The 71,648-nt window shown below is 44.0% G+C and overlaps 4 protein-coding genes across 14 annotated transcripts in view; all 4 read right to left on the bottom strand.

Moving 5' to 3' along the window:
* LOC111962458 (casein kinase I) overlaps positions 1-9,557 on the bottom strand; it is a 69,520-nt gene extending 59,963 nt beyond the window's left edge. For 5 of the 6 annotated variants that reach the window (XM_023985555.2, XM_023985557.2, XM_023985559.2 and 2 more), the window contains exon 1: positions 9,373-9,557. The gene's annotated coding sequence lies outside the window, so the exon portion shown is untranslated. The remainder of the gene's footprint in view (positions 1-9,372) is intronic. The other variant, XM_023985558.2, reaches the window with a different exon arrangement.
* Positions 9,558-30,036: 20,479 nt separating this feature from the next.
* Positions 30,037-33,213, bottom strand: LOC111962456 (PCNA-associated factor-like). The gene is made up of 4 exons (XM_023985554.2): positions 33,048-33,213; positions 31,591-31,674; positions 31,242-31,416; positions 30,037-30,795 (listed from the first exon to the last, which is right to left on the bottom strand). The coding sequence occupies exons 1-4, from the start codon at positions 33,091-33,093 to the stop codon at positions 30,756-30,758; spliced, it is 345 nt and encodes a 114-aa protein (XP_023841322.1). The 5' UTR covers positions 33,094-33,213; the 3' UTR covers positions 30,037-30,755.
* A 4,561-nt stretch (positions 33,214-37,774) lies between these two features.
* LOC111962452 (cilia- and flagella-associated protein 44) lies at positions 37,775-63,108 on the bottom strand. 6 transcript variants are annotated; one of them, XM_023985544.2, is made up of 34 exons: positions 63,014-63,107; positions 62,466-62,649; positions 62,184-62,346; positions 62,000-62,102; positions 61,654-61,870; positions 61,346-61,460; positions 61,056-61,220; positions 60,759-60,914; positions 60,526-60,573; positions 60,328-60,427; positions 60,148-60,242; positions 56,905-57,114; positions 56,635-56,745; positions 56,393-56,545; positions 55,859-56,080; positions 55,072-55,214; positions 54,645-54,948; positions 54,456-54,511; positions 54,141-54,303; positions 53,843-53,973; positions 53,546-53,748; positions 51,900-52,065; positions 51,622-51,799; positions 51,157-51,398; positions 50,660-50,870; positions 50,282-50,485; positions 50,013-50,208; positions 49,806-49,919; positions 49,555-49,685; positions 49,142-49,258; positions 48,650-48,851; positions 48,304-48,464; positions 48,090-48,224; positions 37,775-38,246 (listed from the first exon to the last, which is right to left on the bottom strand). In XM_023985544.2, exons 1-34 carry the CDS (start codon positions 63,060-63,062, stop codon positions 37,950-37,952), a joined length of 5,445 nt encoding a protein of 1,814 aa, XP_023841312.1. In that variant the 5' UTR covers positions 63,063-63,107; the 3' UTR covers positions 37,775-37,949. The 6 variants fall into 6 exon arrangements, with proteins under 6 accessions (XP_023841312.1, XP_023841313.1, XP_023841314.1 ...); XM_023985545.2 differs by having other exon boundaries at positions 54,645-54,924; XM_023985546.2 differs by having other exon boundaries at positions 62,466-62,662; positions 63,014-63,106.
* A 1,312-nt stretch (positions 63,109-64,420) lies between these two features.
* Positions 64,421-70,916, bottom strand: LOC111962453 (tripartite motif-containing protein 16). The gene is made up of 6 exons (XM_023985548.2): positions 70,290-70,916; positions 67,722-67,817; positions 67,195-67,428; positions 66,930-67,089; positions 66,777-66,836; positions 64,421-66,650 (listed from the first exon to the last, which is right to left on the bottom strand). The coding sequence occupies exons 1-6, from the start codon at positions 70,866-70,868 to the stop codon at positions 66,115-66,117; spliced, it is 1,665 nt and encodes a 554-aa protein (XP_023841316.1). The 5' UTR covers positions 70,869-70,916; the 3' UTR covers positions 64,421-66,114.
* Positions 70,917-71,648: the final 732 nt, after the last annotated feature.

Below are 71,648 nucleotides of genomic sequence, written 5' to 3'. Positions count from 1 at the left end.
TCCTAGGGCTACATGTTTGCAATATTATTATCCTGTTGTTTTCTGCACACACAAAAATGTAATACTTTATTTAGCAAATTTCAAGAGGTGGCTTCATAAATATTTCATGACTCCCACAGTATCAATTGTCTTCACAACATGTTTGACAGCCATCTCGATAAGAATGATATAAACTCGCAAGACAAAATATTACCAAATTCAAAATCAGTCTCATAAATCTCAGATTACATGCAGAGGCTACTTTATAAACCCCCCCCCAGGAGATTGCTGGTAGTGGCTATTAGGGGAACCTCCTCCAAGCCAGTATTTGCTTAATTGATCTTATTCCACCTCATAAGTACAGAGGCAGTGCAGATTGGCGATAATTTGCCATGGCCATGAAGAGGAATGAGAGAGATGTGGCAGCATTAGTAGCCAGTCCCCTTAACCTCCCTATTCAATGCAAGGGCTGTGGCTTGGGACTCTGTTGGTTTATGGCAACACAGGGAACCACAAACAAAGCAGAGCAGGCCTTATGAATAGCTCCCTTAAATTAAAATGATTAAACCTAAACTGATTTGGCAGCAGTGAAATTGGCATGTCAGTAACACACTGGCCAGAAGTGAAAGGGAGGTGCGGTACTGTGCAACAGCAACACGATTAACAGTGGTCGTTGCCAATTACAACAGATTTAACAAAGCAATTTTGAGGAAAACGCTACCGAAGTTCAACCAACACATTGACTGTAGTACTCGCCCTGGATAAATATTGGACCACTGCTACTCAACTTTTCGAAATGCCTACAAGGCCCTCCCCTGCCGTCCCTTCTACAAATCTGATCACGATTCTATTTTGCTACTCCCTTCCTATAGGCTGAAATTCAAACAGGAAGTACCTGTGCTAAGGTCTATTCAACGCAAGTCTGACCAATCAGAATCCATGCGTCAAGATTGTTTTGATCACGCGGACTGTGATATGTTCCGGGTAGCCTCAGAATAACATTGACGAATACACGGATATAGTGACGGAGTTCATCAGGAAGTGTATAGGAGATGTTGTACCCACGGTGACTTAAAACCTATTCAAACCAAACGAGAAACAGCGGATAGATGGCAGCATTCGCAAAAAACTGAAAGCGCGAACCACCGCATTTAACCATGGCAAGGTGACTGGGAATATGGCCGAATACAAACAGTGAAGTTATTCCCTCTGTAAGGCAATCACAGGCAAAACGTCAGTCGCAATTCAACAGCTCAGACACAAGACGTATGTGGCAGGGTCTACAGACAATCCCGGACTACAAAGGGGACACCGACGTCTTGCTTCCGGACAAGCTAAACACTAATTTCACCCGCATTGAGGATAACACAGTGCCACCGCTGTGGGCTCTCCTTCTCCGTGGCCGACGTGAGTAAGACATGAACCTGTCTGGGAACGGGGTTCCGCTCGCCAACAGCCAATGAAATTGCAGGGCGCCAAATTCAATCAACAGAAATCTCATAATTCAAATTTCTCAAACATACAAGTATTAGACACCATTTTAAAGATAAACTTCTCGTTAATCCAACCATAGTGTCCGATTTTAATAAGGCTTTTCGGCGAAAGCTGAACATATCATTATGTTAGGTCAGCAACTAGTCACAGAAAGCATACAGCCATATTCCAACCAAAGAGAGAAGTCACAAAAAGCAGAAATAGAGATCAAATTAAATCACTAACCTTTGATATTCTTCATCAGATGACACTCCCGGGAAGACATGTTACACGATACATGTATCTTTTGTTCGATCAAGTTCATATTTATATCCAAAAACCTCAGTTTACATTTGGCTTTGCCTCCAAAACATCCCGTGAGTTTGCACAGAGCCACATCAATTTACAGAAATACTCATAATAAACATTGCTAAAAGATACAAGTATTATGCACAGATTTAAAGATATACTTCTCCTTAATGCAACCGCTTTGTCAGATTTCAAAAAAGCTTTACGGAAAAAGCAAACCATGCAATAATCTGAGTAAGGCGCTCAGAGACCAAAACAAGCCATACTGGTACCCGCCATGTTGTGTAGTCAAAAGAAGTCAGAAATAGCATTATAAATATTCACTTACCTTTGATGATCATCAGAATGCACTCCCGGGAAATCGCAGTTCCACAATAAATGTTTGTTTTGTTCGATAACGTCCATAATTTGTCCAAATACCTCCTTGTTCGCGCGTTTAGCCCAGTAATCCAAATGCTCAATGCGCGATCGCTTAGTTCAGACAAAAAAAGTAATATTACAGTTCGTAGAAACTGATTTGACATGTTTTCTTATTTTCTTACAATTTTTATCCTGTTTTAGCATATAAATATTGCTTGGAAAGATAAAGGTTGTACCTAAGCAAATGTATAAATACTTCTCTACACATATAGAATAGGATGTTTTTAATCATAAATCTTCAATAATGTTCCAACCAGAGAATTCCTTTTTCTTCAGAAATGCAATGGAACTCCAGCTAACTCTCACGTGAACGCGCATGGTCAGCTCATGGCACTCTGGGAGAGACCTTACTCAATCCCCTCTCATTCACCCCCACTTCACAGTAGAAGCATCAAACAAGGTTCTAAAGACTGTTTACATCTAGTGGAAGCCTCAGYAAGTGCAATATAACCCCATAGACACTGTATATTCGATAGGGAGGTTTTTTCAGGTTTTCGCCTGCCATATGAGTTCTGTTATACTCAGACATCATTCAAACAGTTTTAGAAACGTCAGAGTGTTTTCTATCCAAATCTACTAATAATATGTATATATTAGCAACTGGGACAGAGTAGCAGGCAGTTTACGCTAGGCACGCTTTTCATTCAAACGTGAAAATGCTTCCCCCTATCCCAAACAGGTTAAAGCGTGTCAACCCTCGCAAGGCTGCCGGCCCAGACGACATCCCTAGCTGCGTCCTCAGAGCGTGCACAGACTAGCTGGCTGGAGTGTTTACGGACATATTCAATCACTCCCTATCCCAGTCTGCTGTCCCCACTTGCTTCAAGATGTCCACCATTGCTAATAATGACTATTGCCCCGTAACACTCACTTCGGTCATCATGAAGTGCTTTGAGAGGCTAGTCAAGGATCATATCAGCTCTACCTTACACCCTAGACCCACTTCAATTTGCTTGCCGCCCCATAGGAATACCTATGCAAGAATGCTGTTCATTGACTAGAGCTCAGCATTCAACACCCTAGTACCCTCCAAGCTCATCATTAAGCTTGAGGCCCTGGGTCTGAACCCCGCTGTATGCAACTGGGTCCTGGACTTCCTGATGGGTCTTCCCCAGGTGGTGAAGGTAGGAAACAACACCTCCACTTCGCTGATCCACAACACAGGGGCCCCACAAGGGTGCGTGCTCAGCCCCCTCCTGTACTCCCTATTCACCCATGACTGCGTGGCCACGCATGCCTTAAACTCATTGATCAAGTTTGCAGACGACGCAACAGTAGTAGGCCTGACTACTAACAATGACAGCCTACCGGGAGGAGGTGAGAGCTCTCAAGAGTGTGGTGTCAGGAAAATAACCTCTCACTCAACAAAACAAAAGGAGCTGATCGTGGACTTAAGGAAACAGCAGAGGGAGCACGCCCCTATCCACATCGACGGGACCGCAGTGAAGAGGGTGGAAAGCTTCAAGTTCCTAGGCGTACACATCATTGACGATCTGAAATAGTCCACCCACACAGACAGTGTGGTGAAAAAGAAGTAAAACCTTAACTTTTACAGAAGCACAATTGAGAGCATCCTGTCAGGCTGTATCACCGCCTGGTATGACAACTGCACCGCCCGCAACCGCAGGGCTCTCCAGAGGGTGGTGCGGTCTGCCCAACACATCACCGGGGGAAAACTACCTGCCCTCCAGGACACCTACAGCACCCAATGTCACAGGAAGGACAAAAAAACATCAAGCACAACCACCCTCAAGCCATGGCCTGTTTACCCCGCTATCATCCAGAAGGCGAGGCCAGTACAGGTGCATCAAAGCTGGGACCGAGAGACTGAAAAACAGCTTCTATCTCAAGGCCATCAGACTGTTAAATAGCCATCACTAGCCGGCTTCCACCCGGTTACGCAACCCTGCACCTTAGAGGCTGCTGCCCTATATACAGACTTAGAATCACTGGCCACTTTAATAAGGGAACACTAGTCACTTTAATAATGTTTACATACTGCTTTACTCATCTCATATGTATATACTGTATTCTATTCTACTGTACTTTAGTCAATGCAAATCCGACTTTGCTCAATCCAATATTTATATATTTCTTAATTAATGTGTATTGTTTTTAGAACCTACTGCACTGTTGGAGCTAGGAATACAAGCGTGTCGCTACACCCGCAATAACATCTGCTCAATATGTTTATGTGACAAATAAAATTTGATTTGAAGAGTTTAAAATGTTTAAGCTGAAAATCTCACATTTGTTTCGAATCATTTTGTGTTTCCTGTTCCGAATCATTTTCCATGTAAGTCTTGTTTCTCCAGAGATAAGCGCAGTTTAAAACTGCACTTTGGCTCATAATGAATAGGATTTCTTTAATGCTGTAAACATTAGCCTTAGCATTCAACTGTAGATCGTGCACCTTGACAACAAGCTACAACTACAAACCATGAACTGTGTTCTAAACATATGCACTAGTGACCTTGTCAAAGTGACACAGACCCTGTTTTTTTTTTGTCTGTGGAGGCAAACTTATGGGACTTTGACACTAATGTGAGGGATATTACTCCCATGAATATAGTCAAACATTATTCAAATGTGACCTTTTAGAAAATATACCATATTTGTAACTAATAGGCATATGTAGGCTACCTATATACTGTACTACCTACACAGTGAGAGTTTAGGCTATTAACTACAACCATTATAGTGGATAGGCCTACATACTAGGTGAATCAATTATTTCCCATACATTAACAAATTAGACTACATCACACATTTTGGGGAATTGACCTAGCCTCAGTAATCATGATGGTATATGATATATTTGCCACTACTAGACCGAAAAGAAACATAGGACAGGTCTCACCAACCTGCAGAAAACACTAAGCATTTGGTTAATAATTCATTAAAGAAAATCAATGTCTTCAGATCCCCCTTCATTTCCTACAATTGTCTGCTCCATCGCCCTCTGACAATGGCAGGAGAGGGCCTTGGTGCTAGGGATATGTCAATGTACTCCACAATATGGTTTTGTTATTCAGCTGAGTGACATGGGATCTCACAAATTAGGCCAGCTTCCTATGAGAGATTTCCTGCGCTTGGATCAAAGAGTTTCTATTCGCAGAGGAGAAGTGAGAGGGAAAAAGAGCAGTCACTGTGAGATGGCTATCAAAAGACAAAGATAGTTCTGTGCTTCCTGCACCCTAGATGCAAGACCCTCAAAACTTTGACTGTTTCACTAGGGCCATAGTTTGTTACAAGGCTGGTTTGGAGACCCTTTTCTCAAGCTAAACCGATCTGCGTGCTCGGACTGCATCTGACAGTGACTGCCCAGCAAAGCATTTTCCCTCCATTGTCCATGAAGAGTATTGATGGAAACGAGTTAGTCCGGCACATCGATCAAATCAGTGCAAATAACCCTTGACGTGCAGCATCCAATCAGACCTGGGGTCACAGAGAATGCACGTAATATCAGACACAAAGGCACTCGGCAGAGGGGCTTCATGAATAATTGAAACCTGTAAAACTTTGAGATGGGGTTCACCAGTCAAGTGAGGYGAGGCAGATATAAACCGTTACAAACACGAGATGAACAAAACACTATTATATCTCCTCTCCTTCCAGTTTACTACACTTCAGACCATTCAGGCCATTTACACTACAAGAAATGCCGGTAATGTGGAGAACTTTAGCAAAAAGGCAGTGCCATGAACACAGTCCAATACTGGAGAAAATTATCAGGGGGYAAAAAATCATTCAGACCTACGATATGTTTGACAGGCCTATTTCTTTAAGGATTGTTTTCATGTTCCATGTGCACTAATTCAAGACATTGTAGGATTTCATTGCAATTTCAYGTTCACTGATGCCTTACCAGTTCTTTGGAGTGACAAGGCTGTGGATGGAGGGGTTTTTACACTTCAATCCAGTTACTGCCCAATGAAAATAGTTTTTTTTTTCTTAAGGCAGGACAAATCAAAAAAGTACAGGAGCAGGTCTTTTACATGCCATTGTGACAATAAAGGCTGGTGTTTCAATAGAGAATGTTTGTGTGTGTCTCACGCCTGCAGTGACTCAGTCACACCACCCTCACATATTCCCACTTCAGAACTAGTGGAAGGCTCCCTCCTCCCTTCACCTCTCATTTTTGAAGCGGTTCTGCATAGCTCCTGTTAATCGAAGTCCAGCTCTGTGCACCTCACCCACTTCATGGCTAAGCCTACTATAGASCCCCACAGTGTAGGTGTTATAATACGCATAAAACCTAGAGGTCAAACAGGGAAATGGTTCCAGTCATTTTCCCAACATTTATTTTTCACATATGGGATTTTACAAACACTTAAAGGGAGGTGTTTCATGTAGGCTTACCCTGGCGTGACATTTTGATAACCATGTTTATCCCTCTTGGACATGCAAGACTACAAATCCCTGCACGTCAACTCTAGCCGACACCTTTGCAAACAGGTATTGTCAATTGTCCATTTAAAAGAGACTTAGCTAAATGTAGTAATTAATAAATTACTAAAATAAAAAGTCACCAGATCATCATGGTATTTGTAGTTCTTTATGATAGCCACATTAGCAGCTAATTAGCATTTCATTTTTTGCAGGTAAATATAGGCAAATATATTGATAAAAGTCACCTTGTCCTAGAGAGATTTACACAGTTATCAAAACGTTACGACAGGGTAAGCCTACACAAAACACAGCCCTTATTTTAATTGTTTCCAAAATCCCCTATGGGAAACATGAATGGTGGAAAAACGATTAGAACCATTTCCCTGTTTGACCGCTAGGTTTTATGGGTATTATGAATCATAATGTGGTACACTATAATGTGTGGAATGACACAGTAGCCACTACACTGCTTAGAACACTGGTAGTTGTTTGATGTGTGTGTGTTTCAAATGTATTCTCATTCTGCTTGAATAGCTACCAACTTTATTTTTATAAAGACCTGTGTATTCTTTCCATTCGCGGTATTTAATCAAATGAAACAATGTCACACCGCCATGGAGTGAAGTTCTTATGTTGCCAAACATGTTACACAATGGACAGCTCAAACTATGACAAATTAATTAAAAAAAATACAAAACAGGTTGTTCATACCTTTCTAACAGATGGAAATGTTCTGTTCAATATGAGCCTTCACAGGGCTCCTTTCAGACAGTATCTGATGGTATAGTGCAAGGTTTGGTGTCATTTTAAACCTTACTGTATGCTCTGGAATATAGGTTAGGCCTAAAGAGCATTATGGCTTACAAAGAGTGTTTCCCAAAAAATTCAGCTATGATAAACCCCTGCTACACAGTGATGTAACATGGACAGTCCTGTGTTACCATGGAGTCAAGAACATGCAGTGAAGAAAAACAAAAAAATGAACACCTGCTCGCCAAGTTTAACACCCTAGAAACACAGGCAGAAAGGTTGGGAAGTCCAAGAGTAAATTTAAATAAAGCAGTAGTAATTTTGTCTGGATATAACAACCTGGCCACAGGCCTAGACTAATAGGGAAAAAAACAGCCAATGTTAAATTCTCTCTTCAAAGCTACAGAAAGATGCAGGACTGCCACCGATGGTCTCTGACTAGCCGATCAGAATCGAACCTCCGGCAGGATAGTTAACTAGCGTGCCATGTACTTAAGGTAGATCCGATGGTACATTGAAAGCATGGTACATTTATTTTCAACCAACCTTTAGCCTACTTGCCGATACTTTCTACATTCTCGATGTGGAAGGCAACTGGTGTCTTATAAAATGTCTGTTTCTGATACTCAGAGAATATTCCGCAAAAAAATGTTAATCCACACCTGTGCCTTCCAAGTCAAGAATCAGCAAGTAAAGATTGTTAAAAATAAATAAAAGTTCCATGCTTTGAATGGACCATTGGATCAATCTCCAGTGCAAGCTAGCTAACTATGCTGCTGGAGGTTTGATCTGATCGGGTAGGGCTGACTAGATTGTCTTCATATTTTAGACTCATTGGAACATACTGCCCAAGCTTTAGTTTAGTTTTTGGATTGGCACGCTGAAGGGTGTTAAACTATTGATGACAGCCGTCCACAATTCTACATGTTGAATTGGTTAAGACTGCTGGCAGGTGGTCCCTGTAACACACCGCAGGTACTGCAGGCAATGGGACTGACTTTTAGGCTCATTTCATATTATTTATTTAGCCAGGATAGCCCACTCAGTAACAATTCAGCCACTGTTTTGCAAGGAGTCCTGGGTTCCATAGATCGTCAACTTGTTATAGCCTGATACTTTCCTGTTAACATTGTCTTAAATTCCAACCCAAACAGGACCAACACCTCTACGAACCAGCAGAGTAGATTAAACTATAATAATTTTTCAAAACCAAATTCTTACTTAAAGTTATTTCACGAGATAGCCTCTATTATAAGCGTCCCATCTTGAAGGAGGATGTGGCTAGGCCACCTGGACAAGACATTGAAAAGTTATTGTACATTTTATGACGAGCCTCAACTACTTGGACCCCTAACTTCTGGACAGGATCAAGGACCATAACGTCAATATAATCTAGATAGCATAGCCAGTTACCTAACGTAGGTTGCATACTACTTCAGGAAGGGTTGGATTAGTTAACTGGAAAGACGAATATTGTTTAGCTAAAATGCTCAACTCAGACACCTGGCTAGTTTGGTTCTGACAAGGTTTTGAGTAACGAGACAGATACTGGACCTAACTAGCTAACTTACTGTAGCTAGCTTACATTAGCTAACGTTACTTATGATAAACTAGCGACTCTCCGTTTTACTTATTAGAACATAAAACGAATCACTAATCTTAGCTAACTTATTAGCCCATAAACGATATAGCTTACTAGTTAATTAACTAATGACGGAAACTCGCACTTGACTGGCAACAAACACCAACCACTCCCAATTCCATGCACTGTCGGCACCACACAAACAAAACAGACAACCAAGATGCATTCCCTGTGTGGTCAAAATGTTGTCTAGGTAGTTCGTTAGCTAGCTGGCTAAAGGTAGTTAATTGTCCAGACACTGTCTTTAGTTCAGGCCATTAAGTTGTTAGTTAACTAGCTAGCTAGCTAGCTGTTAAACCTAGCCTAGCCGGCGTCGTTCAGAAATGCAGCAGTTAGCTAACGTTAATGGACTAGCTTTAGCTATTAGTCAATGTTAGCTTGCAAGGTTTGTGGAAATATAAACTTACTTTCAATGTGATCCTGGGTGCATTTAGTAATTTATTTTCCGTTTGTGTAGTGACAATTACGCCAGAAACAAGGTCGCGATGTCAATTTGGCTAAGGTTATGTCAAGCTACGCCTCCCAGAGCCCTGTTCAGTTCGCCTCCACTGATATGAAAGTGTTCCGGAAGTGTTGATCCAAACCAGAAAGGAAGGAAGAGGCGAAGCGAGAGATTTTACTCCGCCCAAAATCTGTCTACGAAAATAAAACCAAGTGCGGAATTTTTGTATGGCGGTTTGGTACAATTGTATGAATGCGAACAGATAATTTGTGGTTTCGACATGGTGGGATCTTTTTGCGTTGTCAAATTAATCATGCTAGAATTGGCGGTAGAAACGCCTTTATGCGCAATTATTGATAGCCTATAATAACAATCATATCGAAGTAAATTTGGGAGTCACGCGATGACATGTTGTGTGGTCCTCCCACTACGACAAGGGAGACCATGCAGTTTGTTAGGCTACAGAGTAAACACATTTGGATGAACTTTACAGGGTGGTGAAAGTGCACGGTATGAGCTTGATGCTCCTTTCCAATAAATGCCGAGGGTTTTATTCTGGTGACATGATGATCGATGCTTGACAAATACAAAACATTTCTGCTCTTATCCATAATAATCTCATCATGTACCACGGCTCTCCGACCCTGTTCCTGGAGAGTGTAAAGTGTGGCTTCAAACACAGTTGTAAACAGTGGTGAAGTAGATTTCATTTCTTCTCGGTATGTGACCCCCCACGCACTTGCACCCCAAAAAAAATATGTGCCCTGGACTTTCTGCCACTTTCTGCCGGGAGACAAAAAATGTCCACCTCCGCCTATCCCTACTAAACTAGAATAGGGTAAAAAAAATTGTCAGCTAATAGTTGACAGAACAGCATATAATAGTTGCCCAATTCATTGGCAAATTAAACACTTTTTTTGCACATCTGCTTAGTAGGCTATATAATCGTGTCAATAACACATCCTAATATTTTCGAACTGATTACACTGATAAAATCACCAATGTCTTTTAAAATAGTTTTACATTTCTTTGTGCATTGATTGCTTGCAATCAAGAGAAAATATACTATGAAAAAGTCTCAAAAGAAAGGTGGATAATGAAAAAATTCAGGCAAGAATTGACAGGGAGAAATATGCATTGTTCCACCGAGGCAGAACAATTTAAGCTTCAACTGCTGGCTACTCGTCCATTGTTTAACCTAACAACATACGTGTTTCCCTATAAACTGCCTGTGATTCAACATTTTCACTTTTTAGAAAGTAAAAAGCTCAATTAACAGGGATAGCAAAGTACATTTTTCATGAGTCACGGATTTTGTGGGAATTTTAAAGCTGGTTTCTAGAATAATGCATCACGAAGTTAAGCGTTATAACAATGCTTATCGGGATACTTTTTATTTATTTCAAAATATAAAGCTAAAAATAGGTATCATTTTTGCCATTTACTTTAACAAAAGGTATGGCATACCTTCACTCAATTTGAGCCCTGGTTTTAACCAAACACACCAAGCCCTTCCCAGGCATAGAGGTATTTAAGGAGTGCATAAAGACAGTTTTGGTCGATTTGGTTATACCGACAAATCTATGGATAGCATAATTGGGTCTGTCAAAGAGGTAGGCCTACCTTTTATTTTCTTTAATAGGAAGAAATAGGCTCCAATATAGCCCTCTTGTTGTGAGTGAAGTCAAATAAAAATGAAGACAACTGTTTAAATCAATTAAATTCAGCACCATTTGCTGTCCACCTCTCTTTGATTATGCCTCAGCCGCTCCAAAGCTATTGTCTGCCTGCTTGCCTTTTTATACTGAACAAAAATCTGAACACAACATCCAACAATTTCCAAGCTTTTACTGAGTTACAGTTCATATAAGGAAATCAGTGAATTGAAATAACTTCATTATTGCCTTAATCTATGGATTTCACATGACTGGGAATACAGATATGCATCTGTTGGTCACAGATACCATAAAAAAAGGTAGAAGCGTGGATCTGATGTGACTACCATTTGCCTCATGCAGCGCAACACATCTCCTTCGCATAGAGTTGATCAGGCTGTTGATTGTGGCCTGTGGAATGTTGTCCCACTCCTCTTCAATAGCTGTGTGAAGTTGCTGGATATTGGCGGAAACTGGAAAACGCTGTCATACATGTCCATCCATAGTAGAGGTTGACCGATTAATCGGAATGGCCGATTACTTAGGGCCGATTTCAAGTTTTCATAACAATCGGAAATCGGTATTTCTGGACACCGATTTGGATTTTTTTTTACACCTTTATTTAACTAGGCAAGTCAGTTAAGAACACATTCTTATTTTCAATGATGGCCTAGGAACGGTGGGTTAACTGCCTTGTTCAGGGGCAGAACGACATATTTTTACCTTGTCAGCTCGGGGATTCAATCTTGCAAACTTACGGTTAACTAGTCCAATGCTCTAACCACCTGCTTCTCATTGCACTCCACGAGGAGCCTGCCTGTTACGCGAATGCAGTAAGAAGCCAAGGTAAGTTGCTAGCTAGCATTAAACGTATCTTTTAAAAAACAATCAATCAATCACTAGTTAACTACACATGGTTGATTATATTACTAGTTTATCTAGCGTGTCCTGCGTTGCATATAATCGATGCGGTGCGCAATCGCGAAAAAGGTACCTAACCATAAACATCAATGCCTTCCTTGAAATCAATACACAAGTATATATTTTTAAACCTGCATATTTAGTTAATATTGCCTGCTAACATGAATTTCTTTGTGTCACTTCTCTTGCAACAGAGTCAGGGTATATGCAGCAGTTTGGGCCGCCTGGCTTGTTGCGAACTGTGTGAAGACTATTTCTTCCTAACAAAGACAGCCATCTTCGCCAAACGGGGGATGATTTAACAAAAGCGCATTTGCAAAAAAAGCACAATCGTTGCACGACTGTACCTAACCATAAACATCAATGCCTTTCTTAAAATCAATACACAGAAGTATATATTTTTAAACCTGCATATTTAGCTAAAAGAAATCCAGGTTAGCAGGCAATATTAACCAGGTGAAATTGTGTCACTTCTCTTGCGTTCATTGCACGCAGAGTCTGGGTATATGCAACAGTTTGGGCCGCCTGGCTTGTTGCGAACTAATTTGCCAGAATTTTATGTAATTATGACATAACATTGAAGGTTGTGCAATGTAACAGGAATATTTAGACTTATGGATGCCACCCGTTAGATAAAATACGGAACGGTTCCGTATTTCACTGAAAGAATAAATGTTTTGTTTTCGAGATGATAGTTTCCGGATTCTACCATATTAATGACCTAAGGCTCGTATTTATGTTATAATTAAGTCTATGATTTGATAGAGCAGTCTGACTGAGCGATAGTAGGCACCAGCAGGCTCGCAAGCATTCATTCAAACAGCACTTTCGTGCGTTTTGCCAGCAGCTCTGCTGTTTATGACTTCAAGCCTATCAACTCCCGAGATTAGGCTGGTGTAACCGATGTGAAATGGCTAGCTAGTTAGCGGGGTGTGCGCTAATAGCGTTTCAAACGTCACTCGCTCTGAGACTTGGAGTAGTTGTTCCCCTTGTCTGCATGGGTAACGCTGCTTCGAGGGTGGCTGTTGTCGATGTGTTCCTCGTTCGAGCCCAGGTAGGAGCGAGGAGAGGGACGGAAGCTATACTGTTACACTGGCAATACTAAAGTGCCTATAAGAACATCCAATAGTCAAAGGTATATGAAATACAAATTGTATAGAGAAATAGTCCTATAATTCCTATAATAACTACAACCTAAAACTTCTTWCRTGGGAATATTGAAGACTCATGTTAAAAGGAACCACCAGCTTTCATATGTTCTCATGTTCTGAGCAAGGAACTTAAACGTTAGCTTTCTTACATGGCACATATTGCACTTTTACTTTCTTCTCCAACACTTTGTTTTTACATTATTTAAACCAAATTGAACATGTTTCATTATTTATTTGAGGCTAAATTGATTTTATTGATGTATTATATTAAGTTAAAATAAGTGTTCATTCAGTATTGTTGTAATTGTCATTATTACAAATATATATATATTTTTTAAATCGGACGATATTTTCAGCTTCCAGGAATTGTGTACAGATCCTTGCGACATGGGGTGTGCATTATCATGTTGAAACATGAGTTGATGGCGGCGGATGAATGGCACGACAATGGGCCTCAGGATCTCGTCATGGTATCTCTGTGCATTAAAAATGCCATCAATAAAAAGCAATTGTGTTCGTTGTCCGTAGCTTATGCCTGCCTGCCTGCCCATACCATAACCCCACCGCCACCACGGGACACCCTGTTCACAACGTTTACATCAGCAAACCGCTCGCACAACCAACGCCATACACGTGGTCTGCGGTTGTGAGGCTGGTTGGTCGTACTGCCAAATTCTCTAAAACGACATTGGAGGCGGCTTATGGTAAAGAAATTAACATTAAATTCCTGCAGTCAGCATGCCAATTGCACACTCTCTCAAAACTTGACACATCTGTGGAATTGTGTTGTGAAACAAAACTGCACATTTTAGAGTGGCCTTTATTGTCCCCAGCACAAAAGTGCACCTGTGTAATGGTCATGCTGTTTAATCAGCATCTTGATATACCACACCTGTTGGGTGGATGGACTATCTTGGAAAAGGAGAAATGCTCACTAACAGAGATGTAAACAAATTTGTGACAACATTTTTGAGAAATAAGCTTTTGTGCATATGGAACATTTCTGGGATCTTTTATTTCAGCTCATGGAACATGAGACCAACACTTTACATGCTGCGTTTATATTTTTGTTCAGTGTACGGTAGTTGACTTTCTCCCATACTCTCTCTCTCCATTCATAAGCAAATTATTGAAAAAGTGTCTGTCTCATGACATTGTAATACATTTGGTCTCCAGTCTATGGGCTACAGAAAAACACCACAGGCTACTTATCTTTCTACCGTACGCTCCATCATTTATGTTAAATGAATTTGATGGAACGTTGGTGGAGCACCACAGTGCTGCGTCTCTCCAACAGCACCCATTGACGAGCTAAATATGAGAGGGGTGGTTAGTGGAAAAATGTTTATATTGTAAAGATTATATATTTCAGGAGAGATGTTGATGAAACCTACAGCCTGGATGCTGTCCATTGAAGGACAGGTGGTCATGGGGTCACATACCAACTTTGTGAATGGGATGGCTACGCTCTTCGCAAGCTACTATAACTTCAATCTACAGTAGCTGGAGGAGGCCTCATATGCACGCTTGAGTTTGTTCAAAGGTAATCTAAGGCTCAAGCCAACTCATTTATGTTTGGTTTACACAGCCAAATCAGATCAGCACTTCTGCCAATTATTGGGCAAAAGATAAGAATTGGACTGCCTGTGTAAATGCCTTATACAGTGCATTCCGAAAGTATTTAGACCCCTTGACTTTTTCCACATTTTGTTACGTTACAGCCTTATTCTAAAATGGATTAAATCGTTTTTCCCCCTCATCAATCAACACACAATACCCAATAATGACAAAGCAAAAACAGGTTTATTGGACCCTTCCCCAGATCTGTTCCTCGACACAATCCTGTCTCGTCTGTCTAAGTACAATTTCTTCGACTTCATGGCTTGGTTTTTGCTCTGACATGCACTATCAACTGTGTGACCTTTCCAAATCATGACCAATCAATTGAATTTACTACAGGTGGACCTATCAAGTTGTAGAAACATCTCAAGGATGATCAATGGAAACAGGATGCACCGGAGCTCAATTTCAAGTCTCATAGCAAAGGGTCTGAATACTTATGTAAATATGGTATTTCTGTTTTTTTATTTGTAATAAATGTGCAAAAATGTCTAAAAACCTGTTTTCACTTCATCAATATAGGGTATTGTGTGTAGATTGATGAGGAACATTTTTAATCCATGAGGAACATTTAATCCATTTTAAAATAAGACTGTAACGTAACAAAATGTGCAAAAAGGGAAGGGTCTGAATACTTTCCGAATGCACTGTATATAGCTGTAGGCAGCATACTGGGCCTCCTATTCACTAACTTGCAGATAGTGGGGTTTAGTACTGTGATTCAGAAGTGTTCAGGATTTGTGCAGCAGTGTACCCTGCATGGATGGTGTTGATATATGGTTTTAGGCATTTCATTGGTTTTAGGAGTTGTGGTTGTAGCTCCACCTTGCTCTCTGATAGGCCAGACAGACAATAATTCCAGATATTAATTACACCTACCCAAGCCTTACACCAACTCGACCTCTACTTAGAGGCAGTTTCTGACGGGGCCTCTGATGAATGCACACACCTATTGCTTACATCTATTCAATTGTTCTCCCTCCTTTTCTCTGTTTTATTGTTTTAGAGGCTTGATGGGCATCAGTCCACACATGGGCTCCAAGGTGGCTTCTGGGAAGGTGATGAGCAGAAAGTCTGGAGAAGTTGTGGAGAAAAAACGTGGCACTATTAATCTATGTGTTAACCCTTTTGAAAAAGACGATAGACTGTGAACCGATGGAACAGTTCAAGGAGCTGTCAGGAACAGTTCCGGCACCAATTTTTTTTTACCACTACCGTTCCTATTCCTCGATTTGATGATAGACCAAGTTGTAACATTTCACCCCATCCCTTATAGGTTGGCTAGGRGGTGTTGTTGAAGAACTGTTGGTATGTTTCTACACTGGTTATTAGGTATGTAACCCCGGTTCAAATGTTTAAGATACAAGTTCATTGGTCTGCGGGACCCCAAACCAGTCCAAATGTAGCATTCGTCGGTCAGAAAATCAATTCAAACAATACGAATCGCCAGTTCACTTTTTTTCCCCTCTTCTTCAAATGGAACTGTGTTGACAGTCATTTTGCATGCCGAACAACCCCAGGCAATATCAGTAGCCTAGTCAAACTGCGCACTATGGTAAAATATGGTAAAAAAATTAAAAAAAATGTACAAGATTTTTGTATTAATCCTGTGAAATTATAGTAATTTACTGGCAACTGAGTTGCATTGTAATAAATTACAAAAGGTTACTGTATTATTTATCCTGTGAATCTAAAGTAACTTACTGCTAACTAAGTTGCAGTAAAAATACAGTAGATATCAAATTACACATTTTTACTGTAAATAGAATACAGCAACGTACTGTTCTTTCACAGCAATTGTGTGGATGATTGAACAAAAAATCCAGTAAATTGTTGTATTATGATTACAGTACTGTATAATATTTACTGTAAAATTACATGGAATTTTTTACAGTGCAAGTTCATCCACTCGCAACATATTTCCAGCCTCCAAACAGTGGTGAATGGAAAGAGATCTGTTACAGAAAAGACCAAAACGTATTTGGCGATTGACATTATGCCAGAATTAATGCCGCCACTGCTGTCCGCGCGCCTCAGACAATCATCTCTGCCTTGGCAAAATGTCAGTGTTCTCATCGCACAATCGCATTTTGGAGTGTAGGCTACAGGCTTACCACCCGTGTTCAAGTCCATTCGCTCATTTTTCATGTCTCTGACACATAGTAAATTATAAATAATGATGTAATAGCCTACAGTTTTCTTGGCATTTTGTTTTCATTATTGTGATAGGRTCATGTTTTACTGGTACAGCATACCCACAATATTTATTTTGCAGGGATGCAGTAAGGGACCATACTGCCTTACTTTCACCTCACCGCTGGTTGTAAGTAATCTGATTTAGATAATCAACCAGACAGTTATTAGACTCAGGTGTGCTAGATTAGGGTTGGAGCAAAAACCTAGCTCTTCAGGAACTGGGTTGGAGAGCCCTGATTGACAGCGTGCAAGGAAAAAGGCTACATTGTTGCACTGCATTTGGAATATCAGGGGTTATTCTCAGATGTGCTCTCAGACAAATGCACTAGAGCATGACATTAACGTTGCCCCAATCAAACAAATTTCACTGAGGAGAATCACGAGAGGAAAAGTTACTACAGATATTGCAGAAGTTTCCTCTTGAAATCAGACATGTCCGTGGTAAGGACAACTGGAAGATTGTCACTCAGGGATGGGTAATCAATAGGTTTTGTGTTTTGCATTTAGCCACAGTGTAGCCCTGGCTCACAATTTATTTTGACTGCACGTTTTGCAGTTTTTGGAATGAGTATTGTTTTGGTTGGGCTCGTTCCAAGGGGACGAGAGTTATAGAAGCGTACGTGAGTTTTTCAAAAACGTTATATATATAAAAAATTGTTTACATTTTTACATATTTAATTGACAGCCTGTAGACACCATTTGTTTTTTKTCCCTTTTTCTCCCTAATTTCATGGTATCCAATTGGTAGTTATAGTCTTGTCCCATCGCTGCAACTCCCGTATGGACTTGGGAAAGGCGAAGGTCGAGAGCCGTGCGTCCTCCCAAACACAACCCAGCCAAGCCGCACTGCTTCTTGACACAACGCACGCTTAACCCGGAAGCCAGCCGCAACAATGTGTCGGAAGAAACACTGTACACCTGGCCACCGTGTCAGTGTGCATTGCGCCCGCCCCGCCCACAGGAGTTGCTAATGCGCAATAGGACAAGAACATCCCTGCCGGCCAAACCCTCCCCTAACCCTGACGACGGGCCAACTGTGCGCCGCCCCAACTGTGCGCCGCCCCAACTGTGCGCCGCCCCATGGGTCTCCCGGTCACGGCAGAGCCTGGACTCTAACCAGAATTTCTAGCGGCAGAGGTAGCACTGCGCTGCAGTGACTTAGCCCACCGTGCCACTTGGGAGGCAGACACCATGTTTACATTGGAGAAGGTGATGCATTTATGTTGATTATGTTGTGCAATGAAAGTTGTTTTCTGTTGCTGGTGAGCAAACTTGTCTAACATAAATATAGGGTATATTTGTTGTCTTAAGGGGGAAGGTGTTACAGGCTTTGGTTTTTCCATTTTATATTTTGAGGTTGGACATTAGCACATAGGGTGCACCGATTCGTGTCACCTTGTTAGTCAGTCTGTATTACACCTGTGCTGGTTGGTCATGTCATTAGAGGTTAGGTGTTTCCACCTGTGCTGGCCCATGTGTTATTTAAGAGTGGCTGGCCCAGTGCTCCAGTTTTCTTTTCTATTTTACCTTTATTTAACCAGGTAGGCCAGTTGAGGACAAGTTCTCATTTACAACTGCAACCTGGCTAAGATAAAGCAAAGCAGTGCGACACAAACAACACAGAGTTACACATGGGATAAATAAACATACAGTCAATAACACAATAGAAAAATCTGTATACAGTGTGTGCAAATTAAGTAGAGGTAAGGCAATAAATAGGCCATAGTGGCGAAGTAATTACAATTGAGCAATTAACACTGGGGTGATAGATGTGCAGATGAGGATGTGCAAGTAGAAATACTGGTGTGCAAAAGAGCAGAAAAACAAATAAGGGATGAGGTAGGTAGTTGGTTAGATGGGCTATTTACAGATGGGCTGTGTACAGCTGCAGCTATCGGTAACCTGCTCTGACAGCTGATACTTAAAGTTAGTGAGGGAGATATAAGTCTCCAACTTCAGTGATTTTTGCAATTCGTTCCAGTCATTGGCAGCAGAGAACTGGAAGGAAAGGCGGCCAAACGAGGTGTTGGCTTTTGGAATGACCAGTGAAATATACCTGCTGCAGCGCGTGCTACGGGTGGGTGTTGCTATGGTGACCAGTGAGCTGAGATAAGGCGGGGCTTTACCTAGCAAAGACTTATAGATGACCTGGAGCCAGTGGGTTTGGTGGGTAGTATATGGGTGGGTAGTATATGGGGCTTTGGTGACAAAAAGGATGGCACTGTGATAGACTGCATCCAATTTTCTGAGTAGAGTGTTGGAGGCTATTTTGTAAATGACGTCACCGAAGTCAAGGATCGGTAGGCTAGTCAGTTTTACGAGGGTATGTTTGGCAGCATGAGTGAAGGAGGCTTTGTTGCGAAATAGGAAGCAGATTCTAGATTTAATTTTGGATTGGAGATGCTTAATATGAGTCTGGAAGGAGAGTTTAGTCTAGCCAGACGCCTAGGTATTTATAGTTGTCCACATATTCTAAGACAGAACCGTCCAGAGTAGTGATGCTAGTCGGGCAGCGATCGGTTGAAGAGCATGCATTTAGTTTTACTAGCATTTAAGAGCATTTGGAGGCCACGGAAGGAGAGTTGTATGGCATTGAAGCTCGCTTGGAGGTTTGTTAACACAGTGTCCAAAGAAGGGCCAGATGTATACAGAATGGTGTCGTCTGCATAGAGGTGGATCAAAGAATCACCCGCAGCAAGAGCGACATCATTGATATATACAGGGAAAAGAGTCGGCCCAAGAATTGGACCCTGTGGCACCCACATAGAGACTGCCAAAGGTCCAGACAACAGGCCCTCCTATTTGACACACAGAATTCTATCTGAGAAGTAGTTAGTGAACCAGGCGAGGCAGTCATTTGAAAAACAAAGGCTGTTGAGTTTGCCGATAAGAATATGGTGAGACAGAGTCGAAAGCCTTGGCCAGGTCGATGAAGACGGCTGCACAGTCTGTCTTTATCGATGGCGGTTATGATATCGTTAGGACCATGAGCGTGGCTGAGGTGCACCCGTGACCAGCTTGGAAACCGGGTTACATAGCGGAGAAGGTACGGTGGGATTCGAAATGGTCGGTGATCTGTTTGTTCACTTGGCTTTCAAAGACTTTAGAAAGGCAGGGCAGGATGGATATACAGTCGTGGCAAAAGTTTGAGAATGACACAAATAATAATTTTCAAAGTCTGCTGCCTCAGTTTGTGATGATGGCAAGCATATCTCCAGAATGTTATGAAGAGTGATCAGATGAATTGCAAAGTCCCTTTGCCATGCAAATGAACTGAATCCCCAAAAAACATTTCCACTGCATTTCAGCCCTGCCACAAAAGGACCAGCTGACATCATGTCAGTGATTCTCTCGTAACACAGGTGTGAGTGTTGACAAGGACAAGGCTGGAGATCACTCGGTCATGCTGATTGAGTTCGAATAACAGACTGGAAGCTTCAAAAGGCGGGTGGTGCTGGAACCATGGTTACCTGCAAGGAAACACGTGCCGTCACATTGCTTATAGCACAAAAAAGGGCTTCACAGGCAAGGATATTGCTGCCAGTAAGATTGCACCTAAATCAACCATTTATCGGATCATCAAGAACTTCATTCAAGGAGAGCTTCAGGGTGCCCAAGACAGTCCAGCAAGCACCAGGACCGTCTCCTACAGTTGATTCAGCTGCAGGATCGGGGCACCACCAGTACAGAGCTTGCTCAGGAATGGCAGCAGGCAGGTGTGAGTGCATCTGCATGCACAGTGAGGCGAAGACTTTTGGAGGATGGCCTGGTGTCAAGAAGCGCAGCAAAGGGATTGGGACTGCTGAGGACTGGGGTAAAGTCATTTTCTCTGATGAATCCCCTTTCCGATTGTTTGAGGCATCCGGAAAAAAGCTTGTCCGGAGAAGACAATGTGAGCGCTACCATCAGTCCTGTGTCATGCCAACAGTAAAGCATCCCGAGACCATTCATGTGTGGGGTTGCTTCTCAGCCAAGGGAGTGTGCTCACTCACAATTTTGCCTTAGAACACAGCCATGAATAAAGAATGGTACACATCCTCCGAGAGCAACTTCTCCCAACCATCCAGGAACAGTTTGGTGACAAACAATGCCTTTATCAGCATGATGGAGCACCTTGCCATAAGGCAAAAGTGATAACTAAGTGGCTCGGGGAACAAAACATAGATATTTTGGGTCCATGGCCAGGAAACTCCCCAGACCTTAATCCCATTGAGAACTTGTGGTCAATCCTCAAGAGGCGGGTGGAGTAACAAAAACCCACAAATTCTGACAAACCCCAAGCATTGATTATGCAAGAATGTGCTGCCATCAGTCAGGATGTGGCCCAGAAGTTAATTGACAGCATGCCAGGGTGGATTGCAGGTCTTGAAAAAGAAGGCTCAACACTGCAAATATTGACTCATTGCATCAACTTCATGTAATTGTCAATAAAAGCCTTTGACACTTATGAAATGGTTGTGATTATACTTCAGTATGCCATAGTAACAACTGACAAAAATATCTAAAGACACTGAAGCAGCAAACTTTGTGAAAATMTATATTTGTGTCCTCAAAACTTTTGGCCACGACTGTCACGTCCTGACCATAGAGAGCATTTATTTTCTATGGTGGAGTAGGTCAGGGCGTGACTGGGGGGTGTTCTAGTTTATTATTTCTATGTGGGGTTCTAGGTTTAATTTTCTATGTCGGTGATTTTGTATGATTCCAATTAGAGGCAGCTGGTAATCGTTGTCTCTAATTGGGGGATCATATTTAAGTAGTGTTTGTTCCCACCTGTGTTTGTGGGATATTGAATTTTGAGTTTGTGCACGTAGCATCTCGTTAGTCACGGGTTGTAGTTTATTGTTTTGTTTGCTAAGTTTCACTTTATAATACATTTGTGGAACTCTACATCCGCTGTGCCTTGGTCCGTCTCTACACACGACCGTGACAGAATATCCCACCACAACAGGACCAAGCAGTGTGCCCAGGAGGAGAGTGTATCCTGGACTTGGGAGGAGATCCTGGATGGGAAGGGATCCTGGACTTGGGAAGAAATCCTGGCAGCACAGGATCGCCTTCCTTGGCGGGAGACGCAAGGAAAGAAGGGAGAATAGCGAKGATGCCGGGGTTCGCAGCCACAGAGTAAGCCCAAAAGACAGCCCGAATGTTTTTTGCACGGGGTGGTAGGCGGAGCCGAGGTGCTAACCAGTGACAACATGGGAGGAGGTAGAGAGGTGGTCGGTCGACCCTGGGAGTGCCAGAGCCCGCCTGGGAGTCAATAGAACAGTGCGAGGAGGGATACCGGAGAATGGAGTTGGCGAGGAGTACGCTGCAACGCAGGCGTTTGGAGGAGCGTGTTAACAGTCCGGTGCAATCTGTGCGAAAATGTTTTGTTACACTATGAACGTAACACTYTGGCCTTTTCACACGCGTACCTGCCCTCACAATGGCTAGAACGGTCCCAATTGATCTCGCCTCCTTCCAGCTTCGATGACATGTATTTCCATTGTCAGAGCAGTCACTTGACTGTCTTTTCGAGATATCTTTGTCCAACACCTCCTGGGAGAAATGCACTTCCGGGTGTAGAAACAAGACTTTCTGCTGATATTTCGATAAGCGTACTGGGCAACTAATAAATGGATGAGTCCATTTATCACATGGAAGATCAACACGTTAGCTGTCATGGTAACAGCAGGCCAACCTGCTTTTGGGTGCATTCATACATTCACTCTGGCGATCTACTCCGATTTCAGAGAACTCGTCTGTCGTAGAGTAAATTATGAATATACTTAGCGACCCGCACAGACAGCTGTGTGTATGTGTTAGGCTAGTAGGTGGTGTTGTTGTACTGACCAGTACCCAGTGTTCGCGGGGTCGCACATGTCAATCAACCTGCTATCTGCCAATCACGGGAATGCCTGGAATTTCTGATGCCGGGCATCCTGGCGGTTGGCGGAGTGGCGTGGAGGGGTTGGGGCAGGGGGATGGAGCATGGAAGTTAAGACCAGGTTTCGCCTTTGTTTCTCTCTCTACGTCTGGCCTTCAAAGAGAATGTCACGATTGGCTTGTGGGGTTATCTGTCATTTATTTGGCGTGTGCTACGGCCCAAACAGTAGCCTGTGTAAAGTTGGTTTAATAAACCGTCAATTCGCAAACTCAACCTCTGTCTGGACAATTGTTCATTTATGATCTAGTCAGGTTATTACATTGGTGTCAGAAGTAAAAACGTTGATAAAAGTTAGCCAGCTAGCTAGCTGACTTATGTGGCTAGCTACCGTAGGTGAGAACGGGGGTTGAAAATGCTTCGAGGGAATCCGAAAGTGAAGGTGGAGGTAGGGGACGACCATGGTGCTTGCCTACGGAGCTGTGAGGGAACGGCACCTCAGTACCTCCAGGCTCTGATCAGGCCCTACACCCAAACAAGGGCACTGCGTTCATCCACCTCTGGCCTGCTCGCCTCCCTACCACTGAGGAAGTACAGTTCCCGCTCAGCCCAGTCAAAACTGTTCGCTGCTCTGGCCCCAATGGTGGAACAAACTCCCTCACGACGCCAGGACAGCGGAGTCAATCACCACCTTCCGGAGACACCTGAAACCCCACCTCTTTAAGGAATACCTAGGATAGGATAAAGTAATCCTTCTCACCCCCCCCCCCCCCCCTTAAAAGATTTAGATGCACTATTGTAAATGGCTGTTCCACTGGATGTCATAAGGTGAATGCACCAATTTGTAAGTCGCTCTGGATAAGAGCGTCTGCTAAATGACTTAAATGTAAATGTAAATGTATGGCCAAGGAGGTGCGTGTGCATGGACTTCGCGAGGTTCTGGCTGAGGAGATCGCCAGGGCGTCGGAGCGCAGAGGCCGCTTGAGGGAGGACAGTAGAGTGATGCCGGCTGAAGCGGGCATGAGCGCCTCGTCGACTGTGTTTCGCGCGGATTCTGGTGGGCGGACCGAAGTGGTGACGTCGACGCGGCGAGGAATCTGGGGCTCAGAATGTAAACAAACATGGCGGCGCCCAGTTCCCGGCTGCGTCCGTATCTATTAAGACCCCGAAGTATTCCGGTAAGGCGGATTGGGAAGCTTTCATGCTCAGTTTGAACTGTTAGCTCATTTTAGGGGGTGGACGGATGAAGAAAGGGCACTGCAGTTGGCTTTATGCCTCACGGATGAAGCTCTGGCCTGTTTGATATTGATTAGCCCCGAGGACAGACATGATTATGGTGCTTTAGTGGGAGCACTGAGGAGGCGCTATGGACAGTGTGTACAGCCCGGGCTACTGCCCTCCGAACTGAGTAATAGACGCAGGCAGCCTGGAGAGCCTCTACGGGTGCTAGCTAATGACATTGAGAGCCTCTCTCGGCGGGCATATGCTCACATGCCCCCTCCGTGCAGAGCGAGCTAGCACGGGACCAGTTCATACAGGCGCTCTCTCCTACGGAGCTGCGCATACAGACCCAGCTGGCTCATCCTGAGTCATTGCAGATAGCTTGGAGATGGCTTTGGAGAGGGAGCTGGTGTGGGCTGGGGCTTCAGCTGGGGCTTTGGTGGGGGTGCAGGGAGACACACCCTCTGTGCGAGCTGGGGGGCAGAGCAGCCCGGAGCCGGAAAAGCCTGCATGGGTGGCTGAAATGACAGAAACTCATTCGTGCTGTGTCGCTACAGGCGGCACGAAACACACACCCTGGTCCCAGGGTCTACTGGGGTTGTGGCCAGCCAGGCCATCTGCCGCGAAATTGCCCCATGTCCCCCAGAGCTCAGGGAAACGGCTCGGGGTCCGCATAGACCGGGTAGTGCGGACCCTCTGCTTTCTATCCCAACCACCATCTTCTTCAGGAGGAGCCCACCGGCACAGACGGGGAAGCAAGGCTCCACTTCCCCCAGAAGCAGACGAGAGCAAGCGGATGGAGCCTGTTGTTGTGGTGGGCCGGACCTGTGTTGGGGACTTTTGTCATGTCCCTGTCACTGTGGAGYGMGTGCCCTGCTCCGCCRTGGTGGACACTGGGTCCACAGTAACCCTGGTGAGGCCAGATATTGTGCCAGGTTGGACTCAGTGTGAGCCTACAACTGTGCAGCTCCGCACAGTCACAGGTGAGCTGGCACCCATGAAAGGGAAGGGAATAATGACTCTGACAGTAGGGGGCAGGACTGTGCGTCATCCTGTGTGGGTGGCGGCTGTGCAGGACCCTTGTATCCTGGGGTTGGACTTTCTTAGGAGCACAGGCTGCCAGTTAGACCTAAATAGGGGCACACTGAGCTTCCAGGGAGGGCCGGAAGTCACCATGGCCCCCCCTAATGTCACATTCACTCAACCCAACAAACCCTTTACTCCAACAGTTAAAGCAGCAGAGACTCATGGCTGCCCCCCCTCCCACACAGCTGTGTGTGACTTTTCCCCAGCCCCCCTGTCACCTACGGCGGTGTGTTACATTCCCCCAGCTACCTCCATGACAGAGCCCTCTGTGAGCCCGGGCCGCGCCCAGCTACTCCAGATGGGAGAGGAGAGGACACTGTCTGCAGTGAGGGAGATATGGGGGAGGAACTGTGTTGGTCTTGACCCCGAGCAGCAGGAACGGTTGTGGCAGTTGCTGTTTGAATTCAGAGACAGCTTTGCGCTGAGTGAGGAAGAGGTGGGTCAGACTCATCTGGTGCAGCATGAGATCGACACAGGTGATGCTCGACCCATCAAGATGCATCCCCGCCGTATCCCGCTGGCACGCCAGGAGMCGGCAGACAAGGCTGTGTTGGAGATGCAGCGGGCAGACTTCATTGAGCCCTCAGACAGCCCCTGGGCGGCGTCATGGTTCCGAAGAAGGAGGGCAAGCTGAGGTTCTGTGCGGACTACAGGCGGCTGAATGAGGTAACCAGGAAGGACTCATATCGATACGTGGTATGGGGTGAGTCGCTGGACCTGGTTAGGGGGTCCTCCTGGTTCTCCTCACTAGACCTCCGCAGTGGCTACTGGCAGGTGCCCCTCTCCCCAGAGGCCAGAGCCAAAACTGCGTTCTCCACTAACAGAGGACACTTGCAGTTCAAGGTCCTGTGCTTTGGCCTGTGCAACGCTCCAGCTACTTTTGAGCGTTTGATGGACAGGGTGCTGGATGGCATCCCCAGACAGCAGTGTCTGGTATACCTCGATGACATCCTGGCCCATGGCAGCTCCTTCCAGTCAGCCCTGGGGCGCTACGGCGTGTGCTGGAGAGGGTGGCTGCCGCAGGTCTGAAGCTCCACCCCGAGAAGTGCCACTTCATGAGGAGAGAGGTGTCCTTCTTGGGCCACCGAGTGGGGAAGGAGGGGATCAGCACCATGGAGGACAAGGTAGGGGCTGTCAGAGACTGGCCCACCCCCACCGACCAGCGTCAGCTGAAGAGCTTCCTGGGCCTGGCCTCGTACTACAGGAGGTTTGTACGGGGCTTCTCAAGCGTTGCTGCTCCACTGAACCGCCTGCTGCCGAAGGACAAGGCTTTCACTTGGACAGTGGAGTGTGAGGAGGCCTTCAACACCCTCAAATGTGCACTGATCGAGGCCCCCGTGCTCGCCCCCCCTGACCTCACCTTGCCCTTTATCCTGGACACAGACGCGAGCAATGTGGGCATGGGTGGGGTGCTGGCCCAGGTGGGGCCAGAGAGTGGTGGCGTACTTCAGCAAAACATTTGACAAACATGAGCGCCGCTACTGTGTCACCCGGCGGGAGCTCTTGGCTGTTGTGGCTTCCATCAAACACTTCAAGTACTACCTGGGTGGTCTGCCCTTTACTGTAAGGACTGACCACTCTGCTCTCCAGTGGCTCATGTCTTTCAGAGAGCCAGAGGGGCAGGTGGCACGCTGGTTGGAGGAGCTTCAGCCGTATGACTTCACSGTGGTGCACAGGGCAGGGGCACGCCACTCCAACGCCGACGCCATGTCCCGTCGGCCCTGTACTGCAGACGGCTGCCGCCACTGTGAACGGAGAGAGGGACGGGAGAGAGAGCTGTGTGCAGAGGGGGTCTGTGCCACAGTGTGTCGGGCGAGCGGGCCTGTCTGCTGTGAGCTGCAGACTGTCGACATGGCTGAATGGCGGCAGCAGCAGGGACGGGACACAGACCTACAGCCAGTGCTACAGTGGGTAGAGGCGCAGGTGAGGCCACCATGGGAAGAGGTGACAGCGCTCTCACTCGCGACCAAAGGGTTGTGGTCYAAGTTTGAGAGACTGCGGCTGGCTGATGGCGTGCTACAGCGGGCATGGAAGGAGTCAGCTACGGGAGAGGAGAGGTGGCAGGTGGTGGTCCCAAAAGCATTGCGGGAGGCTGTGCTCCAGAGTACTCATGGGGGGGTGGGGACTGGACACTTTGGGGTCACAAAAACACTGCGCCGTCTCCGTCAGGGCTTCTACTGGGGGCAGCACAAGAGGGATGTGGAAGGACTTTTGTCGCCGCTGGTGACAACTGCACAGCGAGAAAGGGCCCCCCAGGCCGCTCTCATGCTCAGCTCCAACAGTTCCCAGTGGGGGCTCCCATGGAAGGGTGGGAGTGGATGTAGTTGGGGCCGTTCCCCACCACAGACAGTGGGAAACCGCTGGGTGCTCACGGCCATGGACTATTTCACAAAATGGCGCCGAGGCCTATGCTCTGCCTGACCAGGAGGCAGAGACAATCGTCGACGCCCTGACAGCGGGGATGTTCAGCAGGTTTGGAGCTGCAGAGTCCATCCACAGCGGCCAGGCAGAAACTTTGAGTCCCGTGTGTTCGCCACCATGTGTGAGAGGCTGGGTATGCACAAGACCCGCACTACTCCTCTCCATCCTCAAAGGGATGGCCTTGTGGAGCGCTTCAACAAAAACGCTTGGACAGCAGCTGGCCATCGTCCCTTCCAAACACCAGCGTGACTGGGACAAGCACCGCCTATGGTCCTCATGGCATGCCGCTCCGCTGTCCAAGACTCCACCTCCTGCACGCCTGCCCTCCTCATGCTGGGGAGAGAGATCCGCACCCCTGCGGAGATGGCGTTTGGTCGGCCCCTGGATAGCCCTCATGTTCCCCTGGGGCCGGAGTATGCCCGGAGACTCCAGGACCGCCTGGAGACAGCCCACACCTTCGCCAGAGAGCAGCTGGTGAATGCAGGTGTGAGGCAGAAGAGGAACTATGACGTGCACACCCGGGGAAGGCACTTTGTGGCTGGGGAGCTGGTCTGGGTCTACAGCCCGCTAAGGAAAAAAGGCAGATGCCCCAAGTTGGACAGTCACTGGGTGGGACCCTGCAGTGTCCTGGAGAGGGTAGGGGAGGTTGTTTACCGGGTGCAGCTTCCTCCCAGGGGGAGAAAAGGTGGCACTGCACCGGGACAGGTTAGCCCCATACAGAGGGGCCTCTTCTCCCCAAACCCAGGAACCCCCACAATTCCCCTCTCTGGCAATGACATTCTCCAGGCACCCACCCCCAGTGCCGCAGACAAGGCTCCAGACAGCCCACTCCCCCTGTCTCCCCCCCTGTGTCACCGCGTGGTTCCCCAGAGCCACGGACTGTATTACCGTTCCCGCGTTCCTTGTCCCCCATATCCCTGCCTTCATCCCCTGGTTCCCAGAGGGGCACTCTGCGACCATCACGGCCACGCAGGCAAAGGAGACCTCCGGGTCGGCTTCAGAGACTTTGTTTGTTCCCTCGGGGACGAGGGACTTTTGTGGTGGGGGCTGTGTAGCGACCCGCACAGACAGCTGTGTGTTATGTGTTAGGCTAGTAGTGTTGTGTGTTGTACTGACCAGTACCCAGTGTTCGCGGGGCCGACATGTCAATCAACCTGCTATCTGCCAATCACGGGAATGCCTGGAATGTTCTGATGCCGGGCATCCTGGCGGTTGGCGGAGTGGCGTGGAGGGGGGTTGGGCAGGGGGATGGAGCATTGGAAGTTAAGACCAGGTTTCGCCTTTGTTCTCTCTCTTACGTCTGGGTTTCACAAGAGAAGGTCACGATTGGCTTGTGGGTTATCTGTCATTTATTTGGCGTGTGCTACGGCCCAAACAGTAGCCTGTGTAAAGTTGGTTTAATAAACCGTCAACTCGCAAACTCAAGCCTCTGTCTGGACAATTGTTCATTTATGATCGTAGTCAGGTCATTACAATACATACGCTCAACACCCGTTGAATATGGCCGGTGTCAGTAAACTTAGGCAGAAAAGCGCAATTAATTTGTTGCCAGCTGCAGTTAGTAACCAACGCTCTGGATAACATGAAAACAGCCTAACCAGCTCTGCTAGCGCAAGCAAAATGGTCAGAAGTGTTTTCATGTGTCTGGAAGTTGCTAGCAAGTTACCTTGGTTGTTTGACCGCCGTTCTGGGGTCAGAACGCTCATATCAACGCTACTCCTCGGCCAGCGTCGTGTACCTCCGAGAGCGCAACGCCCTGCATTTATGAACCCCGAGAGCGCACTCCAGATTCAATTTACAAACACACCCACACCACTTTTGGTGAATGAGTTGGTTCCACCAAAACCTTTCCTGCGAATATTGGTTGAAAACCTCATGGTATCAAACATGTAGCACTGGTCAAGCATGTAAACTAAAGGCGGCCGCATGTTTCCCATCCGAAACAGTCTGTGCATATTACATTTTGTGCCGGTTCTTTTTGTAGTTCGTTTTTGTGGCTGTTTGGGCACATGACATTTATAGGAAGCCGAAATATACGCCTATTCGTCCGTGATTGGTCAACTGTAGGGGTGACGCGAGTATATGCTTGTCAATTCAGAAATGCAGCGTGGATTCAATATGGCGAACGACAACTTCGTGTGACATGGGACAAAAAATTCAACAGGTAGCCTAATCATGGAACACTAATCAACATCAAGTAGTGCTCAGTCTTTCCTCATTACCATACACTTTTAGTTTATGGCAGAATCGCCTAGTTTGACCATAACGATCTAGTGCCATCTACTGGTAGTAGCTATTACAAGATATTAGCAAAAATATATATATTTTTTAAATTCAGAAATTGCTAGGCATGCAGGGAATCTACTGATAAGGTTGAGACTTACCATCACGCCAATCTATAATTGAGTTGATAAGTGAAACCCGGACGCACAAAATATCACAACTACAACTTTGTTTGAGACCCAATAGAAGACTAGATTTTGGAAGCAGGAATAGAATAATAATTTAATGTAAGTGCTTTTCTCACCCAAGGCACCAAAGAAAATTAAAACAATCCAACACAGAACATAGTATGCAGACATCAAGGTTATATACAGGTGTCAGAGCCAATTGACAGAACAGAATTAACACATCCTTATACTTTTCTGAACAGCAGCCTGTAGTTGTGCCTTATACGAGGCCATAGTCTCTGCAGGCCTGGCAGTGCGCTCCACAGCAGAGGAGCCACACAACTGAAAGCCGTGTCACCCATAGTTTAGTCTGTTGAAGGGAGCTGGAGGAGCAAAGGGCATGTGTGGGGTAGGATGCGGTCAGACAGGTACTTGGGTCCAGAGTTGTGGATACCTTGGTAGGTGTGAACTGGGATTTTGGCAAATGCGCCAACAGGGCGTTACAATAGTCCAAACAGGATGAGATAAAGGCGTGGATAAGTCGCTCAGCTGCAGGTTGTGATAGCATAGGTCATAACCCGTCAATGTTCAGTAGAATTATAAATTAAGACCAAGGTCACACTTGATGTGGGCCTCAAACAAGAGTTGACTATCAAATATCACCCAGGTTGTGACAACGTTATGGAATCAAGCTTAATAAAAAAGTTTATTAAACATCTGTACAAAAACATGAATTAATCAATAATTATATACAAAGATATACCCAACCCATTCAAGTATTAGAGGCAATGGCTTTTCAAGTGGGGCACCATTGGCTAAGCTCATTCACCCTCAGCATCCTCAGCAGGCAGTGGTCTGGAACTGAAAGGCGAGTGATTGACATTAGATAGGCCAGCAAATATGGAATCAATGCTGTTTCGCCCATAATTAAATTTGAACTGGCTTAGCGCACTGAAAATCATAGATGCATCCTGAAAATTTGAAACCTGGCTCAACAATGGATAACTTGCAGACAAACAGCTAGATGTACATTCAAACGTGGTTCAATACATTTCCAGAAACAGCAGGACTGTACTTGTAACCCATTGATTCTGCTTTGGCAAAATACCTCCACAAGGCACAGGTGTATAAAAAAAAGTTCAGAATCTGTTCCCAAAACATTGCATTTAACAATCAGAACACATACTTTCTATTGGCAACGTTTTTGGAACAGATTTAAGAGGAACTTCTGCAAGCACTAAAGCGGTAGGCATTTTGGGGGCGCTTTTAGACTAGTCCTAAAACAATGCTTAATAGAATGAACGTACTTCCTGGATGACTTGGACACTCCACTGACTCCGGCCTCTTCATCATCTGACTGGGGGAGGTGGTTCTCTTTGTCAGGCTTCSTGCTGGGCCCACCAAAGAAATCTCCAATTCCCTTCTGCCAAGTTGGGGTGGGCCGAGGACACACAGGATTACCACCAGCAAATTTACTCTTTGCTGCAAAACAACATTTAGAGTCCTCACCAGTGATGAAAATATGAGCAAGAAACTCATCTGGAGGCAAGTTGTTTGTTATCTACCAGAAATGTCTCATCTAACTAGGATTACATAGAAATATATGGTTATTAGGTAGTCAATGTTACTTTTAAGGTCAATGAAATCATGACTCACCAGGTGTGCCTGCTTGAGAGCTGCTTAATGCATTAGCAGAACTCGAGGCACCCAATGACTTCCTGGGTGCAGATGCAGCCACAGCTGAAAATGTATAAATACGTTAACGTAAACTCACTTTTGTACATCGCCTTGGTCCGTACAATTGACCTTATTTTAGCGCCCCAAAAACGTAATACTTCCAGATCAACTGTAATGTCAATACCATTGTAAAGCACAATTTCTCCCCTTTCCAACAAAATCAATGACATGAGCTCCACGCTGCCTGTTTCAGCATAATTCAACAAGGCAATGAGCTCCGTCGGGTCTTCTTAAAAATGGCGGGTGGGGAAGCTCAACTAATGCGCGATAGTGATTAGGACAGATGTCGTGTGGGAAAACTTTTTTTCACTCGATCTGTCCAACTTATCACCTTATCGCCTCGGAAATGTAAATGAAACACTATAAAGAGTTTATATGTGTCATTACATAGCTGTTTGAAGGTTTGTGTCAAATTTGAATCGGGTTTTTAGTGCGGTGCTAAAGTGATCTTCAAAAGTAAACAGCGGCTTTGAGAGTCATGATGCTTGCAGTGATGACGCAAAAAATGACTAGGTATCCCCCCCTTACCCGTCACTGTCCATTTCTTGTTTTTAAACGATGAGAGAAGTGCTACACCTGGGGGACAGAGATTGTAAGACAAATCGTTGCTTTATGCGTGCTGTACGTTACGGCATTACACGTCATGATATAACGAGGGTCAGTTCTCAACTTTTCTCCAATACTATAGTCATTACCATGTCGATCAACGCTTGAATAGAAACGTAGTTCACCCCCCCGATTTTGAAGTCAACACAGTCCCATTAGTTTTCTTTGCAGCCTCCTTTGAATGTCGCGGTTGCACATATTTCTACGGAATGGAGTGAGTTTACTTTAGTCTGATCTGGCAAAGTAATCGACACCGCCATATATGTATGGCTGGCTTCCTTAATTTGGGCGGCGAAGTTACCGCCAGATTGAGGATAATGAATTACAAAAATTTGCCAACGTTAGCTAACCAAAGACGTTAATAACGACATGTTACGCCAATTCTTTATCCAATCTATAGTTGTACAGTGACGAGCAAAAATGTAATTTATTGATGCAAGTAAATTTTCGAATAACAATCCAATCCTGCACAAATGATGAGATGTGAGAACATACCTAACTAGATAATGCAACATCCGGCTGGGTTGGCATGCGCGGTGTTCACGATTATATTGAAATGGCGGGAGACAGGCATCTAACCCGGTCAATCATGTTAGCTAATCAATGAAATCGATCAAGTTAATCAAAAATAGAAAATGTAGGAGTGGCAATTATGTTCGCAAAACTACAGTTGGCTACGGTAATTAAGTAGCTAACGTTAGCGATTCCAGTTCCGCACTCAACCAGCGAGCTAATTATATATTCATCAGGTTTTGTTTGCAGAACATTACCTTTTCTGTAAGTTCCGGGGACACTGTCTGCCTTCGTCCTCACCATGTTGTCCTAATTTTCACCAATAAAATACAAACGGGACGTGGACCTTCACTGGAGATTTCACGACAGCCCAATGTTCATTCTGCTTTCCCGCTTGGGTTTAAATGACGAGTGTGTGTTTTGCCGCCTCTGACGTCATTGGTTAGGTAACTATTTCCCTCCCCTTCACGAACGCCTTGCCACAGAGTTTCTAAACCCAGAGGCGCAACATTGCAATACTTCTGGGAACATTTGCGAAACAGACCAAGCAGACCAGGCCGGGGTTTGAGAAGTCAATGAGAGGCAGAAATGTCTTCCTAGTTGTTAATGTTCTCGAAATCTAAAGGCACAACCTAGATTCGAGAGAATTTCTTAACTAGTTGAACATGTTATTACTTGAACCTCGTGAAAGTGACAAGTTTTAATTTGTGCCGTATATGACGGGTTGCACATGCGCAGTTTGGCGCGAGACGATCCTCAGACCACAGATAGTTAAAAAAAAATCTTTGCTTAGACCCGATGACATATTTCTGCGCATGAGCGTAGTTAGCCAACGTCGCCATGACATCGCCTACAAGTGTGATCGGGGATTTCTATTGGAGAAGCAGTTTTAGCGAATCTTCTTATTGCGCTGTCCTTGGCTTCGCCTTCTGGAGCTTAACACACCCCCCCCACTAATCGACTAATGCAGTGGTTCCCAACCAGGGGTAGGGTACTAGGGGGTATCGGTCCCCCACCCCATCCCCCTATAATTCACAAGATGTCAACAAATTATTTCCCTAACACTTTCCCTGGCTGCCACTGCTCTTGCTCAGCAAAACATTTCCTCTGTGTCATCACAACTTTTGGAGATATTTCAACAAAACTATTTGTGGTAAATTGATTTAAAAAAATTGAAATTTTGTAGATATATTCCAAATAAGTTAGATCTATAATTGTTTTTTAAATATACAAGTAGGAAAGCATTAATATAAATAATCCACTTGTTTAGAGAGAYAAATGTAGATAACTTTTTTGTAAAGTAATAATATGTTGGATGAGTGTGTTGAGAGCAACTCGCCCCCTCTACTAGGGGGTAACTAGCCCCTGTGCTTCAATTTGACTGGCGATAGCTTTATTTGTGACCAATGTACAAATTAGAATCGTGCAATAGCAGAACATAAGAGAGTTGCCACCCCAATGTTACACTGAGTTATTGTTATTAAATGTTATATTCCAATGGTATTTAATGTTTTTAGGTATATTCCATTCCAATATTATATTCCAATTAATATTTTTAATGAATTAAAAACAACCATTGTAAATCTTTTGCTCCTGAATATCATTTTAAAGACTGCAGAGATGTAAAATCTTGCATTATTCAAATAATATTTAGTGTAGTTGTACATAATGGATTGTATGGAAAAGGAACAGCAAAGAAAATGAATATGGAGGTGAGTTAAAGAGGGACTTTACATCAAATCTCCTCATAGTGCGGATATTAATGGTGACGTGCAACACCATTCCCCCCCTCATATTTTATTTAAATAATTAAAACAAGACAACTAGACTTAACTATTAAGTATTACTTCCTAAATAATTTAAATAAAACTTACAAAAATTGATTTTTAAAACCCTATGCCATAATTTTCTAACAGGGTAACAGTTACCCCATGGGTGGAGCTACCCCGGTACATGCCCCTTTTTAAAAACAACATTTCATGAAATAACAAAAGTGTGAACTGGAGCCATTTATTTCCCTTAATAGTTTATTCGCCTCAGTATGACCTTCATCCACATACCATTTTTTCCCCCTAACATTGCTTTTTTGTGTCAGCAGTTAAACATTGTTCTTAGCTAGTTACTCCCTAGCAGCCTACTACACTTACAAAAATATAAACATAACTTGTAAAGTGTTTATCCCATGTTTCATGAGCTGAAATAAAAGATCCCCAAAATTTCCCATACACACAAAAAGCTTTTTTCTCTCAAATGTTGTGCACAAAATTGTTTAGTGAGCATTTCTTCTTTGCCAAGATAATCCATCCACCTTACAGGTGTGGCATATCAAGAAGCTGATTAAACAGCATTATCATTACACAGGTGCACCTTGTGCTGGGGACAATAAAATGTGCGTATATTGTCACACACAACACGAGTTTTGAGGGAGTGTGCAATTGGCATGCTGATTGCAGGAATGTCCACCAGAGAATTTAATGTTAATTTCTTTACCATAAACCGCCTCCAACATAATTTTAGAGAATTTGGAAGTATGTCCAACCGGCCCACAACCTCAGACCATGTGTATGGTTTCATGTGGGCAAGTGGTTTGCTGATGTCAACAACATGAAGAGTGCCCCATGGTGGTGGGGTGATGGTATGGCCAGGCATAAGCTACAGACAAACACAATAGCATTTTATCGCAATGGCAATTTGAATGCAAAAAGATACTGTGATGAGATTGTGAATGGCCCATTGCCGTGCCATTAGTCCGCCGCCATCATCACCTGATGTTCAGCATGATAATACACGGCCCCATGTCACAAGGATCGGTACACAATTCCTGGAAGCTGAAAATGTCCTAGTTCTTCCCTGGTCTGCATACTCATCAGACATTGAGCATGTCTGGGATGCTCTCGATTGACGTGTACGACAGCGTGTTCCAGTTCCTGCCAATATCCAGAAACTTTGCACACAGCCATTGAAGAACAATGGGTCTACATTCCACAGGCCACAATCAAAAGCCTGATCAACTCCATATAACGGAGGTGTGTCGTGCTGCATGAGGCAAATGGTGGTCATGCTAGATACGGACTGTTTTTTAGATCCACGCCCCTACTTAAAAAAATAAAAAAGGTATCTGTGATCAACAGATGCATATCTGTGATCTGTGTTCTCAGTCATGTGCAATCCATAGCTTAATGCCTAATGCATTTATTTCAATTGACTGATTTTCTTATATGAACTGTAACAGTAAAATCTTTGAATTTGTTGCATGTTGCGCTTATATCTTTGTTCAATATAGGTTGTCACTAGTTGCCACAGCCACAAAGTCAAAATGGGTATATAGTAAAAATGTATAAACAAAAAATTACAATAATTTAAAGCTAGGCATAAGGTTAGCAGTGTGGTTAGGTTTAAAATCAGATTTTGAGAAGCAATGTAAAAATAGGCAGGATTTATGCCTTTGGCAGTGGTAACTAGTGACCGGGGTACAAGGATCCCTAGGGGTACTTGGCCTAGCCACGGGGGTACTTGAAGACTCATGAGAGCATAGAACTACTGGTAAAATGCACGAGGGGGTATTTCAGGAGTACTATGGGCAGTGCAACATTCTGTTGCTGGTACAGTAACTGAAAAAGGTTGAGAACCACTGGACTAATGCAAGCACATACATGTTATGTCCCACCTGGATCATTCCTACAATGTGGTGGCTTTTGGACTTTATAACAATTTTTTGGAAAAGTATATATTTTTTAAATTGTTTTACTATTCTAAATCAGAAAAAGGATATTTGACTTTCAGAAAAATATATTGGTCAAGCTCAGGCACTTCATTTGTTTTCGGTGCATTTTACAACCTGTAAATTGCATAATCCTAAAAAGGTGGAACCTAACACGGTGGACATTTGGAGCCTAAATTAGCTATAGCTCTGTGAGTGAGCAAGATTGAGCTAGCATGATGGTGAACACTAACATGATTTTAACTTCTCTCTCAAACATATTTTAACATTTTGAAATGTTGTTCATTTTCTCTAGAATTTAGCAGAACAGGGTGGACATAAGTGAGACATACAGACTAACATGAAAAATAGAACTGAGTGTTTATATTTATTTAGCTTTGCACCAAAGAAATGACATTCTGAATGTGGTGTCGTTGTAGGAAGAGGTTGTTTTCTTAAATGGAGAATTACAACAAACAGGTAGGAAAGTGATATCAGGGACACACAGAAAATCTTAAATAAAATAAATATAATGAACATGAAAAAAAACATTTAATTTAACTATATTTTATGGCTCATATTTTATCGTGGAAGTTGATGAATAACACCCGGCGACATGGCAAAAATGCCTACATCCACTGAAGTGTTCAAAATGCATAGAATTCCCTTTCAAGATCCATATGTTTGTATTTTTAAAGTAATGGACACCTGACCTTATAATTAAAGCCTTTTGGAATGCACACTTTACACTAAGTGCTATTTCTTGGGGACAGAAAAGGCACCACATGGTAGGAATGGCCCACTGGTGTTATCTTACTGATGATTTGTTGCCAGTTTCTACTGTTGTGGCTAGATGAAGTAGGCCTACAGCTCCATTTAGTGGTCGTGTCGGGGACAAGTCGTTGACAACTAGCATTATAGCGAAGCCTAACCTTTTCCTAACATTATCCTCATTCGCCTAACCTGCTACGTTAATTTACCTAACCTGCTGCTTTAGTTCTCCTAACCTGCCACGTTAGTTATCCTAACTTGCTGTGCCGAAAAATCAGCAGTATCACCACACCGGTACTTCGATAAGGTTCAAATTGCATTGGGAAACTAATTGTCATGTCTGAGTAGAGACAAATCCTCAGTTCTATGTGCAAGTTGGTTGAAATCTTCAACATAATAGAATAGATAACTTTTTGTCCATTGGCGGGAACGGAAATGTGTCTTCTGCCCTTCCCAACACTCCCAGAGCAGAATGGCATAAGGAGCTATATACCACAAAAGAAGACCATTAAGTCAATCAAATCTAACAAGTTTATTCTCTGAAAAGTCTTGTTTACAGCTAGGTATAAGTATGTGTGTGTGAGGAAGAGGGGGGAGCAGTATGGGACAGGTGAGCAAAAATACAGTATGAGAGGTATTAATGTTAATGTATGAATGTGTTATCTTTGTATAATATGTGTGTGTATTATCAATGTGAGTGTTTAGGCTCTATTCCACCCCTTGGCTGCTGGTGGATGGATGGATGCCCCCCTCCCAGTTTGAAGTGTCTGAGCCTCTCTGGGTTGGTACGGGTGGAGCGGGATGGGGCATCGGGCAGGTGGGGCAGCGTGGCTTGGCTGGGGGGCAGGATGTGACCCCCCTTTCTGGACAGGATGTTGATCTCCTGGCGGAGGGCGTTTGCCTCCTGAGCTTGACTCTGGACCAGCTGGTACAGCCTCCGCCTCTCGTCCTCCTCAGCATGCCGACGGCCCTGGAACTGGGTACCCTGACACACGGCATGTGACTTTCAAGTTTGGGAAGCAAATTTTTACCATACAAAATGCACCTTTTATAATATAGCATTCCATGTATCATCACATTTGCAGATTTATGTAATATAGCCCACGATTCCGAATGTGATGACTAGATTGTGATGACTAGTCATAATTTTGGCTAATAATATAACGCAATCACTGTTCTAAAAAAAATACAGTTCAATGCATGGCTGAGTGCGTAGTGGCGTAGAGCAGGGATCAACTAAATTCAGCTCCAGGCCGATTAAAAAAAAAAAAATAATAATAATTGAGCAGCCGGAACATAATTACAACTAAGTTGTAGACTGCAAATTGACCGCAAGAAGCCCAAATAGATATACTATTTGACTAAAACATAATAATTTCWAACCTTGCTTAGATCTGTATACAATCACATACAGTATATCTATCTATTATGCGTGAGAATACTTTGGAACAGATTTCCAAAATCAAAAACACTTGGACTGATTTGCTGTTGTTTTTACAGTCCTTTATGTCCAACAATAAAATCGCCAGTTGGGGAACCCTGGCGTAGAGTATAGGCCTAGGCTATATCAGATACGTTTCTTCTCCTTTCTTTGCAAGGGGAAAAATGTGGCCTTTTATAAACACATTTCATGCAATACTACTACACGTTTTAAAAATTACAGGGTAGCCTACTATGCTGACACAAACAGATCAATAAAAATGACGTTGTCTGATCCATATAATAGGCCTATGAGAAGGGGAGACAAATACAATGTCACTATTATTCATAGCATGCAATGACTACATCAAGCTTGACTCTATACATTTGTTGGATGCATTTGCTGTTMGTTTTGGTTGTGTTTCAGATTATTTTGTGCCCAATAGAAATTAATGGTAAATAATGTATTGTGTCTTTTCCGACTATAGGCTATGCGATTTAAAACAATCCACAGGTTATTTTTTAAAAGAAGCTTATGATGCTCTGTGTCCAAATCATGCTTTCTGGTGTAGGAGCCTATTTTGGCAATTGAATTCAATTTACTTTAGGGGAATCTTAGCTATATGCGCCGTCTATGCACAGAAGGTCACGCACACACACTCAGATGCACGCTGTTATTTACTCCATTTAAACATGTCATATCATGCATACACACTATCATGAAAGCACTTTTTGTACCCCCTTTTTCTCCCCAATTTCATGGTATCCAATTGGTAGTTACAGTCTTGTCTCATCGCTACAACTCCCGTACAGACTCGGGAGAGGCGAAGGTCGAGAGCCATGTGTCATGACGTTGCCCTCTTTGGGTACAGCAAGCCCCATCCCCCTCCCAACTAGGCTGCTGTGGTCAGAGAGGTCGTAAATTCCTKGGGAAGACTCTGCCTCATGGCCACACAGTATAGAGACAGAGTGAGTTTTCATAGAGAACAAAGGAATTTCGTCCACCTCACAGAACTTGAGGTCCGAACAACATTTACGTTCCGGAGAAGGTATAAAAGATAGGTGAAGAATCCAGCTACGAACTGGTCTSTTTGTTACAACTTGGGGAAGCTCATGGGAGACGGTGCGGCCACATTACCATAACGCTGTTTATATAATAGCCTCAGATATGAGGTTTACATCTAATTGTTGTATAAGATGAATGAGTGAGGATGATACTGTTTGTAAAATTGTGTAATGTGACTTTGGACTGTTTAATGAAGGAAACTCCAATTCCCTTCTGAGTTTAAGTAAATCAGAGGACCGCCCAWGAGCCCAGTTAGGGTCAGGCATCCTGGGACAAGCCCTTTTCTGCAACTCCTGAATAAAACCCCAACTTTGAGAAATTCTCAGTAGACCATGTTTTTCTCCATTACGAGAGAGCAAAGGTTGCAGACCATTGCTGAATCTTTTAACCATACCACGTGGTTAAACTCTTAYACTATCGATAGCGACAGAATAAGAACAAGTCTTTGATATTAAATACTAGTCTGCAGCTAGGAATTCGGTATGATTGAACGCGAAGAATGACAACCGCCGAAACATCCATTCTACAACATGAATAAATGTCACTCTGAACTATCCCCTCTAACAGACAGAGACGGACAATTCTACAAAAGAAACAAACTTTTCAACAGCGATCAAGACGACACACTGAGCGTAAATACACTGCTCAAAAAAATAAAGGGAACACTTAAACACCACAATGTAACTCCAAGTCAATCACACTTCTGTGAAATCAAACTGTCCACTTAAGGAAGCAACACTGATTGACAATAACATTTCACATGCTGTTGTGCAAATGGAATAGACAACAGGTGGAAATTATAGGCAATTAGCAAGACACCCCCAATAAAGGAGTGGTTCTGCAGGTGGTGACCACAGACCACTTCTCAGTTCCTATGCTTCTGGCTGATGTTTTGGTCACTTTTGAATGCTGGCGGCTGCTCACTCTAGTGGTAGCATGAGACGGAGTCTACAACCCACACAAGTGGCTCAGGTAGTGCAGCTCATCCAGGATGGCACATCAATGCGAGCTGTGGCAAGAAGGTTTGCTGTGTCTGTCAGCGTAGTGTCCAGAGCATGGAGGCGCTACCAGGAGACAGGCCAGTACATCAGGAGACGTGGAGGAGGCCGTAGGAAGGCAACAACCCAGCAGCAGGACCGCTACCTCCGCCTTTATGCAAGGAGGAGCAGGAGGAGCACTGCCAGAGCCCTGCAAAATGCATCCAGCAGGCCACAAATGTGCATGTGTCTGCTCAAACAGTCAGAAACAGACTCAATGAGGGCCCGACGTCCACAGGTGGGGGTTGTGCTTACAGCCAAACACCGTGCAGGACGTTTGGCATTTGCCAGAGAACACCATTTCGACATGGCGCCCTGTGCTCTTCACAGATGAAAGCAGGTTCACACTGAGCACATGTGACAGACGTGACCGAGTCTGGAGACGCCGTGGAGAACGTTCTGCCGCCTGCAACATCCTCCAGCATGACCGGTTTGGCGGTGGGTCAGTCATGGTGTGGGGTGGCATTTCTTTGGGGGGCCGCACAGCCCTCATGTGCTTCGCCAGAGATAGCCTGACTGCCATTAGGTACCGAGATGAGATCCTCAGACCCCTTGTGAGACCATAGCTGGTGCGGTTGGCCCTGGGTTCCTCCTAATGCAAGACAATGCTAGACCTCATGTGGCTGGAGTGTGTCAGCAGTTCCTGCAAGAGGAAGGCATTGATGCTATGGACTGGCTATGGACTGGCCCCCGTTCCCAGACCTGAATCCAATTGAGCACATCTGGGACATCATGTCTCGCTCCATCCACCAACGCCAAGTTGCACCACAGACTGTCCAGGAGTTGGGGGATGCTTTAGTCCAGGTCTGGGAGGAGATGCCTCAGGAGACCATCCGCCACCTCATCAGGAGCATGCCAGGCGTTGTAGGGAGGTCATACAGGCACGTGGAGGCACACACACTACTGAGCCTCATTTTGACTTGTTTTAAGGACATTACATCAAAGTTGGATCAGCCTGTAGTGTGTTTTCACTTTAATTTTGAGTGTGACTCCAAATCCAGACCTCATGGGTTGATAAATTTGATTTCCATTGATCATTTTGTGTGATTTTGTTTGTCAGCACATTCAACTATGTAAAGAAAAAGTATTTAATAAGAATATTTCATTCATTTAGATCTAGGATGTGTTATTTTATGGTTCCCTTTATTTTTTTGAGCAGTGTATATACACTGCTCAAAAAAATAAAGGGAACACTTAAACAACATGTAACTCCAAGTCAATCACACTTCTATGAAATCAAACTGTCCACTTAGGAAGCAACACTGATTGACAATACATTTCACATGCTGTTGTGAAATGGAATAGACAAAAGGTGGAAATTATAGGCAATTAGCAAGACACCCCCAAAAAGGAGTGATTCTGCAGGTGTGACCACAGACCACTTCTCAGTTCCTATGCTTCTGGCTGATGTTTTGGTCCTTTTGAATGCTGGCGGTGCTTTCACTCTAGTGGTAGCATGAAGCGGAGTCTACAACCCACACAAGTGGCTCAGGTAGTGCGTTCATCCAGGATGGCACATCAATGCGAGCTGTGGCAAAAAGGTTTGCTGTGTCTGTCAGCGTAGTGTCCAGAGCATGGAGGCGCTACCAGGAGAATGACCTCAGCAGGCACAAATATGCATGTGTCTGCTCAAACGGTCAGAAACAGACTCCATGAGGGTGGTATGAGGGCCGACGTCCACAGGTGGGGGTTGTGCTTACAGCCCAGCACGGTGCAGGACGTTTGGCATTTGCCAGAGAACACCAAGATTGGCAAATTCGCCACTGGCGCCCTGTGCTCTTCACAGATGAAAGCAGGTTCAACTGAGCACATGAGCACATGTGACAGACCTGACAGAGTCTGGAGACGCCGTGGAGAATGTTCTGCCGCTGCAACATCCTCCAGCATGACCGGTTTGGCGGTGGGTCAGTCATGGTGTGGGGTGGCATTTCTTTGTGGGGCCGCACAGCCCTCCATGTGCTCGCCAGAGGTAGCCTGACTGCAATTAGGTACCGAGATGAGATCCTCAGACCCCTTGTGAGACCATATGCACATTTGTGGCCTGCTGGAGTCATTTTGCAGGGCTCTGGCAGTGCACCTCCTTGCACAAAGGCGGAGGTAGCGGTCCTGCTGCTGGGTTGTTGCCCTCCTACGGCCTCCTCCACGTCTCCTGATGTACTGGCCTGTCTCCTGGTAGCGCCTCCATGCTCTGGACACTACGCTGACAGACACAGCAAACCTTTTTGCCACAGCTCGCATTGATGTGCCATCCTGATGAACTGCACTACCTGAGCCACTTGTGTGGGTTGTAGATCCGTCTCATGCTACCACTAGAGTGAGAGCACCGCCAGCATTCAAAAGTGACCAAAACATCAGCCAGGAAGCATAGGAACTGAGAAGTGGTCTGTGGTCACCACCTGCAGAATCACTCCTTTTTTGGGGTGTCTTGCTAATTGCCTATAATTTCCACCTTTTGTCTATTCCATTTGCACAACAGCATGTGAAATTTATTGTCAATCAGTGTTGCTTCCTAAGTGGACAGTTTGATTTCAACAGAAGTGTGATTGACTTGGAGTTACATTGTGTTGTTTAAGTGTTCCCTTTATTTTTTTGAGCAGTGTATATTGATTGCAATTGTTCCCGAATGAGTGAGCGTTCATGTGCAAAGGATTAGCATTTCAATTGTTATAATTATCAACTGTGGGTTGTCTTCTCAGTCGACCCCCACTCCCCCTTTTGTCTAACAAGCCGCCATGCCGGTTTAGCCCACTAGGGCACATTCTCCTATCATTTCTTGTAACCATATTTACTTTGTTTGTTTGTTTATGCATTTCTGTGAATTAGTTTGTAAATAAATAATTTAAGACAATTGATGTATGGTTGACTCATATTGAAGACTGGGTTCGTGCGACTTTTGGAATGAGACTAACGTAAGGTAAAGTAAATAATTAATTAATTCGAAGACTAATTGATCAGATATAAAATATCTGAAAAGTTATTAGGAAATTATAACTTTGTAATCTGAATGTTTTCCTTGGTGCCCCGACTTCCTAGTTAATTACAATTACATGATTAACTTCTTGTCAATAGGGGGGCACTATTTCCACTTTGTAAAAAATCGTGCCCAATTTAAACGGCCTCGTACTCTATTCTAGATCATACAATATGCATATTATTATTACTATTGGATAGAAAACTCTCAAGTTTCTAAAACTGTTTGAATTATATCTTTGAGTAAAACAGAACTCATTTGGCAGCAAACTTCCAGACAGGAAGTGAAAATTCTGAAAATGAGTCTCTGTTTCAGGGCCTGCCTATTCAACTGGCTTATATTTATCGATATACATGCACTTCATAAGCCTTCCACTAGATGTCAACAGGCAGTGGAAGGTGGAATGGGGTGTCTAGCTTGATCTGAGGTCGAACAAGAGCTTTTGGAGTGGCAGGTCAGGAATTTCCTTTCTCTACCTAGGCGCGCGAAGCACCTCGATATTGTCTTCTGATAAGCGTTCGGTTTACACGGCGAATATCTCCGGCTCTGATTTTATTTGATACATGTGATAATAACATCGTAAAGTATGTTTTTTCAACCGAGTTATCAGATTATTCAACGTTTATTGGGACTTTGTTTTCCGTTCTTTGCGTAGAGAAGATGGGAACGTTATCAAACTTGGCTAGCATTGTGGCGCGAATTCGACAGAAGAAAAGGACATTCTAAAACCAAACAACGATTTATTCTGGACCAAGGACTCCTTGTACAAGATTCTGATGGAAGCTCAGCAAAAGTAAGAACAATTTATGATGTTATTTCGTATTTCTGTGGAAAATGTTGATTCCTATTCTCTGCCGTTTTGGCGAGCGCTGTCTCGCAATAACGCAAGCGGTTTGTTATGGTAAAGTTATTTTTAAAAATCTAACACGGCGGTTGCATTAACTTCTTGGAACTATAGGGGGTGCTGTTCCGCATTAGCATTTTTGGGTCTCCAAATTAAACTGCCTCGTGCTAAATTCTTGATCGTACAATATGCATATTATTGTTATTATTGGATAGAAAACACCTTCTAGTTCATATAGAAGTTGGAATTTTGTCTCTGAGTGGTACAGAACAATTTCTACAGCACTTTTCATGACAGGGTTCAGATTTCAGAAATTTTTACCTCTGATCTGGAGGTCTTTTTTTAAGGCGACAGTGAATGCTATGAAGAAACCGACACTGCCTACGTCTTCCTCTGGTGTCTGTACGTCATCACGTTTTGAATGAATCGATGGGACATTCACAGCCATTATAAAAGACCAAAATGTATATAGGGACCGCCCTTTCTCGTCGTGCGCCTGAAGCGTGAAGGCCATCGGACTTGCCTCGTTCAAATCGTTGTCTAAACCAGCAATATTTCTCGGTCATGTTTTCAGTCGTTATAGTTGTTAAAACATCATAATGTAGTTAATTTGAACCGTTTTATAGCAATTTATATCCGTTTAGTGCGATTTGAGGAATTTATTTGTTGTGCACTCTGAAACTTTGGACACGTTTTGGGGGTGTCGGTCGTTGGTGGTGGACATTCGAAGGACAGAGGACAATCTATCGACCAAAAGACGTTATAAATAGAAAGGATACCTGCCCAAGAATCTGATGGAAGAACGCTCAAAGTAAGCAATATTTAATATGATAAATCGTGTTTCTGTCGAATATTTTAAACGCATATTTCGCCATTTTGTTTGGTATAGCTTCATTGGCGAACCCTGTATGAAAGTAAGGTAATTTTAAAATGTAAATCAGCGGTTTGCATTAAAACTAATTTGTCTTTCGATTCCTGCCAACCCTGTATTTTTTAGTCAAGTATATGATTAGCTTTCAATTAAAACTAGATCACTCTGATAGATGACGTCAGACATATTGAGGCTTGATTTCCTCAGTATTTTTATTGTGTAACCACGGTTTTGTATGGTAAATATGCACCTTTTCGAACAAACTTTATATTTTATATTATGTATATGAAATGATGTACAGGAGTGTCATCGGAAGAATTCTAGAAGGTTAGTATGAAAAAAATTATATATTTTGGCGGTTGTTACGTTTATAGCGCTCTTTGGCTGGAATCGGATAGCTCTGGTAACGTTTGCACATTGGTATGCTAACTTATCGATTTATTGTGTTTTCGCTGAAAAACGCTTAGAAAATCTGAATATGGTCTGAAATCACGAAACTGGGTCTTTCCATTGCTATGCTTTGTGTCTATTTTATGAAATGTTTATTGATGAGTAAATTGGTCCTACGTTGCGCTATCTAGTAATTCTAGTCGATTTGTGATGGTCGTGCAATTGTAAACTGATTTCTACCTGAATATAGCACTTTTTTCTAACAAAAACTATCCATACCATGAAATGTTATACGACTGTCATCTGAAGAGGTTTTTTCCTTGTGTTGTGGTATCAATATCTTGATTTGAGCCGAATTTGGTGATAGCACCTGAAGGAGATAGAAACTGATGAGTTAGAATAGTGGTGATTTTGCTAACGTGTTTAGCTAATAGATTTACATATTTGTCTTCCCTGTAAACATTTTAAAATACTGAAATGGTGGCTTATTTCACAAGATCTGTAATCTATTCTCTGAGTGTCATTGGACTTGTGATTTAATGATATTTAGATGCTACTATCTACTTGTGAAGCTATGCTAGCTATGCTAATCAGTGTGTGGGGGGATGGGGGGTGCTCCCGGACCCGGGGTAGAGGCTCGTTAGAGGTTAAGAACCAGTGTATCTTTCATTTGCCATACAACAAGTATTTTTTTGTAAAGTTTATGATGAGTTCTTTGGTCAGATTAGGTGAGTGTCCAAAATATCTCTGGAGATTCTGGTGAATCGATGCTACGTATTCACAATGTATAATCAGGATTTGTAGCTCTAAATATGCACATTTTCGAACAAAACATAAGTGTATTGTATAACCTGATGTTATAAGACTGCCATCTGATGAAATTGTTCAAGGTTAGTGATTCATTTTATCTCTATTTTGTCGGTTTTGTGCAAGCTATTTTTGCGGGGAGTAAATTGCGTTGTGTGTTTGGCTACTGTAGTGAGCTAATAGAAAGTGTTTTCGCTGTAAAACACTAAAAAAAATCTGAAATATTGGCTGGATTCACAAGATGTTTATCTTTCATTTGCTGTACACCATGTATTTTTCATAAATGTTTTATGAGTATTTAGGTATTTCACGTTGCTCTCTGTAATTATTCTGGCTGCTTCGGTGCTATTTGTGATGGTAGCTGCAATGTAAAACTATGATTTATACCTCAAATATGCACATTCTTCTAACAAAACAAGTGTATTGTACAACATGTCATAAGACTGTCATCTGATGAAGTTGTTTCTTGGTTAGTGTAATTATATCTCTATTTGGTCGGTTTTGTGATAGCTACCTATGCGGTAGAAACATGGTGAAAATATGCGGTTGAGTCTTTGGCTATTGTGGTTAGCTAATAGAAATACATATTGTGTTTGCTGTAAAACATTTTAAAAATCGGAAATGATGGCTGGATTCACAAGATGTTTCTCTTTCATTTGCTGTATTGGACTTGTGATTTCATGAAAATTATATTATATGATATCCCTGTCCCGTTAGGCTAGGCTATGCTAGTCAGCTTTTTTGATGAGGATGCTCCCGGATCCGGGATGGGTATCACTGAGAATCAGTTTAAATCGCATAATACTAATTAGAGAATCTTTGATAAAAACTATAAGTCTTCAGTTTAATGATGCCAAAGACACGACACATGCGTCCTCCGAAACACGACCCAACCAAGCCGCACTGCTTCATGACACAATGCCCGCTTAACCCGGAAGCCAGCCACACCAATGTGTCGGAGGAAACACCGAACACCTGGCAAATGTGTCAGCATGCACTGCGCCCGGCCCACCACAGGAGTCGCTAGTGCGTGATGGGACAAGGACATCCCTACCGGCCAAACCCTCCCCTAACCCGGATGACGCTGGGCCGCCCCATGAGTCTCCCGGGCTCATGGGGCGGCCCATGAGCCCCATGAGCCCGACCCTAACTGGGCTCATGGGCGGTCCTCTGATTTAGTTAAACTCAGAAGGGAATTGGAGTTTCCTTCATTAAACAGTCCAAAATCACATTACACAATTCTACAAACAGTATCATCCTCACTCATTCATCTTATACAACTACAGAGCCTGGTCTCGAACCAGAATCTCTAGTGGCACAGCTAGCAACTGCGATGCAGTGCCTTAGACCACTGCGCCACTCGGGAGCCATAAAAGCACTTTCACAAATGATGAAAAACCACACTTTTTGAAACACACAGTACCATCTTGCTCTGCCTGGTGTTGAGTTTGTCCTCCATTTCTTTCTTCTGGATCAGCAGGCTGTTCATACGGAGGAGACGCTCGGTGTGATGCCTTGTCACCTCTGTCACCGCATGACGGGCCTCTGTCACTTTCACCTGACACACACACACACACATCATAAACAAAACACCTTTGTGTGTATCATAAACAAACACCTTACACAGACTGCCATACCTCCCACTGTCTGAGCTCCTGTGTGTAAGCGACCTCTCGGACTCTGCTCTCCTGTCTCATCTCCTCCAGGTTTCTGTTGCCAGACAGAGTCTGTAAGGCTTCCAGGTCCACTAGCTTCCCAAACTTCATCAGCATCAGCTGCTCACAGCGCGCCTCCAGACCTACACACACACACACACACACACACACACACACGTTTACTGTAAACAGTGCATGTCTACGATGCACTGGACGCAATCGTGATCTGCAGTATCTTATTTTGAACTGAAGTGCCATGCCTGGTATTTGGAAGGATCTGTTTTTCACATTTTCTCCACAATTGTGCCCCCAGTCCCCCTCAGCCTACTCTGTATCTTGGCCTCCATGTCCTTGCGGTCGTGAATGAGCTGGACGTGCTGCTGCCTGGCCTGTCTGTAGAGGTCTCTCTGTTCACTTTTCTCCACCTGCAGTTCTTTAATCCTCTCCTGTAGTCCTCCCAATGCCACTGTGTTCAGCACCAGTGCTGGGGCCAGGCTGCACGGTACCACCCCATTGCTCACAAACTCTATCTGGTATACAGAGGGAGAAATCATTTGTTTTGGTTTTTTGAATATGGGTTGTTGACTTAGTTTTGTTACTTATATTGATCACTAATAACTAAAGGCATGATGACATGTGATGATGTACGAGTGAACAAGGACAGTCACGTTTCTTACAAACGTGTTCCCTCAAATCCTCTCCTCCCTTCTCTTTGACGTTTTGAGGAGGCGAGGAAAGGACAGGGGGAAAGGATGCCAGGAATTGAGGCAAGACAATTGAGAAAGACCCAGAAAGAGAGAGACTTCTCTCCTCTCCTCACCTGGTGCAGTCTGAGGGGAACCACCACATCCAGCTCATTGAGCTTCTGTTGTTTCTCTCTGTTGAACAGCTCCAGGTCTCCCTCTGCTGCCTTCAGACTGCCATGAACCCTTTTTTCCTACATCACACAATACAGACTGGATGAAGATTAAATTAATGTCAAGAAAGACAGAAAAGAAGACAGAAATACACTGATAAGGAGGTGTTGAGAACTAGCATGATGAGTGGTTAACAAGAAAAGCTTTGGGAGTGGAGGATGAGATAAAAAAACAGGAGCGAAGAAGACAAAGGGGGAACAGTGGATAATGACAAGATGGAGTGMTTAACTGGGAAACGGAATGTATGGAGATAAAAAGAGGAGAAAGAGAGAAGAAATGGAAGTAGGAGATCGGAAAGGGGTCAGAAAATGTGTACCTTCTTGACGAGGGAGTCACCCTCCTTCCTCAGGTTGTCTGCAGTCTTCCTCTCCTCCACCAGCAGCTCCTCGAGGTCCAAACGACGCTCACGGAGCTGCACCGTGTTCTCAAACAGCTCTGAGTTACAGTCTGAGGGAACACACAAAGACAGGTAGACAAAGACAGACAGAGTGCATATCTGTGGCTAAATCATGGAGTACAATGTGGTGTATAACTGAGAATACTGTAAGGTGAAAGGTAGCGACTGACTTGGGGGGCAGACGCTGTCATCCAGAGGACCACCGCTCTCCGAGCCACTGTCATCCTCATCATCATCCCAGTCAGACTCTTCATCAGAATCTTCATCCCTGTCCTCCTGCTCCTCTGGTAGAAYACAACAACAGGATGAGCTGGGCTGATCAACCCTACACTAAACACTCACGCACACAATCACACTTTGAGGGGTCCAGGACTAACCGTCATCTCCGGCCTTCTCTTTCTTCTTGACACGTTTGATCTTCTTCTTGAAGACCCTGGTGAGGAAGTCAGCAAACTTGTTGTTCTCCCCTAGAGAGGCCTGGAAGGTGGCAGCTATAGCCCTCTCTCTCTCCTGGAGCTTGGAGATGTCCCTCCGCTTCAGCTCCAGTGCCTGCTTACACTCCTCCAACTTAGACTGAGGAGAGAGATGGGATGATGGTAATATGGAATACAGAGACACACACACCCCTTCCTTCCCACCTAGGTACCCTGAGGTATTCCTCTTCTTCCACGCAGGCATTGAGTCTCTCCTGCAAGGAGTTCTCCCTCTTCTCAAACTCTTTGAGCAGCAGCAGCTCCTGGAACAGGGTGACATGGCGCAGGTCAGCCAGCTTCATCTGGATGTCTAGCCACAGCTTCTCGTGACGCAGCAGGCACAGCTCCGCATCAAACTGCCACATTGATGACGACATCTGAGAGGAGAGGGAGAGAAGGGAAAGGATGGAGGGATGGAGGGAGAGAAATAAGGGAGAGGGGAAGAAGGAGTTTGGCTTGGTTTCAGTTGACAATTTGATGACAGAGAGCCTGGATGTTGCATTGAGGGCCTTTGCATCCCACCTGGAAAGTAAACTATTGGAAAGGCTGACCTGTTCCAGCAGGGATTCCTCTTCATACAGCAGCCTGATCTCCTCCACCTCCCTCATCTCCTCCTCCAGCTCGGTCACCCCAGATTCCTCCACCTCCCTCTCTCTCCTATCTGCAGGTGTATGGCAGGGGGTCTCCTCCTCTTCTATCTCTGCTTCCAGCTGTTCCAGCAGAGTCTGGCCCCCCTCTAGTTCCTGGTCACGGGTACAGGCCCTGTGGGTAGGATTGGCATAATAATAATTATTGCTGAATTAGGGTGGCGGCAATGTTTAATGTGATAGTAGTTAGTTACTGTATGTTCATGTTTCTATAATATTTCATTTTAAAAATCACTCATTTCAAAAAAAAATGTTTTTTGGGGACAAAAAAATCTGTTGGATCAGACTGACTTTTAAACTTAGGAACGTGATAACTGTTTTTAATCAATGATCTGTAATTGATGAGTTATTATGAACCTACAGTAAGCTCTGCTCCGGTCCCAGTCCCAGGCCAGACCTACCTCTGAGCCCTCAGGGCCCCGTAGCGCTGCAGGGTGGTGCGGGTGTAGCGTAGCTTCCTCTCAGGGGTCTCCTCAGGCAGCAGGGAGGGCAGGGTGGGGACCGGGCTGCAGAAATGAGGCACCAGGCGCTCCTGGACAGCCTGTAGCTGCTGGGCCTGGGAGCGCAGGCAGGACACAAGGCTCACCTTAGTATCCCTTAGGGCCATTATGCGACTGTTCATCTGCGTCTTCCTCTCATGGATCTGACAGACACAGAGGGACAAACATACATAGGATGATCTACTAACATCATCGTGTTAACACCATGCAACCTCCCAACCACATTCTGTTATTTGGTCTTATCTAATATATTAGTTTGGGCGGGGGTCAGGTACAGAGGTCGCCAGGTCTATTAGTGTATTACATATAGTACATTTGGTTTTGAATGGTAAAGATTGGGAGAAAGTGTAAGACGTAACCTAGTACCTTCTCCTCTAAGTGGACCAGCTGAGCTCTCTTCTTCTCTGCGTTCATTCTCAGGTGTTCTGGGACTGTAAAGTCTTTGGCCGTCTTCAGCTTGAAGTCACCCATGTTCTCCGTAGCCAATCGGATGGCTCGCACATCTTCCGGATCCTCACAGTTCTCATTGGGCTTTGCTGCATACCTAAGCAGAGTAACATGGAGATACAGTCATGTAGGGAAGAGTGAGGACAGAAATTCTGAAACGAGAAACTTCAACAGAGGCCATATGATAACAGACTCACAGTTCAGCCCACTCTTTCCTCCTCTTCTCTATCTTAGCCCGGGCCCGCTCTGCCTTCTCCGTAGCCTTGCGGAGTTTCTCTGCCTGGCGGCCAGCCAGCTTGCTTCCCCCTGCACGCACCACATGGGGCGCCATAACAGCCTCCTCACCCAGGTCCTCCTGGTCCGCTGGCCAGGGACACACACATTATGATATGGTAGTGTCATGACGTTGGGTTGGGGGTAGGTTTACGACAGTCATAAATACCTCTTTCCCCCTTTTTCTCTCTCCCCACTATAACTGATGTGACATAAGGAAACCCATGGGTTAACATAGAGATTCTGGGWAKKWRKYYAYMTMGGGGGAAATGAACTATATTCTGGTAATCCAACCAACTGAACATATGCGGTGGTACTTAAGGTATATTATGTCAGTTCGGTTGCCCTCTGACACATTCTCATCAATGATAGAATGACAAACTCTACTGTGGAAAGTATAAATGTCAGAGGTATCGGATTCACATGGAATTGTGGTTTAATTGAAATGTTTGAATATGAGATTATTTGTGAAGAGATTAAATGTAAATTTAGCTTCCAAATGAGAGATCTGTGCTTTCATAAGTTTTCCTCAGCTCAACCAGTGGCCCACCCCTGTGAAGAGGCATGGGTTATAAACTTTTCAGACACACCCCTCTACCTCCACTATATAAAGCCAGTGACAAGAATGTAACTTCCTGTTCCGGGTACACCAGGATGACGGTCCTGTGTCAGAATGGTTCAGACAATAACTACAGAACTAGGCCAACATCAGCATGGACTTTGATTGTGAATGGTATGAACTTTGAACTCGTGTTCACTACAGAAGTGATATCTCCTAGCCGTTGAGTTGGCAACAGCTGCTACAAACGCAGGTTAGGAAGGACAGTCCGAGTATCCCGTCTTCCACACAACGTTACTACACGTATCCCGTGACTACCAGAGACATTCTCCAAAGGACAGAGGACTCGGGTTGGCGACACGGTCCATCTACCACCAACCTACTGAAGCGCAGCTCAGAGTAAATATGTATTGCATTTTCTTTTTCAAATGGGCGGTAATTTAGAATGCATCAGATACTATATTTACGACAGCACAGCTCGCCTATGTTCGAATCTCCCGCTCTTTCACTAAGACTCAGCCCCTTTTCTTTGTGTAACAAGCTGCCATATCTATTCCGCCCACTAGGGACGTTTTTCTGTATGACGTAATTTGTGATCAAGTTATGATTTAATTGTATATGTGTGATTCTGTGTGATTAGTTAGGTATTTAGTAAATAAATAATTAAACCCAATTTTGTATTMCTGATTCAACTTGTTAGCCAGGATTCTTGCAGATAATCAAGGACTTACAACTTTGATGAGACTGAATAAAATGACGATTAATGTGACGGCTATTTAGTAAAATATTACTAAATCTTTAAGAGTTTATTCGAAAGATAACAGCTCTATAAATATTCTTTCGTGGTGTCCCTCTCTAGTTAATTAATATTTACATGATTAGTTCAATCAGGTAATATTAATTACGGAGAAATTATTTTATAGAATAGCATGTCATAGCAATCAATCTGGCATAGTCAAAGACACGACAGTAGGTAGAACACACACACATTCTCTCTCCCCGCTCTCCTACCTGTGATGTTGGAGTTGTCTTTGCCGGCCTCGGCTTTGTTCCTCCAACGTTCCTGCCCCACTGCCCCCGGGCCCCCCACCCTTCCCCTCTGTTTCAGCTCGTGGAACCTCTGGGACAGTGCCAGCAGACGATAGGTGGAGATCCTGTGGTCACTCTGGAACGCTACCACAGTAACTGTGTCCGACTCAAGAGAATCCCAGAACCTGGAAGAACCAGTGGGCAAATCTGAAATGTCAACCCATTCCCTAAGTGCACTACCAGGTGAAAGTGCAGATTGAGTTGTTGCTGATTAAGTACCTCTCCTGTAGTTTCTGGAGTCCGATGCGGTGGRGTTCCTCCTCCCAGGCCAGCTCTTTCCTGGCCTCTCTCACCCTCTGGGCCGTCATCCTCTCAGTCTCCTCACGAAACCGCCAGTCCAGCTCCAACTCCTACACATACACACTAGATTCTCTTTGGCTGTGGCCAGAAACATGCTACAATTTATTAGGTTTATCACAGAAACATTCAAATGCTTTTTGGTTGGTTATGATACTAAACACTTTGGGACGAAGGGGTGGATTTGGGTGTAGGGGTGTATGGGTTTGTGAGTGTGTACCGTGCGGTGCAAGCGGACGTGTTCGGGCAGACCCTGGTTCTTCTCCAGTAGCTGTTTGAACTGGTTCTGCAGCTCGGCCAGCATCTTACGTCTCTCCACCTTCCTCATCTCAGCCTCCCGACGCATACGGTCCATTTCCAACTTCTGCTTAGCTGTCTCAATGCTACAGAGAGGGAAGTGGGGGAGGGAGAGAAATAGAGGGGAGAAAGAGAGAGGGATGTGTGAAAGAGGGGGGGGGGGGGGGGGAGGGGGGGGCTGGTTTGTCTTTAGCCAGATGTGCCTTTGTATGAGTTTGTCTCTAGGTTTCTTCCTCACCTGTACGCCGACGGGTCTTCGATATCCTGGGCCACACCCTCCATTTCAACACCGACCTGTTTCACCAACAACACAGTCAACCACAGAACTGGCACTCACTTATGTGTTATTCATGAGGTTATTGTCCCACTCTCTTCCTCCATTCATCCATCCCTCTATTCTACCCTCCCTTCCCTGCCCCCCACTGACCCGTGGTGAGGGGACTTTGGCCTTGCTGCGCTGCAGGGCTTTAAGCAGGTCCTCCTGGGGCAGCAGGCTGAAGGAGAAGATGTTGCCGTCCTCCCCTGTCGTCAGGACAAATTGGTCGTCAAAGCTACAGCGCAGCTGACGCAGCTGGCCATACTGGTTGTCATGGACGCTGAGGGCCCAGAAGGCCTGCATGGAGGTGAGGTGGAAGTCAGATGGCTGCAGAGGGTAGGCCCGGACACTGCCTGACTGCATGCCACACAGCAACAGCTGCCTGCTGGAGCTGGGACAGAGAGACCACAACAACCTGTCAACATATACACACATTAACAGAACATCTAGAAACCTCTGCAGTTACAACATTACAGAACACAATACAGACACACTGATACAGAAAATGTTTACAGCCATCAGTTGTGTAGTCCCTTACCTGAAGGTGATGGTGCAGATGGGGTCCTCGTCTGTATTCTGGACAGGCAGGAAGGTGAACGGCTCATCCCTGAGCTGTAACAGGTCCTCACCCTGCTGCTCGGAAAACTTACAGTGGTACAGGAACCCCGAGTCATAGCCTCCCTGAGAGAGATATGGAGAGAGAGCCTGGTTTTCACCCCGCTCCTCCGCACACTCCACTGGCTTCCAGTCGAAGACTCATCCACTACAAGACCATGGTACTTGCCTACAGAGCAGCAAGAGGACATGCCCCTCCCTACCTTCAGGCTATGCTCAAACGCTACACCCCAACCCGAGTACTCCATTCTACCACCACTGGTCTCTTGGCCCTCCCACCCCTACGGGAGGGCAGCTCCCACTCAAAGCTCTTCTCTGTTCTGGCACGCCAATGGTGGAATCAGCTTCACCCTGAAGCTATGACAGCAGAGTCCCTGCCCATCTTCCGAAAACATCTGAAACCCTACCTCTTCCAAGAGTATCTTAAATAATCCCACAGAACCCCTCCTCACACCCACCCCCCCACAAAAATAAATAAATAATTACCTTTTGTGAACGAACACTCGCACTTTACTTTTTCCCTCCGTTCTAGCACTGACTTTGCTGATTGCTACTTTATTGAGGAAAAATGTATTTACTATGACTGAGATATGTGGTTGTCCCACCTAGCTGTAAGTCACTCTGGATAAGAGCATCTGCTAAATGACTCAAATGTAAATGTGCAATGTAGAGAGAGCAAGAGATGGCCCTGTTAATGTGTGTGTATGTACCATGGAGAGCCAGAAGGCCCCAGGTTGAGAGTAGAAGCCACAGCAGAGGGGGCTGGGGGGGTCAGGGGTGTAAAGAGGGGGCAGCTCTTCCTCCTCCTCTACCTCCTGCAGCTCCTCCTCGGTGGGCTCAAGGCCCTCCTCCTTGGCTTTCTTCAGCTGTGCTTCTCTCTCCTTCTGCTTCTTCTCCTTCAGAGCCTGCCTGCGCGCAATCTCCTCCTCCCGCTGAAATACACACTCACAATTACACACCCATGCCAGAGTTGAACCAAAAGAGCTGTCAACAAAGCAGATAACAGACAGATATAATGTGAGCGTGCTTATGTACGTTTCCTACTAAGTATGATGTGTATGCTTCTGTGTAAACTGTGTTTTTTACCAAGACAGCTTTTATGTGATGTATGTTTTATTGATTCTATGTAACCCATGACTCCTTGGAAAACAGTGGCAAGTGTTACTGAGTGGACTATCCTGTAAAAATAAATACAATGAAAATGTGTTTACAGTACAGTTGTTCCCAGACAGTGAGGGCCAGACCTTGATGTGTGACTTGATGCTGCTGAAGGTGAAGTTTCTTGTGGGAAGGCCAGAGATGTGGTAGGTGGTGCCGTGGTTCTGGGCCTCCGGGTCTGGAGACTGGACCTCCACTACATGACCACTCCTACACAGGACCAGCAGGGTGTTTTTGTCCTGAACACACACACAGAAGGGTTCTAACTTACTAACCTCACGTGCCATTGTCTTGCAAACATTTGTCACTGATCTGGGATCAGACTTACATGTGACTGGGGGGACCACTCCAGCCCCTGTACAGGTCCTGGTACCGTGACAAACCCGATGGGGTCATACCTGTCCCCCACAGTGAAGAAGAACACAGTGCAGTCCATACTCTAGAGAGAGAAGGAGGGATGGTGGAGGGGGGAGGATTATTGATATTTGTTATTATACCGATTCCGTTTGTTTTAGGTCTCCAAGGGGAGTGTCTATAGAAAGGAGCTAATGATTGATTTCACATTGCCCATTGGCCAACATTCTGCGGCCCTCCCTACCCCAGTAGCTAGGATCTCGCCGTTCCGTTCATATGCAATGGCCGTCACAGCTGCATTGTGGGGTTTGAAGGCCTGTTTGAGACGGAGCTCAGCATCTCCATAGCGACTGCGCCCGGAAACCACTCGTAAACTCTGGGGGTTGTAGAGCTCCAGCAGACGGACTACCCCGTCCTCAAAGCCCACCACCACCAGCCCTCCGCTAGGGTTCACCTACACACACACAGGCAAGGGTCACACAGAACAATCTCAACACACAGTACAGTACACAGATAAGCAAAGCACGTTGAGACCTAGTTAAAGAAGACAAGACACTGCATGAATGATTATGTTACCATATACAGTGCATTCGGAAAGTATTCTGACCCCTTGACCTTATTCACAGCCTTATTCTAAAATGGATTAAATAGTTTTTTACCCTCATCAATCTACACACAATACCCTATAATGACAAAGCAAAAACAGGTTTAGAGATTTTTGCAAATGCATTAAAAAAAAATAAAAAAAATGAAATATCACATTTACATAAGTATTCAGACCCTTTACTCAGTACTTTGTTGAAGAACCTTTGGCAGCGATTACAGCCTCGAGTCTTCTTGGGTATGACGCTACAAGCTTTGCACACCTGTATTTGGGGAGTTTCTCCCATTCTTCTCTGCAGACCCTCTCAAGCTCTGTCAGGTTGGATGGGGAGCGTCGATGCACAGGGAAAGATGAACTTTGCTCCGCTTGTAACGTCCGTCGTCTGAAGATGAGGAATCATCGGACCAAAGCGCAGCGTGGTAAGTGTTCATGTTAATTTATTAAAAACATAACACTAAACAAAATAACAAAGAGAATAAAACGAAACAGTCCTGTCTGGTACAGACACAAAAGACAGAAAACAACTACCCACAAAACCAACATGGAAAATGGCAACCTAAATAGGCTCCCCAATCAGAGACAACGAGAAACAGCTGTCTCTGATTGGGAACCAACTCAGGCCACCATAAACCTACATACCCCTAAACCATACAAAATCCCCATAGATAAACAAAAACCCTAGACAATACAAAAACTAAACAAACCCCCCTTGTCACACCCTGACCTAACCAAAAAATAAAGAAAACAAAATATAACTAAAGTCAGGGCGTGACACCGCTCATCTTTCCCTCGATCCTGACTAGTCTCCCTGTGCCTGCCGCTGCTTCACCGTAGGGATGGTGCCAGCTTTCCTCCAGACGTGACGCTTGGCATTCAGGCTAAAGAGTTCAATCTTGGTTTCATCAGACCAGAGAATCTTGTTTCTCGTTGGTCTGAGAGTCCTTTAGGTGCCTTTTGGCAAACTCCAAGCGGGCGGTCATGTGTCTTTTACTGAGGAGTGGCTTCCGTCTGGCCACTCTACCATAAAGGCCTTATGGGTGGAGTGCTGCAGAGATGGTTGTCCTTCTAGAAGGTTCTCCCATCTCCACAGAGGAACTCTGGAGCTTTGTCAGAGTGACCATCGGGTTCTTGGTCACCTCCCTGACAAGGCCCTTCTCCCCCGATTGCTCAGTTTGGCCAGCTCAAGAAAAATTATTGGTGGTGCCAAACTTCTTCCATTTAAGAATGATGGAGGCCACTGTGTTCTTGGGGACCTTCAATGCTGCAGAAATGTTTTGCCTTGACACAATCCTGTCTCGGAGCTCTACGGACAATTCCTTCAACCTCATGGCTTATTTTTTGCTCTGACATGCACTGTCAACTGTGGGACCTTATATAGACTGGTGTGTGCCTTTCCAAATCATGTCCAATCAATTCATTTTACCACAGGTGGACTCCAATCAAGATGTAAAAATATCTCAAGGAAGATCAATGGAAACAGGACGCACCTGAGCTCAATTTTGAATCTCATAGCAAAGCGTCTGAATACTTACAGTTGAAGTCAGAAGTTTACATACACCTTAGCCAAATACATTTAAACTCACAATTCCTGACATTTAATCCTAGTAAAAATTCCCTGTTTGAGGTCAGTTAGGATCACCACTTTATTTTAAGAATGTGATGTGTCAGAATAATTGTAGACAGAATGATTTATTTCAGCTTTTATTTCTTTCATCACACTCCCAGTGGGTCAGAAGTTTACATACACTCAATTAGTATTTGGTAGCATTGCCTTTAAATTGTTTAACTTGGGTCAAACGTTTCAGGTAGCCTTCCACAAGCTTCCCACAATAAGTTGGATGAATTTTGGCCCATTCCTCCTGACAGAGCTGTAACTGAGTCAGGTTTGTAGGCCTCCTTGCTCATTTTTGTTTCATCAGACAAGAGGACATATCTCCAAAAAGTATGATATTTGTCCCCATGTGCAGTTGCAAAGCGTAGTCTGGCTTTTTTATGATGGTTTTGGAGCAGTGGCTTCTTCCTTGCTGAGCAGCCTTTCAGGTTATGTCGATATAGGACTCGTTTTACTGTGGATATTGATACTTTTGTACCCGTTTCCTCCAGCATCTTCACAAGGTCCTTTGCTGTTGTTCTGGGATTGATTTGCACTTTTTACACCAAAGTACGTTCATCTCTAAGAGACAGAACGCGTATCCTTCCTGAGCGGAATGATGGCTGTGTGATCCCATGGTATTTATACTTGCGTAGTATTGTTTGTACAGATGAACGTGGTACCTTCAGGTCTTGGCTGATTTATTTTGATTTTCCCATGATGTCAAGCAAAGAGGCCCTGAGTTTGAAGGTAGGCCTTGAAATACATCCACAGGTACACCTCCAATTGACTCAAATTATGTCAATTAGCCTATCAGAAGCTTCTAAAGCCATGACATATTTTCTGGAATTTTCCAATCTGTTTAAAGGCACAGTCAACTTTGTATGTAAACTTCTGACCCACTGGAATTGTGATACAGTGAATTATAAGTTAAATAATCTGTCTGTAAACAATTGTTGGAAAAATTACTTGTGTCATGCACAAAGTAGATGTCCTAACCGACTTGCCAAAACTATAGTTTGTTAACAAGAAATTTGTGGAGTGGTTGAAATTCCGACTTCAACTGTATGTAAATAAGGTATGTTTTTTTATTTTTTTATTTTTAATAAAAGTGCAAAAACTTCAAAAAACCTGTTTTCGCTTTGTCATTTTTGGGTATTGTGTGTAGATTGATGAGGGAAAATAAAGATTTAATCCATTTTAGAATAAGGCTGTAACGTAACAAAATGTGGAAAAATTCAAGGGGTCTGAATATTTTCCGAATGCACTGTAGTCAAGTCTCACATACATACCAGGCGTGGCGCCCAGGTCAGTGTTGTTCCACCTTGTTTGTAGCGGCTGGTTGTTAGTTCTTTCTTTGCAAGGAAGTCAAAAATCCTGACTGAGCCTGAGAAAGAGAGGAAGAAAGAGTGTGTGTTTGGAACAAATCGACACAAAAATTATGCGTTTCTACAGCGATAGGCCACTCTCACGGTCTAAAGTGGTGGTGGCCATCAGATGGCTGGTGCTGGACACATCCATTCCCTGGATCACTCCAGCATGGAAGGAGAACAGACACTCTGGGTCCTGGGTCTGCACACACAGTATAATGGAGTAATTTAATACAAGACCCAATACACACAGTCCCACATACACACTKAAACACTGTGCTGATGGAAAGTAAAACTCACAATGTTGGAAAATGAAAGATCCAGTTTCCAGATGCCTCCATTGGAATCCTGAGAAGAGATACATTTGACACGCTATTTAATAAGAAATGATCTTGTTTCTGAGGGAATCCCAAACTTAAACACATTAACATAACACTACACAGATTCCCATACAGCCCATTGTAACCACCTATGATGGTTGTAAAACTTTAGGCTAAGTGTTGTTGTATGACCCTTGACCCCTGCCCTCTGACCTGGGCGAACCAGATGAAGGAGTCTGGCAGGCAGCTTTTGACCATGGAGGACAGGCTGACGTTGCGTCCAATCACCATCTCCTTCATGGGCTCAATCTCAAACAGACCGCTGTCATCGTTACAGTCTGCTGTGTCAATGCTCTCAAAGTCCCAGCCCTGCACAGTGTGGAGAAAGATATTACACAGCGAGCAATCAACAAAACTGGCCCCAGATCAGTTGTTCAGGCCTGCTTTTTAGGGTTAGCAGAGACCACTTAGACTGAGGCTGAGAGGACTGTATAGTATCTGAAAGGTTACCCTAATGGCTCCATCGGTGCCGATGGTCATGAGCTCCCCCTCGTCCAAAGCAAACTGTTGGATGGTGCCAGCGTGGCACGTCCTGCCACCCTTACGGCATATCTCTACCTTGATCAGGCCCCCGTCCCACAGCAGCATGTTGCCCCACTCAGACCCCGACACTACCTGGCACCCGGACAGAAGGGATGTGATCGGGACAACATAGAACAAGAGAATATTGCTTTTAGTTTGTGTCAATTTCAATGCTGTATGTATAGCAGGAATTTAATGTAAAAGAGCAGTGGACAGACCTTCCCATCAGGCAGCTCCACATAACCCTCGATATCCGTCAGGGCAGTCTTCCCAAATCTTCCCAGAAGCCCTTGCAGTTTGAGACCAGTAAAAGTGCTGGCCATTTTCCAAAACCTGGAAGAATGATTGATAAGAGATCAACTCACATGGTGTATGACACTGTACACATAATACACAATTTTTGTATTTGTTATTTCATATTTCATCATGAAATCTGTTTTCTCTCTGCCCAGCTTTCTATAAAGTACTTTGTGACAAATGTATAGTGGTAGTACAAATACATTTTGCTCAATTGATTGCTACTAACTTGATGTGTCCAGATCCGGAGGTGGTGAGTTGCCCAGGATTGTCAGGTGAAAAGGTGACCCTGTAGACGTCCTGTGAGAAGGCCTTGCAGCGCAGCATCACCTGTTCATGTCTCCATTCCCACAGGGTCAGCATGTAGTCCGGAGCACTACCCACACTGGCCAGCAGGGTGCCCTCACGGTTAAAGTCCACAAAGCTGTAAGCCTGCCCTGTCCCACCTAACGGATAGGGATTCCAACCAAATGTCTTGATCATTAATAATATTCTCTATACATTGTTTTTTCAAATTAATTTTCAACACCACAAAGGGTGTGCGTGCCTGTGTGCATGTGGTAAAGTTTCCATACCTCTGAGAATGCGGTAGGGTCGTAGTGAGGGATACTCATAGATGACGATGTTGGGCTGGTCTCCCTTCTCTGCCACAGCAAAATACCTATTACTGGGGTGGGCCTGCAGAGAAACACAGTTACAGATGGGGTTATATAGGGTGAATCAAGGTTATCCAGAGCCAGTGTTTCTGTGTGTGTGTACCATGATGGTGCCGATGCCTCCCCCACTGCAGGAGCGGAGGTAGCGTTGCTCCTTGGTCTGAACATCCAGGAATATGAGCTGGTTTCCAGCCACAAAGGCCAGCGTTCGCTCATCCAGCAGCTGCAGGTTGGCCCTGCGCCCACAGTCATACCCAAAAGAGTGCCTGGAAGAATGTTAAGGTGCAACACAATACACAAACATAATACCATGAACATAACTGGGTTGTGTAGACTTCTACGCACAAACTCTGGCACATGGCATACACACAGTGTTAAAAGATACGTAAGGTGCAGCAGGTTCTCTGGGATCTCCGAGTCTGCAGTGATGACTGGTCTGGAGTACAGCTCGTCATAGTTGTAGTACATGTCCTCAGAGAGTTTCTTCATCCCCATTCGCTCCTCCTCTTCCTCCACAACATCACTACTCCCACCTGGCTGCTGCTGCACCTGCTCAGAGGCTGCAGGAGCTGAAAAGACGAACTGCTGTCAAACATCAGGTCATGGCCGAGAAGTAGGCACACCATACTGAAACATTTTTCAGTGGGGGGGGGAAAAAAGGGTGTTCTTATTGTACAAGTTCCGGTAGTTACCTCCCTGTTTCTAAACGGTCTCTACCTACTGAACATGACCCAGCTCTCTCAATATTTGAAAATCACCCTAACGTAGACAGCAGCTAGCAAACAAGCTAGCTAGCTAGAATTGCTCATTCCTTGTGTTAGGGTCAGAGCCGGGTAAATAACTAAATGTCTCTTTAATGGTACCTATTAATTAAAATATTAATTTACCGTAGTCAAAATGTATAATTAGTTGAGCTGTGAACTTATATATTACCTTGAAAATTGTCTTCAGCTGTCTGTTTCTCAGAAGAGTCCATCTTCATTTGGAGTTGACTCGTTGCTTGGCAACCCAGGGAGAGGGACTTTGTAATCGCAAAGCATGTTGGTTAATGTAGTCATCCACTCCGACTGAAGCTTTGGGACACGTTCAGGTATGAGGTTTACTCAGAATATATTAATAAATAAATTAGATAGTCTTACATAAAATGTAGACATGTGTTTTTGTTAGTGCCAGCCTATATTAACTGAATGAGTAGACTACAATCAGTGGTTCACATTCACAACCTTTTTTCTTTAACTGTACTACTAACCACATTTATTCCTTTCCAGGCATACCTCTGAAGTACCCCCTCAATTGCATTTTACCAGTAACCCTATGGTCTCATGAGTATTCTCAAGTACCCCCTGTGGATAAGGCCAAGTACCCACAGGGGTCCGACTACCCCTGGACTACATGGATCTGTTAATATGAGCATCCATGGACCATCATATCATATTTATATTAAAATGTGTGTGTGGAAATTGTGTCAAATAAGTCAGCTATAAAGCGATTCCAATGCCATACTAATGACTTTTATTTTTAAAGATCACATTTTACAGTAATGAAGTCATTAAAGAGAAAGTGTTTTGATTAATAAGTAGCATTAGGCTTACACGTTTGACAGGACTATAGATGTATATATTACAATGACAGAAAATAACAGACAATAATGAACAAAAAAGTAAAATAAAGTGCCATGTCTACAAAACAAAAACCTATTAACTTAAAAGTCCAATACAGCTGTTTTTATCTCAATATCAAATGATTTCTGTGTAACAATTAATTAACTTTTACTGTGATTGGAAAGGGAAAGGGGGATACCTAGTTAGGTGTACAACTGAATGCCTTCAACTGAAATGTGTCCTCCACATTTAACCCAACCCCTCTGAATCAGAGAGGTGTGGGGGGCTACCTTAATCTACATCCACATCTTTGGTGCCCGGGGAACAGTGGGTTAACTGCCTTGCTCAGGAGCAGAACTCTTTCTTATTGGTCTATTAAAGGCCCAGTGCAGTCAAAAATTAGATTTTTCAGTATTTTATACACTGAGTGCATAAAACATTAGGAARACCTGCTCTTTCCCTGACAAACTGACCAGGTAAATCCAGGTGAAAGCTATGATCCCTTATTGATGTCACTTCAATCAGTGTAGATGAAGGGGAGGAGACATTTAACTCTTAAATGTCATGGCAAAATGTAAATTTCCGCCTAAATACATACACAAAAGTAACTGCTATTAATGTGTAATTACATGAGTATGACATGCAAACACTTGGTATATTTGGAAAGAAGACATCTGGGAGATTGAGGAAAGATAGGAGTTACATAGTTCAGAATACACAAGATCAAGCACACACAAAATAGCCTTTTTTGTTTTTTATTTTGAAAGTCACCTTTTATTGACAAGCCATAGGTGAATTATTGATGACTAGAGCTGGAAACACAGATGGCTTTCACAACATGTGAACAATATGAGAACAAAATGGGATTAATAGACCTAACAACTAGAAATGGGCAGACGTTTTAGTAAGTGGTCAGGTGTGGTCACGGGATGTTTTCAAGTGTCCCTAAACCTCTCCAAAGTGGCATATATCTGTAAATTAGATAATTCCAGTGCTATTACATAATTGCAATCCCTAAATGCTATTTGTTCAGTAAAAAAAACACATTTTCCACCATATCAACCTCACTCAAACATTGTGGTGTTCTGGTGTATCCAGGGTACATTCAAGTGTCCTTTCAACTTCTCCAAAGTGTCCAAATGTGGTAATTGTTTTTTGCACACTGGATGTGCCAAAAAGTTATTGTTCACTATAAAAAACAACATTTCTACAACACCAACCTCTCTCAAACATTGTGGTGGTGTCGGGGGACATACAGGGGATATGGATGCCTACAATACGTAAGCAGGCAACATCATATTTTTGATGCGCAAAGATAGTCACTCAGTGGACATTCGATGTTGACATTAAGTAATACATCAGATAACATTGGCAATAGGCTTTGTTCCTACCAACCTAAGCATTCATTTGATACACCCCCCCCACTTTGTAAGATGTTTGGTAAAAACGTTGTGTAAAATAAACATTTTGATTCTCGGGGCTGGTGATCAATAACAGTAGGTCACAGGGAGACAAATAAGATATCCTCATGAGCTGTGGAGTCCCAGCTTTTGGTGTGTATCAACGTATTCTGTGTTAATTTTGTTTATGCTTCACAACGCTAACCGGAATGTAGTTAGCAGCCATCTTGAAACGAGGTCATCGGCTCAGCCTGCCCTTATAAATATGTATGCCCATATATGGTAGTAAGTCATACCTAAGCTTTCCGCAAACACCCTGCTTTTGCAGTTAGGGGCTACCGTTCTCATACCAGACTGAAATTAATTTAAAAAACACTGCTGGGTTTTTCACGCTCAACAGTTTCCTGTGTGTATAAAGAATGGTCCACCACCCAAAGGACATCCAGCCAACTTGACACAACTGTGGGAAGAATTGGAATCAACATGGGCCAGCATCCCTGTGGAATGCTTCGAGTCAATGCCCCATGAATTGAGGCTGTTCTGAGGGCAAAGGTGGGTGCAACTCAATAATAGGAAGATGTTCCTAATGTTTTGTGCACTCAGTGTTTATATTTCCATACTATGAGGTTGGAATAATACTGTGAAAATTATGATGATGCCCTTTTAGTGTAAGAGCTGATGATGACACCAGGCAGGCCAAATCTCCATTCCTCCAAAACAGGCTGAAATGTCAGGTCTTTTCAAACAACTCTTATACAAATTTTTTATTTTTTATTTAACCTTTTATTAACTAGGCAAGTCAGTTAAGAACAAATTCTTATTTACAATGACAGCCTACCCTGGCCAAACCCTAACCCGGATGACGCTGGGCTAATTGTGAGCCGCCCTATGGGACTCCTAATCACGGCCGGTTGTGATACAGCCTAGAAACGAACCAGGGTCTGTAGTGACGCCTCGCACTGAGATGCAGTTCACAATTTCACAGTATTATTCTAACCTCATAGTGTGGAAATATATATAAAACACAGAAAAATCATGTTGACTGCATGGGAAGCATTATCCTCACAGATGATTCCAAACCAACCCCAAACCCAGGATAGAGGGGTTCAGTGAATGTGTTATTCACTCTGTGGAGGAGGGTCACTTTTTTAGAAATGCTGTAAAAGGACAGAGTTCCTGCCTTGTAGTCCAGGTACACTCCTACTCTGGAGGTGCAATGGGATCGTATTTTAGTCTTAACATTATCATGAAGGAAAGAACAACTGGTGGGAGAGCATTCCAAACTCCAAGACTGATCATTACCTCCAAACCTACACTCATTAGCCTCTCCTTTCCTCACAAGAGCAACATATGAGACTGCCACAGTAATCCAGCCTCGAAGCTCAGCCTCCCAGTAGCAGTTTCCAGATAAACCCTCTCTACACAGCACTTGGTCATAGTGGGTAAATCTGTCTGGATGATCAGGATAGGCTTGAGTCTCCCCTTCACTCCATGTCACCTTGCTGTTCTTCTCAGACAGATGCAGTGTTCCACATGCTGTGTTAGTATCCACTGTGAGTTGGCAGGAATCTGAGTGAATTGACAAAAAGAAAAAGATAAAAAGAGAGATATATATATATATTGTGTGTGTGTGGGGGGGGGGGGTTCATGTGTGTTCATGATGTGGGCAGTACGAGAAAACATCCTGTGACTCACATTCTAAGAACTCCTCTCTGGTCTTGGGCTCCAGAGGTCGAACAATTTGCACTTTCATCACTATGGACACACAAACGTCCGAAATGTCACTACTATTCAGTCAGATATTTATTGTGTGATCTTCATAAATACATGGTCTACTCTTTGCCTTACCATTTTCAGATATCTTGACTATTTCCTCCTTGCAGATACCATCCAGTTGCACTTTCAGTCCAGAAACCAATTTCTTCACACGTTCAAAAGAAATGTGTGGATTGAAAGTGGGGCTGGGTAGGGCCTCAGAACCAGGAGGGACAGAGAGTGACTGGAAACTCTACAGTGGAAACAGACAAGAAAATAACTAGTCTAGGGACAGTTTCACTTAGATGGCAACTTAGGAACTATGTGTACAGTGTAGGTACGAAGCCAATGATGTCACCTGAAGGAAATGGATGTGATCCTCTGTGTTTGAGAGCTGCCTGAGCTCAGCATCTCTCCTCTTCATCTCAGTGACTTCCTGATCTAGTCGGTCCAGGAGTCCCTGAACCCGACTCCCTGCAATCTTCTCCTGAGCTCTGATCAGCTCCTTCACCTCAGAACGCCTTCGCTCAATGGAGCGGATCAGCTCAATAAAGATCCTGTCAGTCTCATCCACTGTCACCTGTGCAGAGCGCTGTTAAGGTTGAGAAAAGAGGGTATATTTCAACCAGCCACTCACTCACCTCTCATCAGGAACCCAGAAAGCTTGTTCCCAACTGGGTCTGAGTGGGATTGGAATGTGGCCCACTGCTCCTTAAGGCGCTCCTTACTGATCGACTCCAGGGTCAGGAGAGCCCTGACTGACTCGTTAGTTGCCAAGTGCCCTAGAAACCTAGAAGCTGAAAGGCTAGACCCCAAAAGATTTCCGGACTCTCCATACAAATTGGTTAGATATGGGAAGTAGCTGAATAAATAGACAAAACTCACCGTGAGTGTTTTCACAGCCTGCCTAAGCTCCTGTACCTCCTTCTCCATCTCCTGGATTCTCTGGTGGTATTGCTGCTGTATTTTACCCAACTGTTTCTGTGTAGATGACAAATCATATTCCACTAATTTAATTTGTGATTGTAGCTAGGTTTCCATCCAATTGGTGACACATTTTTATGTGAATATTTACAAAATCTGCATAAAAACAATATGCTAATTTCCCCACCCGGGGTGTTTCCATCAACTGTATTTGTTGCAGATAAAAGTCTGTGCGTGATGACATAGTGTCCACAAAAATACATTTTGCGGTTAAATTCCCATGAACCGAATAAAAAATACAACTTTTTATTTTTTATTTTTTTAAATCTTTATTTTAACAGGGAAAACAGACTGAGACCTGGATCTCTTTTACGGCTGTGCCCTGTGTAAACATGTTGACATGTACAGTTTTAGACATACAGACAAGAACATTTCAAAACATACACAATTCAACAGAAACAATCACAGACAACATCATATTGATCCTCCATAAGCATTTTAAAATGGGCAAGGGACACCAGAGTGTCTAACTTAAGTTGGATCTGCAGTTTGTTCCATGAATAAGGTGCAAAGGAACTGAAGGCAGTCCTACCCAACTCTGTGGAGACCGCAGGAGTCTCTAATGTAATCCACATCTGTGATCTGGTTTTAAAATTAGTACATCTTGTGGAAATGAATGATGATATATATGGAGGTAGTTTTAAAAGAAGTGCTTTATAAATAAACAAGAGAGCATGTTGCTCTCGCCTCACAGATAGAGAGACCCAACTTAAATGGGTTTCCATCGCATTTTCAACTCTACTTAAAATTTTCTCACAATAAAATGTTGCGTTATATATTTACATGATGTTATTATTACGGACAAAATAGCGAGATCATTTTTATTTGTCAAACGGCAGCCAAGCATCGATGAACATGTCATCAGAATAAGACCCTCGATATTTATTGGAAAAGAGCATTAAAAAGCTTATTTCATTCCACCAGATTCATCATAACTGATTTCATATGTAGCATAATAAACTGCATGCTTTCCCAACGAGTCATAGTGGGACCACACAACATGTAATCGCGTGTCTCAAAGTTTACTTTGATATGATGGTTATTTTATCAATATTTGCGCATAAAAGAGTTTCCACCCACATGTCTCGCATAATTAATTTTACCGACACAAACGATCCCATCTTGTGTAGCGTATTTTGTTTAGTCGACATTTGGAAAATATTCCGGAAAAACTTGTTTCCATCAGGCCCGTCTTTAAATGTTTTATCCAACATGTGGGCCTGCTTTACTCGCATATTAAGGTTGGATGGAAACCTGGTTTATAGCTAGGTTTCCAATCAATTGTCGACAGATTTTATTGCGAATATTCTAAAAATCTGCATAGAGAAAAACTTACAATTTTCCCTCCAGGGGTTTCTACCAAACTGACATGTTGGGGAGAAAAATAAGTGCATGATGACGTAGTGCACACAAAATGTAATTTTCCGCTTACATTTTCTGTACTGGATAAAAATGTAACGTGTAACGTGTTTCCATCGCATTTTCAACTCTACCGATAATTTTGTCACAAAAATCTGTTGCCCTAAATTGCAAATGTGCCTACTCTGGTCTTGGCACATGCGCTCTAGCCAACAGCTCCTGCGGTTAGGCTACTTATTTGGCTACTTATTTTCTTCTTTGGTGGGGTTTATCGGCGGTTGGCAACCAACGTTATGGTGCATTACCACCACCTACTGTACTTCAGTGTGGGCCAGAGACAGGGTGAAACTAAATCCTACCTACCAGGCCCATTGCTCTTAAAAAAGATAACAAAATATTTGGGACTATTATCTAATGACGTTCTACTCGACATACTCTTTAAACTAATTTCCTGCATTCCCTTCTCCCTCATATTATATCTCAGCCTCTCTCTTTCCCTCTGATACTGCCCACACTGTAGCAATACATGCTTCACGGTCTCTGTTTCCTGGCAATAATCACACTTTCCTATTGGATGCTTTCCTATCACATTTAAAGTCTTATTCAACCGTCTGTGTCCCACCCTTAATCTTGTAAAAATAGCCTCCTCTCTTCTGTCCCTTCCTGCCATCCTCCCCGATTTACCTCTGTATTTGAAATAAATGCCTGCCATTATTATCTCTATTCCACTGCTCCTGCCATCTCTGCAACATCACTGTCCATATCAGGCTTTTTGTCTCTGCCTCGCTCATTGAAACTACAACATCAGCATCCCGTCAACGTAAAGCATCGGTCATCATGTCGCCAGAATAAGTAGTTTAATGTTGTCAACTTAAAAGCAAATTAATGAATGTTTAAATTCAGCTCTTGTAGGAGAGCACTGTAAAATGTGTTCAATATTCCCTGACATCATATATTTTTCAGGTCTTAAATGGCACTTAACTGTTCAAATCTATCTAAAAGCCAGACTATTTCTATGGTGATTTTAATTTGATGATTTCTACACCCTCTGTTATATTCAAAGTACAGTATTTGTAAAGTGATTTGTATCTAGAGGAGAACATTCCATACCTGTTTGTCAGTCCGTTCTGCTGCAACTGACACCGTATCATGGCCTTTATGTTCATCCATCACACACAGCAGACAGATACACTGCTGATCAGTACAGCAGTAAACCTCCAGCAGTTTGTCATGATGAGGGCAGATCTTCTCCTGTCGTTGTGTGGAGGCTTTCACCAGCGTGTGCTTCTTAAAGGCAAGCGAGTCATAATGAGGCTGGAGATGAGACTCGCAGTATGAGACAAGACACACCAGACAGTACTTGACAGCTTTGAGTTTTCTCCCAGTGCAGACATCACACTCCACATCTTCAGGTCCAGCATAACAGTGAGCAGGAGACGCTTGAGGTCCTGTCCTCTTCAGTTTCTCCACCACTTCAACCAAGACAGTGCTTCTGTTCAGAACAGGCCTTGGGGTGAAGGTATGTCTGCACTGGGGACAGCTGTAGACTCCTTTCAGATCATCCTGATCCCAGCAGCCGTTGATACAACCCATACAGTAGCTATGTCCACAATGTATAGTCACTGGATCCGTTAGTAGATCCAAGCATATTGAACAAAAGAACGGGTCTTTTAAAATGGCCTCTGCCATTTTGTTGCACACAATCACAGCTTGAGCAGAATGATATCTGAGATCACTTTCGTTTTCCTTGAACTGAGAGGTGGGAGTGGCTAACTTTATGGCGCTGTTTGTGTGCTCAGAATCTGAAGGGGAATTTGGTCCTGAATAAAGACCATAATGAGAGGTCACACAAAGATTACTCAACATTTTAACAGAAAGAGATTTCAAAGTTCCAGGTAAAGAACTGTAGCATTTCCATAAATATGTTTTAAATAAATACATGACGAGTATGACCATAAATAATTTGCTTTTGTTTCATGTTTTATTGAGGAGACGAGTGAGCCAAGGTGGCAGTCTGTTTCTGGTCTCTTGAAAACTCCTRATGTGGAATTGTCTAGCCCAACCGGTCGGCAGATGGCGCTATTATTCATTTTACGTCATCATCTGCGTCCATATGCAGTACCAGTCAAAAGTTTGGACACACCTACTCATTCCAGGGTTTTTATTTCTTTTTTACTATTTTCTAKATTGTAGAAAATATTATGAAATAACACATATGGAATCATGTAGTAACCAAAAAAGTGTTAAACAAATCAAAATATATTTTATATTTGAGATTCTTCAAAATAGCCACCCTTTGCCTTGATGACATTTTTGTACTCTATTGGCATTCTCTCAACCAGCTTCATGAGGTAGTCARCTGGAATGCATTTCAATTAGCATGTGTGCCTTGTTAAAAGTTAATTTGTGGATATTTCTTTCCTTCTTAATGCGTTTGAGCCAATCAGTTGTGTTGTGACAAGATAGGGG

Source organism: Salvelinus sp. IW2-2015, linkage group LG4q.1:29 (genome assembly GCF_002910315.2).
Source record: "Salvelinus sp. IW2-2015 linkage group LG4q.1:29, ASM291031v2, whole genome shotgun sequence".
In the NCBI taxonomy this organism is placed as follows: Eukaryota; Metazoa; Chordata; class Actinopteri; order Salmoniformes; family Salmonidae; genus Salvelinus; species Salvelinus sp. IW2-2015.
This window is presented reverse-complemented; position numbering and strand designations above follow the sequence as displayed.

What these genes read in the sequence shown, in the direction of transcription:
- LOC111962453 (XM_023985548.2), bottom strand. Translation starts at nt 70,868, where the DNA reads ATGGCAGAGGCCATTTTAAAAGACCCGTTCTTTTGTTCAATATGCTTG. An exon ending in AGGCTGTGAAAACACTCACG is followed by an intron (nt 67,429 to 67,721) that starts GTGAGTTTTGTC and finishes CAACCTTAACAG; the next exon opens with CGCTCTGCACAGGTGACAGT. An exon ending in AGTCAAGATATCTGAAAATG is followed by an intron (nt 66,837 to 66,929) that starts GTAAGGCAAAGA and finishes GTGTGTCCATAG; the next exon opens with TGATGAAAGTGCAAATTGTT.